The sequence below is a fragment of the Danio aesculapii genome, chromosome 16 (assembly GCF_903798145.1).
Source record: "Danio aesculapii chromosome 16, fDanAes4.1, whole genome shotgun sequence".
In the NCBI taxonomy this organism is placed as follows: Eukaryota; Metazoa; Chordata; class Actinopteri; order Cypriniformes; family Danionidae; genus Danio; species Danio aesculapii.
This window is the reverse complement of record NC_079450.1, coordinates 22,849,137-22,921,225: the sequence shown is the minus strand read 5'-3', so window position 1 is coordinate 22,921,225 and position 72,089 is coordinate 22,849,137. Positions and strand designations below refer to the sequence as shown.

At 38.0% G+C, this 72,089-nt stretch overlaps 1 protein-coding gene and 1 long non-coding RNA gene across 2 annotated transcripts; one reads left to right on the top strand and one right to left on the bottom strand.

Annotated features, from left to right (window-relative positions):
• Positions 1 to 23,061: 23,061 nt before the first annotated feature.
• On the bottom strand, positions 23,062 to 47,162 carry LOC130243474 (uncharacterized). The gene is made up of 6 exons (XR_008839148.1): positions 47,059 to 47,162; positions 46,908 to 46,964; positions 41,719 to 41,809; positions 39,074 to 39,148; positions 25,823 to 25,900; positions 23,062 to 23,611 (listed from the first exon to the last, which is right to left on the bottom strand). It is a non-coding gene; the product is annotated as an uncharacterized LOC130243474 (long non-coding RNA).
• A 1,181-nt stretch (positions 47,163 to 48,343) lies between these two features.
• Positions 48,344 to 51,101, top strand: pou3f1 (POU class 3 homeobox 1). The gene has a single exon (XM_056476051.1). The coding sequence runs from the start codon at positions 48,388 to 48,390 to the stop codon at positions 49,492 to 49,494; it is 1,107 nt and encodes a 368-aa protein (XP_056332026.1). The 5' UTR covers positions 48,344 to 48,387; the 3' UTR covers positions 49,495 to 51,101.
• Positions 51,102 to 72,089: the final 20,988 nt, after the last annotated feature.

Below are 72,089 nucleotides of genomic sequence, written 5' to 3'. Positions count from 1 at the left end.
CAGCAATGTGACGTAGGAGTGCTGTTTCCCTGCCCACCAAATTGATTGACAGCCACGTATTATGTCTCCGTAGTAACACGTATAATTATATCGACCAAACAGGACATGCCAAAGCAACTGGGATTAAAAGATCTGTTCAGCGCTCTGTGATCATCAACCATCATCAAATGTGATCAAGAGTGAGTTTTACAAGTTTAATACGTTTTTAAAACAGTGCATGTTTGTAATGAATTACAGCGATACTTTACTTGATCACCACAGCCGCATGTCAGTACAATTATAAAAGAAGCTTCAATCCCGGTTTGTGGACGTTAAATCAAGTTTATTTTGTACATTAACATAACGAATATCCATACAGCAGTGGATATTAACGTGTATCCTGTCACATTTGTTTGTGTGTGTGTGTGTGTTTGCGTGCGTGTGAACTTTGTAACAACATGTGTGACTCATCGTTGCAGAAAGGCTTGAATTAACTCCACAACAAATACAGCAAATAATCATTGGGAAAGTTCTTACTGTAGTATTTCTCTCAAACGCTACGTGAGATCTGCTTCCTTCATGTCTGTCACTGGGCTGTTTATCTGATGCAGCCGGAGAATGAGGCACACTCTGACAGACACGTGATTCTTAATATAAAATTCAATTATAAGCTTGGCAAGCAATTTTGGAGAATTTGATGTTTCCCCAATCAAACAGAATGCCCGAGCATACTGCAGAAAGGCGTTTCAAAGATGGCCGCCAAGTGAAATGACTTGCTTTAAAGAGACTTTGATTAAACTTGCTCAGAGAAATGCTGTTGCTGTCAAACATTGTTTACATCACTAAGTCAGTTTAATGATGAAGGGATTGATTGAATAGGCCTATTGATAGAAGGTTTGCGAAGAAATTTCATGCTCCCTTGTAAAAGTATTTTGTAGTATTTTCAAAATACAAAATACTGTGTTTTATTTTGAAACATTTGTGGCTGCTGTATTTTGTAGTTTATTTTGATACACTTAAAATTGATGTATTTGGTATTTTATTTTTAAAATACATTTTGGATGTATTTTTGCTTATCCCTGCACGTGGGAACAGTGGCTGAGAACAACTTGCATTAACAGCCACAAAAACATTGTGTACACAGAGCATAAAATTCCAATATTCTGAAAGCTATAATAAATAATTTGATGGGTGTTTTGAGCTGAAACTTTACAAACACATTCTGGAGATACAAAAGACCTACAGTTGAAGTGAGAATTATTAGCCCCCCTGAATTATTAGCCCCCCTGTTTGTTTTTTCCTCAAATTTCTGCTTAATGAAGAGCAGATTTTTTCAACACATTTCTAATCATAATAGTTTTAATAACTCATCTCTAATAACTGATTTATTTTATCTTTGCTATGATGACAATAAATAATATTTTTCTTATTTTTTTCAAGACACCTCTATACAGCTTAAAGTGACATTTAAAGGCTTAACTAGGTTAATTAGGTTAACTAGGCAGGTTAGGGTAATTAGGCAAGTTATTTTATAACACTGGTTTGTTTTGTACACTTAAGGAAAAAAGTTAGCTTAAAGGGGCTAATAATTTTGACCTTAAAATGATTTTTAAAAAATTTAAACGGCTTTTATTCTAGCTGAAATTAAAAAAAATAAGACTTTCTCCAGAAGAAAAAATATTATCAGACATGTTGTGAAAATTCCCTTTCTCTGTTAAACATAACTTGGGAATTATTTGAAAAAGAAAACAAAATCAAAGGGGGGCTAATAATTCTGACTTCAACTGTATCTTAAATCTTGAAAAAGGGGTCAAATAGGTGCCCTTTAAATAACCTATGTATTAGGGCTCTAGGCTGACTGATTGTACAATGTTTTTATTTGCTGAACATTTAAACTAACTTTTATTGAAAAGAAAGAAAACTCTTTTGGGCAAAATGCAGCATGGTGATTTACTAAATACATATATAACTTATTAATCATATATTTAATATTAAACAAAACCTGTTTGTATTATTATTATTCGTTTAAATTATTCATATTCTTTGATGGATTTTCTAGGTTTACGGCATGGGGAAATGTTTTTTCTTTTACTTTAAAGGCAAGATGAAATAATGAAAATTATTAAAAACATATTTTAATAAAAACCAACCCCTGGGTCACAAAACAACCATTTACACTGCTGGCATGGTCCTCTCATCTGTATCTTTAATCTTCACCAGCACACGTAACCTCTGTTAGAGAGTAATTCCTCAGTTCATGATAGTCCAAAAGGCGATGATAATAGTTAAACATGGCAGTTTGTTCATCTTTTAGTTTGCTGAAAGAATCGAACTGCTCACGCCTTACACGGCTTCATAAACAACAACAGGACAAGAGGTTTATCTTCTTGGCTTTGTTACTGTTCATCAAGACGACGACAAGGTTTGTTTGAGCTCGGGTCAACCACGACTTGTTTTTTTATTTATAGATTATTACAGTGTAATGTCTCAACTGTGTATTGAAAAATGGCGCTTCCTTTGTTTTCATTCTGCTGGCTTGTACACGCACTAGTGATGCTTGTCTGTAAACCAATAGCGTTCAGCTTCACGTCTAGCTTCACCTTTTGGTACCCTTTTGTTGTGCTACATACCCTTTGGAAAGGGTCCCTAAAAAGTGGTACGGTGCGGTTCGCTTTTTGGTACCTTTTGACAGTGGAAACTGCCATAAAAGCTAACCGAACTGCACCGTACCGTATCGTACCACTCAGTGGAAATGGCCCAAAAATCAACACACATTTCACTGTAATTAAACAAGCTTGTTTGGCTTGAATATTAATGAAAGTACATTGCATCTACTTTAACAGTGACGCAAATTCAAAAAACTTCATCTAAGTTAGATTTCTAGTAACCAGCATAACTGTATTAGGAAAGTTAATGTTTAAATGTTGATTGTTTTTGCACGATGTCAAAAGGAAACATAAAGTATTCTTTAATGTTGTGCTATGTTAGAAAATACTGGAACATCTGTTATGTTAAAATTTGTAGGGTTACAACTGTGAGGATTTGTGCCTGTGGTTTGTTTGAGGATCTTCTGAAAAAAAGTTTAATTCTGTATATGCTGCATGATCTATAACTATAATAATGCAATTGTATAAATGTCTCTTTGATGGTTGCATTAACACTGTTGCTAACTAACACTTAATCATAAGGATTGGAGTTAATGTGACATTTATGTAAACAAACTACACAAATTCGTTTATTGGGTATTTCACTGAAATTACAGACGACATTGTGGCGAGTAGGTGCCAAGAGCTGTGGGAACTGAGGGTTAATGAGAGACACCTGTGTGCTGCCTCATTCATCACAGACATGCTGTTGTAGCACAAATTAAAACTGTTGAGTTCAGCTGACTTAAAAAGAAAATGTGAGTTGGTTTGCTCAAATGTTTTGAGGCAAAGAGTTGCCGCAGTTTTTTTGAGTTATCAGAACTTATCAGGTTTTACAATATGTCAGTCAAAAAAGCTAAGCAATGGAAAAAGTTAATTTCAGACACGTTAGCTGCTGCTGCTGCGGATTTTATATTGTTTTCTTGACAGAATTGTGAAAAGTTTGAAATTATATATTTTTGATGTGTATTAAGTTACTTTCTGATCTGTTCATGTGTGATTCTCTCATTTAGTGTTTTATTTAAACACAACAAATTGGCTTCATGTGTTTTTGATGATCGCAGGTTTTACATTTTTTAAATATTTCAATTTTCATAGTTTTATGCTACATTGTTTGACATTTGGCTCTGTAAAACAGAAAGGTTTAAATGAATAATTTACTTGACTAAAATATAATTGAAGTTCATAGTACTTTATAAATATAATGTTCTGTGATCTCCAAATCTGATTGTATTTACTGAAATCTATAATTAAGTTGTGGCAGATTTTTACTTCCCAGCAAGCGTTGCATGATATATGTTTAATGATCTGTTACATTGGGTTTACACCAACGTTTATGTTCGTTTAATGAAGCCTGCATTGAGGCTGTGAAAAAATTCAACTTGCTCATAAATGTAATAGTTAGCTAGAAAGCTTTGAGTCAACTTGATGCTTTTGCAAGTAACTTAAACATAGTCGAATTACTAACGAAGAAAACGGTACAATTTTTAAAAATATCTTGTTATTGTTTTTAGGATTATAAACTTGTCATGTACTGTGGGGGTGCCTTTATTTATTTATTTATTTATTTATTTGTTTATAAGTTTGAGAACCTTTGTAATAGGACCTGAATTGTAGTCTAGCATCAGAGTATTTTTGACAGTACTGCCCCAGCAGCAATGTATATACCTCCTGGTATTGTGGTAGGTGGAACCCCAGAGAAAAGCACAACAGTAGGAGGTTCGAGTCGTGCGGTTAAGTCTGGATCCTTAAAGTACAAATTGATTACATATATGTATATGCCTGTTGGGCTCTCCGCACACAGCATTGATGTGTGCTGTTTGTGTGGGTGAGGTGTAACCAGATCAGTCTCTGTCGTAGAGCCCCTCTTCTTTGCGAGCGCTTAGTGTGTTTCATGCTTAATTCTGTGTCAGTTAGTCGACTGCTACCTTCCCTCCAGCTAAAAGTGCACAGTGAAACACAAGCCCAAAGAAATCCTCTGGCTTTGACAGCCGAGCTGTTCAATCATTTATCTGTAGGCCCGGGGCCATGAATCAGTGTCAACAAACATTCCATTGAAATCATATCAAGCCTGCTCTGTTCTGCCGTTTCTTTCTTTCACACTCTTGCGCTTCTTTCTTTCCCTCTCCTGCTGTCTCCCTGTCTCTTTTTTCTTCTCTTTTCATCCCCATACGGCCTCTGTGTGATGGAACTGTATGTTTTCTTTTGTTCAACATGGTCCGACTCATTACCAGCTCTGTTGAGATCTTTTGCTGGCTTGATTTTTTTTTATGGTAGCATTTTGACCTGTTGACAAGCATGGACTGCACTTTAACACCAGTGGAACGTGATCGTGACGTGAATCCACATTTCTAGATCGGTTTGATTCTGTTATTGTGGAACTCTAAAGCCTTTGTAGAAATACTGTACAGTTATGCTGAGACAACAACCTATAGCTTGAACAATAAAGTCTTCTGGTTGAAGTGGAATGGAATATAATAATAATTAATGACTGCAATAATATATGTTAATATATATGAAGTAAATCTGAATAATGATACATTAGCAGATTTAGACAATCTTTTAAAAGTTTGAGGTTTGTACGTTTTTTTTTTCTTTTGTCTCATGTGCTCACCAATGCTGCATTATTTAATTTAATGATTGCAGTGTGAAGAATTCGTTTCTATTTCAAGGCATTTCAAATGGCTCAGCATTTCATGATGCTTCACAAATCTTTCTAATATGCTGATTTGGTGCTGACAAAGCACTCCCTTCCATCATTGCTGAAAACAGTTGTTCTGATTAATAATTGTTATGTAAACCATGATGTATTTCCATCCTTTAAATGGAAAATAACAATAATAATAATAATAATAATAATAATAATAATAATAATTTCAAGATTTATAACAGTGTGACACTTTTAGCTGTCAGTTTTGATCAATGTTATATATATGATGTGTGGGGAGTGTATAGAGAAAGTGCGGTGGCGAAGTGGGTAGCACAATCACCTCACAGCAAGAAGATCACTGGTTCGAGCCCCGGCTGGGTCAGTTGGCATTTCTGTGTGGAGTTTGCATGTTTTCCCAGTGTTTGCATGCGTTTCCTCCCGGTGCTCTGGTTTCGCCCACGGTCCAAAGGCATGCGCTATAAGTCAATTGAATAAACTAAATTGGCCGTAGATCATGTGAGTGTTCCCAGTGTTGGGTTGCAGCTGGAAGGGCTTTCGCTGCGTAAAACATATGCTGGATAAGTTGGTGGTTCATTCTGCTGTGGCGGCCCCAGATGAATAGAAGGGACTAAGCCGAAAGGAAAATAAATGCATGAATAATAAATAATATTCCATTAATTTGTATTAACTATAAAGTTATTAAATTAAACTTTAATGAACTGTTTTATAATTTGAAGTCTATGTAATTAGCTTAAATGTATTTGTTGTTAGAGAATAAGAAAGATTTCCTCATCAACTAGCTAAAGAAAAATACATAGTAATATTACTAATTAAATAATAAGTCATTCCCTTTCCTTCAGCTTCGTCCCTTTATTTATCAGGGGTCACCACCGCGGAATGAACCGCCAACTTATCCAGCATATGTTTTACACAGCGGATGCCCTTCCAGCTACAACCCATAACTGGGAAAACTTCCATACACACCCATTTACACATACACTATGGCCAATTTAGCTTATTCAATTCACTATAGCGCATGTCTTCAGACTATGAGGGAAACCGGAGCACCTTGAGGAAACCCATGCAAACACATGGAGAACATGCTAACTCCACACAGAAATGCCAGCTGACCCTCTGGGACTCGAACCAGCGACCTTCTTGCTATGAGGTGACAGTGCTAACCACTGAGCCACCGTGTCGCCATTAAATAATAATTATAATTATTATTATTTCAGCTAGTTACTTCACAAAAAATTCTCTTATTTGTAGCATTTCATATAATGTCAGTTATTTTTTTAAATAGCTAAAATTATACTGTTCCCCTGTTTTACTTAGTATAATAGGAATTTGATTTAATGTCTAGGATGATTTTGTCAGTCTGTAAAAATGAGCATTCCACTGTTCCTCTCTTCTTTGTTGATTTCCAGTGGTTTTGTCTGGAGGGCCGTATTATGCTGATTTGCAGGGTTTTGAGCAGGTGAAGTGGACAGAGGGCAATGTGCTTTTTCTGGCACTTCCTGCGCTGGAGGCAACGGCTGCTGGAGACTCTGCTCTTCCTGTAAACCTCCCTCACTGCACGAGTCCTCCGAGACTGCCAGACCACAGGAGTGTGGAAGTGAAGGGAAAAATAAACGAATACAGCGAGCTTAATTATTAAAAACACCCTAAACTGATCCCTCCCATTTTTCTTTTTGAAAAAGGGGAGCAAATCCTCCCCGGACCCTCGGTTCAGGGGCTCGGCTCTCTTTTGCTCTGTTTATGTTTACATCCCCTCAGGTGGTGGAGGCAATTCGGTGCCTCGTGGATCCAACATATCAATTTGTCTGTGCGCGGTTGGGCCTGCCTCTGCTGGGATTGCAAACGCAGCTCAAAGCCAATAACTTTGATCATGCAAAGTCAGATTGTTGATGGGCAGCGTCTCCCACAAAGCTCAATTCTTCGTCTCGGGGTGAAGGCATCAAAACAAACTTGGCTTCACAAAACGAGAGATGAAACGGATACTAAGTGCATTGGGCTTTTAGTTCTTTTACTTCCTCTGAAGAAGGAGCCGTAAAGTGCTTGCCAGATTGAGGGATGTTTGAATCCGAAGGCCTGCTTCTTAGTCTTCTTTTTCCTCAATCTTGTTCTCAGTTTCCTATCCCGCCCACTCAGTCTTTTAGTGTGCGCCATGCCCGGTGCAAATGAAATCTATTGTCCGGCAGCTTTCAGGTAAAGGCGAAGCTTCAAAGGGATGTCTGAATGATCGTCCTCCTCTTGCATTGAGGTGTCTTTCTCTCTCTCTTTCTCTCAGAGAGTCACTCATACCGCTTTTCTCGCTTGCCGTCGAGCCGCACTTTCCACTTATCTTGATGCTGTGAGAATTGAACAACATGTCCTGAAGGCTGCGTGAGGACGGGCCTTCTAAGAAAATCTGATAACTGACAGTTCAGTATAAAGTGCTGCAGGGCACATTAATGTTAGCTGCATATTCTGCATTTCTGATTTTTTAACACTCATTTGTTGGTTTGGTTAGGGATATGATCGATTATGTTGCTATTTGATTAGTTTTTTTTTTTTTGCAAAACCTATTGCCTGTATATTTTCTCAAAGTTCCCCAATAATCAGTACGAAGAACTGTTTATTTATTGTTGAAGAACTTAATAAGGAACTTTATTTTTTGTTTTTAGCACAGTAAAAATCATAAATATCACAGTGAACATTTCAATATAATATAATATAATATAATATAATATAATATAATATAATATAATATAATATAATAGTGGGCGACGGAACGGTAGCACAGTGGGTAGCGCAGTCGCCTCACAGCAAGAAGGTTGCTGGTTTAAGGCTCTGCTCGGTCCGTTGGCATTTCTGTGTGGAGTTTGCATGTTCTCCCAGTGTTCGTGTGGGTTTCCTCCAGGTGCTCCGGTTTCTGCCACAGTCCAAAGACTTGCGGTAAAGGTGAATTAAATTGGGCAAGCTAAATTGTTCATAGTGTATGAGTGTGTATGGATGTTTCCCAGAGATGGGTTGCAGCTGGAAGGGCATCCGCTGCGTAATACATGTGCTGGATAAGTTGCCGGTTCATTCCGCTGTGGTGACCCCAGAATAATAAAGGGACTAAGCCGACAAGAGCCGAGACAAGCAATCTCGGACCGATTGTTTTGGCGCGGATCTGAGCGCGATTGCAGGTTTCACATTTGCTTAACTGGGGAAACGAGCCAGGTTCTAAAACAACAGTATAAAAGCACCCTAAGTTTGCTAAATCCGGTCGGACGGTGCAGCAAAAATGAGTGGGATAAAACAATTGACGCAACGCTGCAAAAATGAGGGATTGCTCCATTTTTGACAATTCTGTACAGAGAGGTCAGGTTTTGATCTTGTATTGGCCTCATGCATTCACATGATGCAAATTTGCAGGTCTCCAAACTTGAACTTTGGAACTCAGTAACAAGCGGCATGCAACACTTTGTATTTCAAGTCTGAGGCAAAAGAGGTGCAGTGTGACCGTATCTTAAGAATGATTTCTTTGAATATCGGAAAGTCTCCGGCGCTTTAACTTTTATCCAAGCAAGCCAGAATCATCATAACCTTGTTTTCTGAAATGTACCTGGCCATTCATCCTATTTTGTACATCATTAATTGTATGTTTGTGTCTTTTTGTTGAACTGCAATTTAGTTTTTTCACCTGGCGTGTTGAGAAGTACTTGTTTTTTGTGACTTTTGTGCCTCAGCTGCAGTATTTCTTTCAAAGAAACTTGTTTTCTGTGAAGAAAAACCTTAAAAAATGTGGGCAGAGGCCATTAAACAAAGTTCTTTGGGAAGGTTTGAGGTAGGTCATGAATTAACAGAGACCTCTGTGCCTGTGCCAGTTGGCAAAGAATCCCTAACAAGTTCTTGACCCAAGCTGGAACAATGCCCACGCAATCCAGCAGAAAATCTAAACTCACCTCTAGATCATGCATTTAAAGTTTATTTTTTAATATTTCAATATATGAATAAATCAAAGCACCACTCCGTCCTTATGGCAGGAACTCCATTTATTCATTGTGCATTGATGCAGGCTGGAAAGTTCCAATTGCCTTGATGTATTGCGGCCACATGCAGTTTGATGTGCTGAACTACTGCAAAGTGCTCCAAATTTAGCCCTTAATATTGTGTAAACGTCGCCTTGTTGTTAAAATGTCTCTGAGTGATTTGGTTGACGTCAATGAGCAAAAAGTGAAAAAAAAGTAACAAAACTGCTGTTCCTTGTTTTGTTTAGCTAATTCATGGGTGTAAAGTGTTTGAAAAGCACTCCTAAAGCTAACTGAACATGAATCATATTTCCTTTTAAATGAATCTCATATAAAAGGCTGCATTAATTGTTTGTGAACATGGTAGCAGAGGGCTGCTTACACACAGATGGCTCCCAAGACAGCCTTTCAATTACTGAAACGGTTTAAATGTCCGCGTCTGATTGGAATGTGTTGGGAATAGGCACAAAAGGCCCCGCGTGGAACGGCTCCAAGTCATTGCCACTCACGCCGTCAGTCTGGACGCCCTCCAAGGTTATTTCATCGATGGCTGCTGCGTCTTCCAATTCCCTCGACCCCTGACAGCACACAATGCACTTTCTTCCTCTCTTTCTTGCTCCCTCAAATACACACAATCGTTGATAAAGTAAAGCGTCCTCCTAATCCTGCATTACTTTGATTTATGTGTTGTTTGTTTTCTTAAAGCAATTAGATCACTTATCAAATTACTGGTGTGGAGTTAATGCAATTAATTTTGTCTGAGCCACTTTGAGATTTTCAGCTGTGATGTATGTGTGTTCAGTTAATGTTCATGGAATGCGTACAGTTCTCATGAGGGGCTTTACAATATCAGCTTTGCCAGCATTATTTTTAGGGTTATTTTATATGCCTTTATATGCATTTGGTTGTTCATTTTTTGTGTTTTAAGTTGCTGAAGATGCATCTTTGTAAACTAAAATATATAACTTTGTGAAAACAGGCATGACATGAGCATTTGTATTACTTGTTGAGTTTATAGCATGTGCAGACCTTTCTAAAATGAACGCTACGGTTACTAAAGTAACCCTTCGTTCCCCGAGGGGGGGAACGGAAATGCTATGTGGAAACTTCCACTATGGGGATTTCGTCAGAATCCAATCATCTGAAAGAGTATAAAAACGGGCCAATGAAATGCCAATGAGTTGGCAGCGTCAGCGTGCACAGCTGGCGTCAATGACAATCAGTCATGCTATAAAGACGCAGCCAGTGCCATGCTCGACATCCTTTTCTAGCTGAAGAGACTTTCACGCTCAACAGCTAAGGGACAATCGTTGTGGCGAAGGAACATAGCATTTCCGTTCCCCCCCTCGGGGAACGAAGGGTTACTTTAGTAACCGTAGCGTTCCCCTTCGGATGGGGAACTCCAATGCTATGTGGAAACTTCCACTATGGGGAAATCTATGGAAAACGCCACAACGAAAGAACCTTACTGCGCCCCTGGCGAAGGGTGTGCCACGCAGTAGAGCAAGCGCACCTACAACGCCCCGAGACACAGTCTTCCAACGTGTCCCCTGGCCCTCACTTACCTGTTCAGAAACGGTTATATTTTTCGGGGAGTCGCAATAACCCTGTAAAAAGGTTTTGATACGACAGTACGTTGGGAAAGCGTTCAGTCCCGATAGGGAGGACGCTGCGGAGCTCACCTGCTACCCAGAGGGGAGACCTGGTGACAATCTATGGACCAGCCCAGAGATGGGGGGGGTCCTAGCATAAGGATGGTTAGCGGGGAGGGAAGACACGAGCCTGCCCTAGAAGGGGGGACTATACCGTGGCTGTGTGAACGTATGGGATCGCCAGCGGGGATCACACATAGCAGGCACCTATACCCAGAACGCGGGCTGACCAGCGGGCATGCCGACAACGTAACGGGCCAACACCTGACTCCTCCGCTGAGTCAGGTGCTGGGGGCCTCGGAGGAACTCTGCAGGGTTCGCCAAAGAAATGGGGAACTAAACTGACAAAGCTGAAAAAGCGCACGTATCTCCGGGTTAGGGAGAGTGGCGCAGCAAGCGTGTTTCGACACCTCAACCGAATCGTTTCCTCAATCACCAAGGGTTGCCTAATACCCTTGAGGAAACCGGCTCCACTCGCAGATTGTAACCTTGCAAATGTATTGGGTGTCACCCAACCCGTAGCTCTACAAATGTCTGTCAGAGAGGCGCCGCGTGCTAACGCCCAGGAGGATGCGATGCTCCAAAACGGAGTGCGCTCTCACCCCCGGGGGACACGGCTCACCCTGGCCCAAAGGCGAGGGAGATGGCATCCACTACCCAGTGGGCCAACCTCTGTTTAGATACGGCACTTCCCATCTGCCGACCACTGTAATGGACAAAGAGCTGGTCAGAGGATCTAAGGCTCTGAGTGTGGTCCCCATATATTCGCAAAGCGCGAACAGGACACAACAATGAAAGGGCTGGGTCTGCCTCCTCCGCGGGCAGCGCTTGCAGGCTCACTACCTGATTGTTAAACGGCGTGGTAGGAACCTTGGGCACATAGCCGGGCCGGGGTCTCAGGACAACGTGAGAGTAGGCCGGCCCGAATTCTAGGCACGAGTCACTGACCGAAAATGCCTCCAGGTACCTAACCCTCTTAACCGATGCCAACACGACCAGCAGAGCTGTCTTCAAGGACAGAAATCTCAAGGATACTGAGTCGAGTGGTTCGAAGGGATCCCCACGTAGGCTCGTAGCACTACCGCGAGATCTCAAGAGGGTATGAGAGGGGGGCGGGGGAAAACATCCGCCTCGCACCTCTGAGGAACTGGATGATGAGGTTATGCCTCCCCACGGTGCCGCCATCCACGCATCATGATGAGCGGAGATGGTGGCCACGTAAACCCTCAGTGTGGAGCGCGACAGCCTTCGCTCCACCTGTCCTGAAGGAAAGAAAGCACAACACTGATCTGGCAAGATCGGGGGTCTTCTCGGCGAGAAGCGCACCACTCAGTGAATAGACTCCACTCCAGGGCGTAGGCATGCCTCGTAGAGGGTGCACTAGCCTGAGTGATGGTATTAACCACCGCCACCGGTAGGTTACCTAAGTCTTCCTCGTCGCGTCTTATGGACCCCACGTGGAGGTTCCACAGAACTAAGCGAGGGTGCCAGATGGTGCCCTGTCCCTGAGAGAGTAGGTCCTCTCTCAAAGGGACTCGCCAGGGGGGGCGTCGCGAGGAGGGAGAGTTCTGATATCCAGGTCCGGTTGGGCCAGGGGCGCAACTAGCAAGACCTGCCCCTCGTCCTCCCTGACCTTGCACAGAAACTGCGCGAGTAGGCTCACTGGGGGGAGTGCATACTTACGCATGACTCAGGGTGGAGTCGCCATTCTCCCGGGGAAGGAGCTGCCGTGAGAGCCTGTTGGCCGCACGGTTGAGCCCATCCGGGGTGTGAATAGCAAGCAGCGACTTCAGCCGCGTATGACTCCAGAGGAGCAGACGGCGAGCGAGCTGAGACATGCAGCGGGAGCGTATACCCCCCATCCGGATGGAATACGCTACCGCGGCCATGCTGTCCGTCCTGACCAGCACGTGTTGCCCCCTCAGCACCGGTAAAAAGCGGCGCAGAGCGAGAAACACTGCCAACAGCTCTAGGCAGTTGATATGCCAATGCAGCTGGGTTCCCCTCCACAGGTCCGCAGCAGCATGCCCGCTACACACGGCCCCCCCACCCCATACTGGAGGCATCTGCCGAAACGACAGCCTGCCTGGACGCCTGACCTAGGGGCACACTGGCCCGTAGGAAGGAGGGGTCCTTTCCAGGGGGTGCGGGTGCGGTGACACAGCGCAGTGACAGTCACTCGGTGTGGGCCCGCGTGCCATGCGCGTCTGGGGACCCGATCGTGAAGCCAATGCTGTAGTGGTCTCATATGGAGCAATCTGAGCGGCGTGGCCGCGGCTACGGATGCCATATGCCCCAGGAGCCTCTGAAATAATTTCAGGGGGACCACTTTTTTTTCCTGTCGAACTCTCTTAGACAGTTCAGCATTACCTCGGCGCGCTCTCGTGAGAGGCGCGCCTCCATAGTGATCGAGTCCAGCTCCAACCCGAGAAAGGAGATGCTCTGCACGGGGGCGAGCTTGCTCTTTTCTCGGTTGACCTGAAACCCCAACGGGCGGAGGTGCCGGAGCACCTTGTCTCTGTGCATAATCAATTGCTCCCGAGAGTGGGCTAAAAATCAGCCAGTCATCGAAATAATTGAGCGTGCGGATGCCGGCGAGCCGAAGGGGCGCGAGGGCACCCCCCCGCGAGCTTGGTGAAAACTCGCGGAGACAGAGAGAGCCCGAAGGGGAGGACCGTGTATTGCCACGCTCGACCTTCAAACGCAAACCGCAAAAACTGCCGGTGGCGTGGAAGTGTGGAGATATGAAAATACGCGTCCTTCAGATCTATTGCTGCAAACCAATCCTGAGGACGAACGCATCGCGTGATGCGCATCTGCGTAAGCATTCCGAAGCGCAGCCTGTGAAGGCAGCGGTTCAAAATGTGCAGATATAGGATTAGCCATAGCCCACCGTTTTTTTTTTTTTTTTTTTTGGGGGGCACGATGAAGTGCGGGCTGTAAAACCCGCGCTCCATCTCGGCTGGAGGGCCGGCTCGATTGCATCCTTCGCCAGGAGGACAGCAATCTCCTCTCGCAAGACAGGGGCGGACGCAGGACTGACCCTGGTCGCCCGTGAACCTGGGAGGCCGTTTAGCGAACTGAATCGCATAGCCGAGTCTGGTCGTATGGATGAGCCATTGCGATGGGCTGGCCCGCGCTAACCAGGCAGGCAGAGCCCCCGCAAATGGTCCCACCCGCACGATCGCTGACGTGCCAGCGGCGGGGCAGCGTGGAGTGAGTGGGCTCATCCGGGGAGCGCTGGGGTCCCACAGGAGAGCAGGAGAGGAGATGTTCTCGTCTCGCACTCAAACTCCAGGAGAGGGGCTGGGAGTGGAGAGAAAGGAGACCGTTCTCTCGTGCTCCATGAGCCATTGGCGAAATGCACCGATCCTGCGAGCTGGAAGGCATAGCGTCCCAGACTGGCAGTGTTCGGGCTGTCACATCCAGAGGAGGGGAAAAGTGCTCTTTCACTGAGGATTTTGATGGCGTTTTTTTTTTTTTTTTACGCCTTTAAATAACGTGCCCCGCCCTCCAGCGGGGAAAGAGCAAATTCCCTCCTCCCCAGATGGCCCGCCTCAGGGACGCTTCGCGGTCCGTTTTACCGAACTTAGCGGCGCCCTGGGCGGGGGACGCTGGTTGCCGGCGCGATGCTCGGCGCAGCCGCGTGGCCGGAGGCGCAGGCGGGGGCGGCGAAGCAAAGCTGCGGGCGGGCGTCCTCGGCGAAAAAGCAGTGGATGTGGATGGCTCGGCGGGGGGGAGCGGTCATACAATCCCGCCGATAGAGACCTCGCCCATCGCCTCCGACTGCTCTAGCACCGGCGTGAATTCCTGGGCGAATTCACCGCCAGTGTCGCCGAACAGGCCAGCCTGGGATATGGGTGAGTTAAGAAAGCGAACTTTGTCAACGTCACGCACATCACCAGGTTTAGCCTGAGGTGGCATTCCTGGATCACGGATGTGATCATCGTCCTTCCCAGGGCACACACAGCCGACTTTTTTTTTTTTTTTTTTTTTTGTAAGAGCATAGTCGGTTGCGGTGCGGAGCGCATGCTCAGTCCTGGGTCAGAACCATCCTCGCGCAGCCGGGCCAGCGCCTGGTAGCGCTGGTAGGTGGCCATAGCGTGCATGGTGAGGGGGAAGGCGCACGCAGCACACTGCGTGAGCCTACTGTGCCCATCCAGGAAGAAGGGGATGGGGAGGCTTAGAAGGTCTCGCCTTCATCCTCCACATCACACCCCTCTAATCGGTCCGGCCGCGGAGCTGGGGGATAAACCATCTCCAGAGCCACGGCCGAAGCAGCCTGGGGAAGCACAGCCGCAAAGTCTGCTTCTGGATTCGACGCCGCGCTCAAAGTCCCGGAGGGAGCGAGCGGGTTCGAATCCTCGTCAGACCTTGACAGCCCAACCTCCAAGGATGGTGAGGATGGAAGCGCACGCAGATCGGGCAGAAAAAAGTGCCCTCAGGACAGCGTGAGCTTACTGTGCACTTCCGGGAAGAAGGGGACGGGAGGCTTTGAAGGTCTTGCCTCCTTACATCCTCCACATACACCCATCTAGTCGGTCCGGCCGCGGGGCTGGGGGATAAACCATCACCAGACCCACGGCCGAAGCAGCCCGAGAAAGCACGGCCATCACGTCTGCTTTTTAGATGCTAACGCCGCGCTCTCCTCCCCGGAGGGAGGGAGCGAGCGGGCTCGCATCCTCATCAGACAATGACAGCCCATCCTCCGATGCAGCGATGGACATCTGACCCCCGGTGTCATCAGGTGAGAGAGCGACCATCCAAGGACGGAGCGCTTCTCTTCACCCGAAGCTTGGATGGAGCGCGTGGAGGAGCGAGAGGTCCACGGCCCGGGGGCGGCGGATTTACTCTCACTGAAACCCTCAGATCTGCCCGAGTGCCAACCGCAGTGCGGGGGACAACTGGGGTGGGTGGCTCTTTTGCAAGAGCGAGCCGCGATCTTAACTGCGCAACAGACATGACATCAGTGATGGCATGCACTGCCCGCGAGCACCGCATTAACATGCTGGACCCCCAGACATGAAACGCTGTGCTCGTGCCCATCATCCGGGGATAGGAAACCACCGCATCCAGAAACGCACGGTCGGAGTGACGTCTTGAAAAAGACGCGCTGCACGACCGTGTTGCTCTTTTAGGAAAGCTTTGTTCCTATATACAAACCGCTCTTGGAGGACCGGACCCAAAGGACGCCAGGCAAGGGAGAAATACCCAGCTCGACCATCTGCCACTGCGTATACGCGCTCTGGACCGGGAGAAGCTGCTTCTCGATCTCTCTCTGTAGACACAGGTTGGAGATACCCTCAAAGACTCTCTCAGAAGCTTCGTGAAAGGCTCTGAAAGCGAAAGGATGTCGAGCATGGCACTGGCTGCGTCTTTATAGCATGACTGATTGTCATTGACGCCAGCTGTGCACGCTGACGCTGCCAACTCATTGGCATTTCATTGGCCCGTTTTTATACTCTTTCAGATGATTGGATTCTGACGAAATCCCCATAGTGGAAGTTTCCACATAGCATTGGAGTTCCCCATCCGAAGGGGAACTATAGTTTATTGCAACAGAAAAAATGTACACTACTAGTCAAATGTTTGGGGTCAGTTTTTTTATGTTTGTTTTTAAATATATAAAAAATGTGAACTTTTCAATAATTATTACAATTTTGAGCAATTTCAGCATTATGGATGTGACATTTGCAGTAAAAACTCAAAACATAAATTCACAGAGAAAGTACATGTTAACTTTATATTGAAACATCTGTTTATATTTTCCAAAACAACTAACCACAGAGTTAAGAAGAAAAATATTGATCTGTAAACATTTTTTATATTTTAAATGAGCAAAATAAATATGCGTTATGGATGTGAAAAAAAGTGTGAGTTTACAGTATACAGCATGCTTTGTAGAAATTCAGTGAATTAAACTGCACAACCCAAAAGAAATAATGCTAATCAAAACAGTAAGAGTCGGCTCTCTATAAACAAAACTGATTGATTTGATTTTATTTGACATTTTTGCATTTATGAGGAAAAAGCTTTATTATGGATGTGACAATCGAACATTGACAGAGACATTTTTGAGTATTTTAAAGTACTGTAAAATACTTGCTTACACACAAAAACATGTAGAAACGGTTTCTCTATTTTGGTAAAAAACGTTTTTTCATGGCAAGGTTGACATTTGCATGAAATTGCTCTTTTAAATTAATGCTTTCTTGTTGTATGTAGTTTCAAATGAAATTATTACTCCAGTCATTATTGCTTTTATAGCTATTACCAATAATAATATTAATAATAATAATAATAATAATAAATATTAAAGTGATTTCTGTAGGATCATGTTACTCTGAAGACTGGAGTAATGAAGCTGAAAATCCATCTTTAAAATCACTGGAATAAATTCTTAAATTAAGTGATAAACTACTTTTGAACAGTTTTTTATAGAGCAATAACATTTCACAATATTATAATTTGTACTGCTTATTTTAAAACATTAAAAATCACACTGACCCCAAACTTTTGACCGGTAGTGTACATGGTTCTAGGAAAGCAAAACCATTATAGCCACAAATCAGCTAATGTTTTGCTTCTCTATCTATAATGAAACTATGATGTTTGTAGCAAACCTGTCACATGAATGGCAATCAATGTGCCAAAAAAATAACTGGTTAATACACTTAACTACTACAGTAGTTTAAACTCACTACAATTTTCAATTCAAAAGGGAGCTGCTATGTGTGCATATGCGCTGACAGCGCCAACTCCTGGCCTGGCATGTAAAATACAGCAATTTCAATAATATTTTTAGGAGTAATTATTTTGATGTGTTATACCTATTTACATAACTTCATGTAAATGTACACTCAGACTTCAGGCATTTAATTGAATTTGTAAGTTAATTTTCATAAATCAGCTTCACAGAAAAAAATAGAAATACATTTTATTTATATATATTTTTGTTTCTTGCAGCACTTATTAATTAAAAGGTTAATTCATGTTTGGAAACTCCAGCTAACTCATGTCCAGCTACACTAAACCTTAAAATAAATGTGAGATAAAATTCCACTTCTGAAAACACCTTGCCATTTTACCTTTTATAGTTGCCAAATCTAAAATATTGCATTTTTAAAGAAAAAAAAAATACTTTTTTTTTTCTTCCACCTCAAGATGGTTATTTTCATATAATAAGTTATTTGTGACCCTGGAAAAGAAAAAAAAACTAGTCATAAGAGTCAATTTATTTAAAGTGAGATTCATACATGTGTTAATGAAATCTAATTAAATATGTTTTTTATTAATAAATGTTTTTTTTTTATGATAGGACAATAATTGATCAAAATAAATCTGGAATCTGAGATTCAAGGTGGAAAAAGTTTAAGAAAATCACTTTTAAGCATGTCCAAAACGTTATCAAAAATGAGGTTTTGATATAGTTATGGTAAATAATTACAAAATATCTTAATTTAAGATGATATTTCAGCCTGATCTCACGAGAAAACCTAAGTATTTTACGTTTTGTCAGTTCAGTGGCTAATTCGTATGAATTCGTACGAGTTCAGTCGTATGAAATTGTACGATTTTAAAAAGGAGGCGTGGCACCTAACCCCACCCCTAAACCCAATCGTCATTGGGGGATGAGCAAATCGTACTATATTGTACTGAATTAAATCATACGAATTCATACAAATTAGCCACTAAATCAAAAAAGTTACGAATTGCCGTGAGATCGTGTTGGATATTTACATAAGATTCTCATGATTTTTGGCATAAAATATAAAATTTATCATTGTATAACTTCAGTGACATACTTTGGAGACACATGAGACAAGTATTAAATCTGAAGTTTATGATGAGACAACAATCGTTATGGTATTAATTGTTACAGTCATATTACCACAGTATTGATGTGCAATGCTATGTGGTGCAGACATGAAACTATATCATTTTAGAAAGCCTTCAGCATGGTAAAAGTGATTAGAAACCATAACATAATTATTGTTCACCGAACCGTGCAAAAGACGTTTGTTAATTAATAATCTAAATAATCCCTGTAATCATAATTTCTGTGAAAAGGATTAAAAATCGTTAGTGTTTTACCGCCACTAGTGTTTTGCGAGCACTTTTTCCAAGCCTATATTCAAATTTTGAATAGTTCTGAGGATTTGCTGTCTTCCAAAATGGGCCACTTTGTTGGAAAACATTACTGCCTTGGTGGCAATATTGGCCTCTATCGGAGCACCGGGACCCTTCCACCCCCTCCAAGCTCAGATTATAAATTAGTACAAGAGGGGGATGAAAGAAGGATTAAGGATGCTGCATAATCTAAAACAAAGGATGCTTTTTCCAAATGAAATGATGGGACAGATTAGGACTCTGTCGGTTAGTACTTATGGGACTTTTCCCTTAGAAAGACGCACACTTGTTCTCTTTACCCACCTCCTCGGGTACACCATCACTGCTGTAACGAGGCAGCATGGGAAATAGACATAATACTAGCTAATAAGGTCGAGGAAGGCAGATTTTATTAGGTTAGGGAAGACACACAGGCAGTGTGCATCTCTTTTGCGTGTCTGTCAGAACAACGACTTGGACTTAACAATCGGGCTTGACGATGATAAGTCCAATAATATTATGGGAATGATGATGTAAGACAATGTTAGCGGAGTGAGGGCGAGGGTGCTGAGATATGCGCTGTAATTGAGCAGCGGGAGCAATCGGAGGCCATGGGACGCACTTTTAATTTCATCACTCCGTCAGCTTTTATTAAAACCCATTCGTCATAAAGAGAAGAGCGAGACGTTGGGCAGCGTGTCAGAAGCTGTGCTGCTATTGGCTGGGGATCGGGGCTTTTGAAGAGTGATACTGGAGAGATTGATGATGCCGCTTGGTTTTTGGCGTCAACGATGGGATAACCCCAACATATATGGCAGCATCAGCGCAGCCATTAAACTCATTTGTTATTATCTGGAGAGGACACTGAAGTTGGCGAACATCTATGCATGTGGGATTGGTCGCATGAGAACGTAAAAGCCGAGTCGGATAATTATCCGTCACATCGATCTGAAGTCCAACTGCAGTGAATTGGCCCAGTGTATTGAACTGCCGTTAATAGCTGTTTTTCCTCACAGGCTAATGAGATTACTACAGCCTGCCGTCGTGCTTGTTTTGTTGGTTGAAGAAGTAGAAGGCCTTGTTTGTTGCTGGCATTGTTTGTTGTTGCGTTGTGTTTTGTTTTCACCGGGGACTCTAAAAGAGGGCACACATGTGCTAGTTAGTTCTCAGATAGGGTTGATAGCTTAGACTTGGCACACAGTTTTTGAAGTGTCATCAAAGTGTAAACCCCCGTCTCCCCTCCTTCTTTCTTTTCCTCTGAACTCTCTCTGTCCTCTACACTGTCAACCTCGGCAGCTCCATCACGCCTCCTTCAATCAAAGCAAATTAAATGATTCATTATTTCATCCCGCCCACCCAAAGATGTAGAAACATGAAAAATAAAAGAAAGGCGCCAGTGAGAATGGGTTTTACATCTTTTCCCATTCACGTTTTCACACAGTACATGTGTGCGACTAAAGTACGAACCAAAAAAAAGAGAGAGAGAGAGAGAGAGAGAGAGAGAAGAAGAAGTGGAGAATAAAATCAAGTGTGACAACATATGAATTTCAAATTTGCGGGGAGACATCAAAGTGCGCCATCCTGCGCGCCTTCGACAAGGACGCACACTGATTTTTAATCCGGTCACCCCGATTGTATCGCCAAGCTAACGACGAGCTGAGCGGGGCCCTGCCAGAGAGAGTGGCACCGGGCAGAGGCAGATAGAGAGAGAGAGAGAGATCAGAGACCAGAGAAGAGGAGATGGAGGAGGAGGAAGGAGAGAAGAAAGGGGAAGCTTTTCCAAACACAGGCGGCCCAGCTCTTTGTTGTCGTCTCGATCAGAGGGGCTCTTTCATCAGAGCGGGAACCGTTTCCACTCCTCTCAGTTTTGGTAAGGGGGAGTGTGTGTATGTGTGTGTGGACGTGCAAGTGTTGGTGATGGTTGGTGCACCTCACCTCGAACATCACCATTCAAGTACTTCAGCCTCTATTCAAACTTTACTTATAGTTTAAATGGCACGTTGGGTCTGTCTGTGAGGGTTTTTTTCTGGGAAATGAACAGACTAAGCAAGTTACCTCCAATACAGAGTCAGTTTAGTTTTATTTCCAATATTTTTCTTACTCTTAATTCCAATAATTATAATTTTTTTTATCTAAAATTGTAAATTAGAAAAATTCTGCTTACCTACAAGGTTATTTTAGTAAATAAAAATTATAACTGAGACTAAGCCTGCGTCTGAAATCACGTACTTCCATACTATATAGTACACTAAAATCAGTATGCGAGCCGAGTAGTATGTCTGAATACATAAATTCGAAAATCAGTATGCGAGACGTACATGAATGACCTACTACTTCCGGCGAGATTGAAGTGCGCATCCCGTTCACCCTGCGCTATCCCATTCCCATTCATGAATGGGAGTGAAGCGACAAAATGGCGGATGTAGTATGTCCGAATTTCATTCATACTGCTCACATTCAAATGCAGTACCTACTGAGTAGTACTTGGTTTCGGACGCAGCCCAAAAGTCTATTTGTCTAAAAAAAACATTTTTATTAAGTAAAATAAGATAAATTGTTCACAATAAATATAAAAATAAAGGAAACGAACAACAGTCACAGAAAAACTAAGGCTGTGTCCAAAATCGCCTACTAAGTATGTATTGCATTTGAATTTAAATGTACTACTTAACTGTCAGAAAAGTACGTTCTATACAGTATGAATGTGAGTAGTATGAACTGAACGCGGATGTACTACATCTGCCATTTTGCCATCATCACCTACCCGCGTCAGTTGCGTCGCTTCTCCTATTCATGAATTCTTTCATGGTGCATCATGGGATAGCGTAGCATCCATCGGATGCACACTTGGTTTTTCTTGCAAACTGTTTTTTGAATTTTATAAATTCGAACATACTACTCGACTGGCTTACACACTGTTTTTAGCACACTAAATAGCATGGAAGTATGTGATTTCAGACGAGCCTAACTGAAATACGATAATAAATAGCAAAACATAATAGTCATTTCCACGATTAGGGAGCTCGAATTCTGTGGAAAATCAGACCTGGGGCTTTTAGAAAAATTACAATAGATGCTTTTTTTTTAAGAGCCACACACATTAGTCAAGCACATGAACATTGAATATTAACAAACACACCTTGAACATAAATGATGCATTCTTTCTTTTCCTCACCCGCCAAAAATGTGCAATATGTTTAACATGAAGAAGTTCCAAATTCATTTTGACTTTTATTTAATTGAATTTGACCTTTATTTATTTAATTTTAGTTGCATCTGTATGGTTTTCAATTCAGTGTCTTTTCAAACAATGATTAAATTTTAATTTCTAAGAGGTTTCCATAAGAAAATGTGAGCAAACTATGCTCTGGTCTATGCTTATAACTATGCTTATCTATAATTACTGAAACTAAACATAGAAAAACTACAGAAATGTTTTTACTAACTAAAAACAAAACTAAAACTAGCAAAACCATTCATTTAACATTCATTTAACTCAAATTTATAAAAAACTAACATAAAAAATGCAAAACTATAATAATCTTGCTGACCCCAAACTTATGAAATGTATAGTGTAAATCAAACTTTTTAAACTAAATTAAATTTTGGATGCACTTTCACAGAGGTGTCCAAACTCGGTCCTGGAGGGCCGGTGTCCTGCATATTTTAGTTCCAACCCCAATTAAACACACCTGAACCAGCTAATCAAGCTCTTTCTAGGTGTAATAGAAACATCCAGGCAGGTGTGTTAAAGGAAGATGAAGCTAAACTGTGCAGGACAGCGGCACTCCAGGACTGAGTCTGACAACCCTGCAGTATCATTTTAACTTTCTTTCTAGTAATTATATTTTTTCTGGCTAAATTCCAGAATCTTGCATGTAAGAAACAATGATAATAGTGCATTTTAAATAAAATTACACAACAATTATTTTACAACACATGAAAAATGTTTATTTGGCTGTTCATGTACAAGCATATCAAACCTTTAAACATAAATGCAAAAAAAAATAAAGAAATGACATCTACTGTATATCAGCTGACTTTAATTGAATAAATCAACTGGCCAGTATTTATTGACTTGCATTGTTACTCACATTTGTTGCTTAGTGAGAGTTAATTTTACACCCTGCTTGTAAGCATAGCCAAAAAAAAGTTACACTTCTAGATTGTGGAAGAAATGATGCAACAGCTCTCTGAACATACAGTGACAGGGCAGACATACAGTAAAGCACCAGCACTGCCAGTTATGTGCCTTAACAACCAGAAGAAGAAAAAAAAATCCAAACTTAAGTGAGCGCATAAGAGAGCGTGTCAAATCTACTACAAGGAAAAGCTGCCTCTAAGCAGTGTCAGGAGGTCAAATTCTAAATGGCTTTGATGCGTTTTACACACAAACACATTTACTCGCTCTCTCTGTCATTTGAGAGGCTTTACCGCTTTACTAGCAACACAAATACAGGGTTAAGGATCTGGGACGACAGTACAAAAGGTGCAGGTTCATTTCCAAACACCCCTGAGTACAGTAGGCCAGGCTGCTCGAGGGAAACTGTCCCTACTGGAACTGACCATAATCTCCTGCTTAATGGGAAGTAGCAGAGGTAAATAAAAAAAAACACACACATTTTACAAATTCCAGCTCTTTTTCTTCTTTATTCAAGGCATTTTCAGAATGACGCGATACAAAAGGGATAATTGTCAAGTGCATTTTAATATGATTTTTAAAATAAACATAGCCTTCGTCATCAATTATAATAAACAAGGATTATTATATATATGTTATATGTTTATTATGTTAAATATGTTAGCCAAAGCTAAAAGGATAAATGTTAAATAATTTTCTTGAGATAAACTGTAAATAGAAAAACAATATCTCAGCAAATCATCAAGGGAATATTTCTCATTTATTTGAACTTAAAGCTGGTATCATGAAAAACTAATTACAGATATTAATAAAAACAACAATCGTTATTCAAAAATTCGAACACTATAATAAAAAATAAAAAGAATAAACATTCGTATGAGTATTTTTTTAATAATATCTGCAATAATGTCATTATTAACATCACTTCATTGTAATTAATTCATATTTTTCATAATAATAACAACAGCAATACAATTATTATTGCTACTGCAAGTATTAATTAGTTGTTACATGTATAATTGAATTTTCTTAAAATTATTCTTTAAAAAAAATTAAATAGAGAGAGATTGAGGAAGAGGGAGAAAGAATAAGTGAAGTATTGAGTGATGATACTTAAAATTTAACATGGAATAACATTAATAGCATTAATACTAAATTAGAATATTATTAAAAATTACAATATTAACCTGACACTAAAATAAGGTAATACATCATAAACATTATTAGTATTTAGTTGAATAATAAAACATTATTATTGTTAAAATTAATAAATATATGAATAAATACCAATAATAAATACTATTAATTAGGGATGCTCCGACCAGGAATTTTTGTAGGTGCTTCCGAGTACCGATTCCTTGTCATAGCGATTGGCCAATACAGAGTACCGATTCTGATATTTCAAGCTTTATAATGCATTAAGCACATTTTCCCTCCAAGTATGAACCTTAAGAGTAGATCTCTAAGAGAATAAATTTGGAATGCTGCATATAATAACTTAAACACGTCTCTTATAATCATTTAGGCGTGAACATGTCAAGGCCAGAAGCAGCTTTACAGAAAATAATTCATTCATTTACTTCAGCTTAGTCCCTTATTTATCAGGGGTCGCCACAGCGGAATGAACCGCCACATAAAATAATAAAACACATATAAAAATTTGTAAGAAAAATTACAAAGAATTCTATTTGGAAACATTGCAAATGATGAAAGAAGAATTCAACATGTCTCAATCAAGGAAAAGTTTGGAGCGCATATTTGATGCATAAGAAGTTAAAATGCACACCTATAAATCTAATACTTTTTTACTGAAAGGAAATAGGCCTGTAAACTACTGTTTATTGTAATAAATCATTTACTAGAATTTATATTATTAAATATTTATGTTAAAAATATGATTTTTAAGCTTTATTTATCTAATAATTCCAGCCAGCTTTTAGTGAACTTGCAATATTGTCAAAAACACAGAATTTTCAGTTGTCATATCTATGTAAAAAGGCCTAAATACATGCAAGACCATTCAAATATTTTGCCCTATCCAACTATTGATAGTAGATCTCTGAATGAGAGAGAGGGAGGGATGTGCATTCGTGATATCGTTACTGCTCTATTCATTTAACCTAACAAATGTAATGCTTAGAACATCACTGTGCCTCTCATGGTCTGTTCTCTTGCTCATTCACTTTCATCGCCATGATTTCTGGGTATTTTAACTCATTTTTGAGGATCATGGACCTGAATATGCGGGAGACTCGCAGAGCTTTTGGGAGAGGTCATAAGATTGGATATGACACTAGGGGCGATTGCTCCGCTCGCGTCACAGCAGCTTAAAGCACTAAAAATACAATGGCTGCACTTGCAACGAAGAGACCAACACTCGTGCGTGGTTCATGAGATCGGCCAGATTGGCAAGTACTGATCGAGTCATAAAATGTGATTATCGATCGGAGCATTCCTACTATTAATTAAATAAAAAACAAAAATACTATTAATATATTTTAATAGTACAATCATAATAATGTAATAATTAAGCGTTAAACAATCAGTCTGGTTAATGTGATTGTGTGTGAGGGAGAGAGAAAGGGGAAAAGAGAATAAAGTGTTGGGATGTGTCACAGTTTTGGTGACATCTCGCCCCGTGGCCTTACCTGAGTGCATATGGTAGGGAAAATGCCCACAGGCTGCACACCTGCTCCAGTACACAACATCCTGCACACACCACCACCCTGCGAGATACACACAAGTGTGAATGTGAGACTGTGTGAAGCGTCACCTCACTTCAAATGAACCAACCCATTCACACATCTCCATTCCTCAGAGTGCACTCGAGCCAGGAAACAATATTATAATTCATACCTGTGATATTCATACAGGAAATCTGCACAAGGACTCAAACAAACTGCCCTGTTATTTCTGCTTTCTGGAACAGTCCTTAAATGTCTTGAGAATTAAGAAGTAGGAGACTGTAAATGATCTTTAAGTTTTAAGTAGTCATAAATTTTAATTAAAGGTTTTTAGGGCTAATTAACATTAGTTTAGTCTTAATGGAACATCATTTTTTTGGTTGGAAATAGGCTCATTTTACAAACCTTCAAGATTTAAACAGCTAAGTTTTATTATTTTCAATCCATTCAGGCAATCCCTTGGTTTGGCGGGATCATTTTTAGCTTATCTTAGCATAGACCATTGATCAGATTAGACCATTAGCATCTCAGAATCAAAGAACTTTGCTGCCGTACAATAGCTGCAGCAGGTGCAATACACAGCACTTGAAAAAGTCCTGAGTTACCACACTCAAAAATATTTTGGTGATGACATTGTTTTTCTTGCTTGTTCAATTTTTCATGTTTTTGGGGAGGACAAATTGTTTTATGTTCAATCCACTTAAATGTGTTAAATTAACTTACTTTGTGTTGGGACCAGATGAATGAATTGTGTGGAATCCTGTATTTTTTACACTGTAGGTAACACCACTGTGTAATATTAATGTGCCTGCTGTAGCCATGGTACTGCAGCAAAGTTCCTTGATTATTACGCCAAACTGAGATTATAGTTCTATGCTAAGCTAAACTAAAAGTGCTCTTGCCAAACCCAGAGATCGGCTGTGTTATTTAAAAAAATAGTAAAACTCTTTCATGTTCCAACTCAATTGTACCGTTAAGGCAAATTCACACCACACAGACGAACGCCAACAATCAAGTGTTTTGGAGTTTGTTGGATCAGTGTGTTACTCCTGTTGACATCTGTTGCCATTGGTTGGAGTTTGACTTTATTTTCAGAAGACTACACATGTTCAATCTGCATTGTTGGGTTGTGGAACAGCGTGATTTGAGTTTCCAAAGAACAGCAAAAAACCCCTGACATAAGCTGAGGGACAAGATAGACTTTACATAAATGCCTTCTTAGTCCTGAGAAAGATCATTTATTAATTATGTAATTATTGTGCATGCCCATTGTTAACGGTAGTCTGAACATGACAGTAATTAACAATTAAAAAAGTAAATGAAAAGTAGTTTAAAATAACATTCTAAATTCAGCAGCCTACTTGTTTGTTGGCGATTGTGCATTGTGAATTAACCTTTAACAATATAGTTAACCTAAAACTGAGAATTCTGTCATCATTTACTCAACCTTTTTTGAGTTTCTTTCTTCTGTTGAACAATAAGGAAGATATATCCAAAATCAAACCAAAAGTGCTTCAGGGGAAGTTAACAAGTCGGTGCTCCTTGTGTAAGGCATTCATGAAGATAAACAACAAAAGCATAAGTCCAAGGCACTCGAAATGTAAGTGAAAAAATTAAAAAGCCTTTATTAACATGTCTAACAGGACCTACGTATTTTGGCAACACTTGCCTGCATCAGGGTAATTGATTTGTCCAGGTAACAGATTAGATTTGTCCAGGGTAACAGATTTGTCTGGATTTGTTGCCCTGATGAAGGCAAGTGTTGCTGAACAGTAGGTGCTGTTTTATAGAATAACCATGTTAATATAGGCTTTTTAATTTTTCACTTACTTTTTGAGTACATTGGACTTAAAATTGTATGTTTATTAAGGAAGATATGCTTTAAGGAAGTTTAGAACCAGTTGAGTGAGTAAACGCTGAGGAAGTTTTGGGTGAACTATCCCTTTAAGGTTATATATAAGCCATAGTGTGCTCCAAAAGAAAGTCAGTTTTAGTTTAGAAGATAAAAGCATCCAAAACATTTCCCAGTTCAGCCAATAAGGATAAAGCATCACTGTGCTCTTCAGCTTCATATTGTATTTTCTGATCAATCAAATGCTTTCGTATTTCAAGCATGCCACCTCCTATTAGATGTGGCTGAAATCACTGACTCACATGTAACAATATTCATACTAAGAGTTTACCAAGAAAGAAAAAATATTAGAAGTAAATGGTGTTCAACCCTGTTTATTTTAACTGCTCCACATTTATTCATCTTAACAATACGGGGAGGATCCAAAGCCGCTGTGCACACGTACACTCACCTCTCTACCTCTGCCTAGAGGGGAAAAATACAAACATACATTAATTCTATATGGTGACAGGGGTCTTAAAAAATATATTAAAGGCTGATAAATCAATTTAGAGAAATTTAAGGCCCTTAAAAAGTATCAAAAGACTTAAATGCTATTTTATTTAATTTGTGTCTCGTTTTTGATTATGCAAGGTATAGCTGTATGCTAAAGTGCCTGAATTTAACTTGTGAATATTAGGATGCTGTGTAGTTTATTAAATAAATAAAAATCCTGCTAGATTTGATATTATGCTGCTTTGTATACTGCAGTAACCAAGGAAACACTGTTATTGCTGCTGTTCTGTTGGCGCCCCCTGCTGGATTAGTACTTTTTGCGTTGAGAGCTGCCTTTTTTGAATGATTTACTAATGGCCGCGAGCGTTGTGCGTGCTGCTTATGCGTTTTAATCTCCTGCTGCAGCTGCCATTTTTGCCGTTGTGTGCCATGAATTCGCAGTTAGAATGGTTTCGAACGGAAAAGTGTGTTCGGTGTGATCGACCCCTTATTCAGTAAGGGGCTGATCACACCAAATGCGATTTTCTGTTCCAAAAATGTAAGGCGCACCACACTATCTTATTTGTTGACAATGTTACTAGTTGAATCCTAAAGTGGCAATGAGAGTCTTAAAATGTATGAAAAGAGTGCTTAAAAAGGTCTTAAATGGTATTGAATTTCACTCTTATATCTTATCTATATACCCTGTGAATAGAACACTATATAGGGGATAAATGGCATGTAAATATGTTTTCTATTGAGGTGAATGAAGTCTTTCATATTATTGTCACACAAACTGCTGCTACACGAACACACACATAGACACAGAGCAGATTCTATGTGAGAGTCAGCGCAGACAACAAACATATCAGACCCATTTGCATTCTTCATTAAATGCTATATTTAAAGTGGAGAAATAATAAGACAAACTAAGCATTGCTATTCTAAAGTTTGGCTTTCATGAGTTATATGTGACTGGCAGAGCTGTAATTAAAACAATACGCTATTTTAAAAAAAGGACAGAGGCTCTCAATATGTCTCACACAGTCTTCATGTTTCAGCTGAAATTATCTCACACCTCAAACAAAGCTGTGCATTGCAAAGCACTTTGGGGCCCTTAAAGTGGTGAGATTTTGCCAGGTACTCTTTGATAGTAGTGTTTACTGAAAGGTGATTGTTTGCCCTCTTATTTCCAACCCTCATTGAGAAAGAAAATGTCCTGATGAGTTAACAAAGTAGGGACTGTTGTATCCACAGCGGGAAGATTTCTGGAGTTGTGAGGGAGAGGGCAACAATTGAATAGAATTCTGTCATATAATAGAATTCTTGGCTCACAGCTGCTTTGAGAAAGAAGACGTTACTCAAAAACTATTAGAGGCTTTGAAGGTTTGCTTTCTTTTTCATGTCCTCCACTTCTCTTTATAAAGAAGGTATTGCACATGTGATATACACTCACCAACCACTTTATTAAGTACACCTTACTAGTACCAGATTGGACCCATTTTTGTCTTCAGAACTGCCTTAATCTTTCATGGCAGAGATTTAACAAGTTACTGGAAATATTCCTCAGAGATTTTAGTCCATATTGACATGATGGCATCACACAGTTGCTGCAGATTTGTCGGCTGCACATTCATGATGCAAATCTCCTGTTCCACCACATCCCAAAGGTGCTCTATTGGATTGAGCTGTGGTGACTGTGGAGGTCATTTGAGTACAGTGAACTCATTGTCATGTTCAAGAAACCAGTCTGAGATGAGTCACGGTTAGACCTGCTGGAAGTAGCCATCAGAAGATGGGTACACTGTGGTCATAAAGGGATGGACATGGTCAGCAACAATACTCAGGTAGACTATGGCATGCTCAATTGGTACTAATAGGCCCAAAGTGTGCCAAGAAAATATCCCCCACACCAGTACACCACCACCACTAGCCTGAACCGTTGATACAAGGCAGGATGGATCGTTGTTTTCATGTTGTTGACGGCAAATTCTGACCATCTGAATGGCACAGCAGAAATCGACACTGGCAACATTTTTAAAATCTTCTATTGTTCAATTTTGGTGAGCCTGTGCAAATTGTAGCCTCAGTTTCTTGTTCTTAGCTGATTTTTTCAATAAATTTCTAAACATAATAGTTTTAATAACTCATTCCTAATAACTGATTTATTTTATCTTTGCCATGATGACAGTAAATAATATTTGACTAGATATTTTTGAAGACACTTCCATACAGCTTAAAGTGATACTTAAAGGCTTACCTAGGTTAATTTGGTCAACTAGGCAGATTAGGGTAATAAGTTAAGTTATTCTATATAGATGGTTTGTTCTGTAGACTATCGAAAAAATATATATAGCTTAAAGGGGCTAATAATTTTGACCTTAATGTTTTAAAAAAAATTAAAAAGGCTTTTATCCTAGCCAAAAAAAAAAAGACTTTCTCCAGAAGAAAAAATATTATCAGACATACTGTGAAAAATTCCTTGCTCTGTTAAACATCATTTGGGAAATATTTTTTTAAAAAAATCAAAGGGGGGTTAATAATTCAGACTTCAACTATTTATTCTTTAAAAAAAAAAGCACAACCAATCAGCATTTAAGAACAATCTCGGAATGATCACATGACAATAAAAACTCAAGTAATGACTGTTGAAAACTGAGATTATATCACCAAAAGAATATATTCTAGAGTAAAAGAAGACATTTTCTAAATTACGGATATAATGTTTACATTGTTCATTTATGAACATGTAGAAATTGTTACTCCATATTTTTTAAAATAGTAAATCAGAACATTTCATCAATTCCATTCACTTTATCGTAATGCATTTTTCCTCAAAATATTAATCAAAAATTATTGCATTTATTTATTTTTCTTACTTCAAATAACAACAAATTTTAGTCCCTTTCATCTAAAACTACACTGCCTTAAAGACTGCTGAAGAGTCTCTCACATTTCTGTCAAACCAAGTCACTTTCTTAACATAAGTTCGACTCAAGTCCTCCAGATAAAAAGTTAGTATGACAGAAAAGTCCATCAGTATGTGTGTAAGGACAGTAAAGCGATAGAGATGTGCCTGCTTTGAGAGGGAGAGAGGGAGAAATGCTCCATGCACTGCCTCCGGCTACCATTATGTCTTCCATTTGTCTGTAGAAGTATGGGTCAGTGTGTGTGAGAGTGTCTGTTTGCTGTGGTTAGTAGTGTGTGTGTGTGTGTGTTGGAGGACAGCGCTTGTTCTCATTATCATGTGGTGTGTGTGATTAGCAGGCTAGCAGGCTGCATCGTTTACCATGCTGTCAACACTACAGCCTTCCACTGAGCCCTGCTATTACTCACTATACAACACACACTCAGACGCGCTCGCTGCATGTGTGGGTGTGCATGACCAAGACAAAATGCAGCCGAACTGCACAAGAGCATTCATGTAGATAATTTGCATAGTATCGAACTCAAATCAAATCAGCGCATAGATAATTGAGAGTGATGGCAAAAGAAAAAGTTTGATTTTTTTCACATGTTCATGCCTTTCTGAGATGAATCAACAGCATCAGGAGATTAACTGACATCGACAGTTGACGCAGAAATGTGTATATAGTGTGAATGCAGTGGGATTTTGCTTCGCAGCGAATGTGAGCCACACACAAGGAGTCGAAAAGGCAAATAAAGACTTTCATGAAAGCATGGGCGGACTTATTCTTCAGGTTTAAAAATCGGTTTAACCTCCTGTCAACCCTCTTTTTGTACATAGATGTAGGAAATGCTCTGTATGAGCTGATGTGTTTGGAATTCATGAATGCATTGGAATGCCGGGTTGCTCTTTTTTTAGATTATTGCTGAGTAGATTATCGCTGAAGTTTATGATGAAACATTTGCTAAATGAAAGGATTAAAAGTTACAGAAGTTTAAGATTAGTGTAATGAAAATATATTGACATTGCAAGATGTTGAGATTAATTGACAGCTGCAAGATTAATCAAAAAAAGATTGTGATCTTGATTCGACCCCCCACACAATCTTAATCCAGCATCTCTATGATTCAGCCAATTATATTTTGAAGTTCGGGAGAAGCATAAAGGAGGTGGCACAAGTCTTCACATTGTTTTATATACGCTGCTCAGCAACATGGACTCTTCCAGATAGTGTTGAAAGAATCACATACTGTATTTATAAGGTATAATTCACCCAAAAATTAAACTTCTGTCTTAATGATGTATGGGTTAGGGTTTCCCAGTGATGGGTTGCTGGAAGGACATCCACTTTGTAAAACATATGCTGGATAAGTTGGCGGTTCATTCCGCTGTGGCAACCCCAGATTAATATAGGGGCTAAGCCGAAAAAAATTTAATGATTATTGCATTTTAGAGTTATGATTACAACAAGCATTTGATATGTTTTTTCATTCATAGTGAACAGTGTTGTGCATGAAAATAAATGCAGTGTCAGTATAACTACTTAGACTGTATAACATTGAATATAATACAGAAGGGAATCTGATAATGACAAATGTCTGATTTTACCAGTGAAAAAAAGGTCTTTTGTCAATAATGGAAAAAATTTATGTTGTCAATGACAGATTGCAAGAATATCTCTGAAACGCAATAATTCATTATTATTCTGATGTCATCTCTTTACTGTGAATTAACAACCAGGACAAATTTAAAATCTATTCAAGTCCATCATTCAAAGTCTACACAAAATTTAGCATTTTAACCAACAGTAGAATAACGATAATAATAGCCGACTCATATTAACCTTTATTTTACATCTACAGAATTGTGACAAAATCGTGATCTTGATTTTCTTTTTTTTATATTGATTCTCATTTTAGCAAGAATTGTGCAGCCCTATATGTGTATTAAATATTTTTGAATCTAAACTTTATCTAAACATTATCCTTTATTTTTTATATGAAACAAAAAAATTTTAACTATGTTTCAAATTTGAAGTTAATATCACTTTGAGATCAATTATTTTAATATTATTCTATTTTATTTTTATTAATTTCTTTTTTTTATGCATTTCTAAAGTAAAGTGAGATTTTGTAAGACAGACAGTTAGATCTCCAAAGCAAGATGAAAATCAGGTCATAAAGATCATTTTAACATCATATCTCCCCCCCCCCCCCCAAACTTTAAAAAAATGTCAAAATGCTAAATCGGGACTAAAAAATTACTAAATTCTAAGTTTGCTGTAAAGAAAATGTACTGCACTAAATATATTTAATATAAATAAAATAAGTAAATATATTGCAATCAAATTTTTTGTATTTTTGCAGTTATGTTCCAAATTTAAAGTTGATATCACAAAAGATGTAACTTTAAGCGCTATACCAAAATTAGCCACTGGATGATATCCAGATTCATCGATTTTTAATCATTCATTCATTTTTCTTCAGCTTAGTCTCCATTTCAGAGGTCGCCACAGCGGAATAAACAGCCAACTATTCCAGCTTATGTTTTTTTACGGCGCAGATGCCCTTCCAGCCGCAACCGAGTACTGGGAAACATCCATACACTCTCATACACTATGGCCAATTTAGTTTATTCAATTCGCCTATAGCGCATGTCATTTAACTGTGGAGGAAAGTAGAGCACCTGGGGGAAACCCTCGGGAACACAGGGAGAACATGCAAACTCCACACAGAAACGCCAACTGGTACACCCGGGACTCGAACCAGCGACCTTCTTGCTCTGAGGTGACAGTGCTAACCCCTGTGCCACCCAGATGTTGAATCAGTATATATCAAATACTGCTTCACACAAAACAGACAACAAATACGGAACTTTGACTGTCACATCTTTCAAACAAAACATGCTTTGTCAAGGTAGCAATGTGGGAGGAACAAAACATTTTAAAGCACCGTTTCCATGCTTTAAGTTTTCAATTTTTGAAATGACATCTAAACTTGGCAGAGGACTAAAATATGTGACACAAAAGAGTAATAAAAAGAGCAGCACACTGACAGGTACCTACTGAAGGTAATTGGCAAAAAAAGGATCATGAATGATTATTTAAGTGTAAAAGAAGTTTTGTAACTCAGAAGTGCTGCAAAGATTGTCTCCTCTAAAAAAAGCTTTCCTACCCCACAGATGGAAAAGAAAGGAGCACGAGAGAAAGAGAGAAAGCACATCTAAAAGAAATGCAAGGATTAGGGCTTTGCAAGAGTTTACTACGCTCATTTTGCGCGGGGACCTGCAGGATTATAGATAACAAATGTTAGCAGAGCGCTCCGACCTGCTTTGCTGAGAGAACAGCGCGTCTGTTCTCGCTAAAACAGCAGAGTCGGCTTTTGCAATGCTGCTTATAAAGGAGTGAAAGAAAAGGAGAGCAGAAGAAAAGATAAAGAGGAGAGTAGTGAAGCGGGTGGGAGGAGTAAAACAAGAGAATGTGCAAAGAAAAAGGAGGGCTGCTTGTAAGTTGTGCGCTTGCCAAAACACAGTCGGGGTGGCGTATCTTGCACAGCGATTGTTAATTAATGAAGCGATTAATTGTGTCGACGGGGCGATTGAGGAGATTTTCAGCAAGGTGCAAACCTTAAGCCGATTTACGCTGTCTACACAAGAATAGGCTCTGAGTGTGTGCGTGCGCTACACTTTCCACTCAAGCAAACAAGCCAAATCTCATCTAAGCCTTCCTATAAACTCTTATTGCTAATCATCAGCCATGCATTCCCAGCATGCTCTGGCCGTCCAGTCCATTCCAGGACCCGCAGGGCCGAAATTGCAGTTGGGGCCTGGGGGATTCAGCGCTTTGCTATCTCGACTGACCCGTGCACCAGCTGCTCTCAGACCGGTCAATCTTCAATTAAAAGCAGTCTAATTTAATTCAGTCGAGTGCTTGACCACAGACGACATGGAGAGAGGAACACTTGGCGTCTGGTCGTGACCCCCTTTGGACTGGAACTGACCTGGGTACGTTTACATGGACGTCAGCAATCAAATTATTTACCTAATTCTGAATTAGACAGTATTGTCAATAAGGTGTTTACACAACTGGTTTTTTAATATTAGTTTCATGTTCTAGTACATACTGTACACTTGATGCATTAATGCATCGTCATCTGATATTCCCTTTAGAATTTCACATCTTCATTATGGTACCCTAAACAGTGTTAATTTTACAAAAACTTCAAGTGCAGTTAATTATTTCCTAAACATGCATACAGACGATGACGGATACAAAATATTGCTTGCTCAATGTCTTAGGCTGTATCCTAAATCACCCCAATGTCCTGAAATAGTGCACAACTTGAGGTAGCAGCTATTTGTAGTTAGGGCTGGGCGATTTGGCCTAAAATTAAAATCTTGATTAATTGAACATTTTAACTTGATTATGATTAATGAACGATTATTTTATTTATTTAACTTTTATTCAACTTTCTTCCCCTAATTGTTGAACAACTAAAATTAAAACACACATTGTCTTAAACCAACTGTCACTTTTTTACTTATAAAAATAACTTACAAAAAAACTAAATTAAATATTTTCAATGTTTTTCATATTAAAATTACAAAATAAGCAGCTTCTCTTCTAAATAAAATAACTCTTGTACATCCTGTAAATAATATTTTAATTAGTGCATTTCCTGAATCTTCTGTAAACACGTTTTAATTTAAATAATAATTTTGATGCAATGCAAAATACAGTTGAAGTTTTTTTTTTTCTTTTTTAAATATTTCCCAAATTATGTTTTACAGAGCAAAAAAAATTCACAATATGTCTGATAATAGTTTTTCTTCTTAAGAAAGTCTTATTTGTTTTATCTCGGCTAGAATAAAAGCAGTTTTTAATTTTTTAAGAACCATTTTAAGGTCAAAATTATTAGCCCCTTTAAGTTATATATTTTTTCAATAGTCTACAGAACAAACCATCGTTATACAATAACTTGCCTATTACCCTAACCTGCCTAGTTAACCTTATTAACCTAGTTATGTCTTTAAATGTCACTTTAAGCTGTGTAGAAGTGTCTTGAAAAATATCTAGTCAAATATTATTTACTGTCATCATGGCAAAGATAAAATAAATCAGTTATTAGAAATGAGTTATTAAAACTATTATGTTTAGAAATGTGCTGAAAAAAATCTTCTCTTCGTTATACAGAAATAGAAAATTAAACAGCGGGTCTAATAATTCAGGGGGGCTAATAAATCTCTGGCGTAGCTTCCAATCATCGTCAATGTAGTGCAAAGTAACACAATAGTAACAAACAGAGTAGGGTCATGTGACTCCACACGCAGTAAGGTACAGTGACTAATTGAAAAAAATCGACCTGAAAAAATGAGGTTGATTATTTTTTTGAAATGTCGATTCCTGTTATTTTTCGATTAATTGCCCAGCCCTATTTGTAGTGGTGTCTGAAACTATAGTATATATTCTAAATTGCACACAATCAATTTCATAATGCACTGCAATAACGAGTGTACAACCAATGTACACTCAACAGCTAAAGTATACCCACAATATACTCTGAGAGTTCGCATGCCAAATGAATTTCCAGGTCTGACCCCAAGATACCATTCACAGCGGCATCCTATAAGTGTACGATTCTAAATAGTTAGTATTTAAAGTCCCTTTGAATTCATAATAAAGTTTAGATGTTAGTATCTGGCGGAGTGGTGGCACTGTGGATAGTGCTGTCACCACAACTAGGTCTCTGGTTCGAGTCCCGGCTGGGTCAGTTGGCATTTCTGTGTGGAGTTTTTCTCCAGTTTTCCCCACAAGTCCAAAGACATGCACTATAGGTGAATAGGGTACGCTAAATTTTTCGTAGTGTATGAGTGTGAATGATTGTATATGGGTGTTTCCCAGAGATGGGTTGCAGCTGGAAGGGCATCCACTGCTTAAAACATATGCTAGATAAGTTGGCGGTTCATTCCGCAGGGGGCAACCCCTGATTAATAAAGGGACTAAGCCGAAAAGAAAATGAATGAATGTTAGTATGTATATCTATAAGCTAGTGTGCTCCAAAATAGATACACAACTTTCATTAAGAAGATATTAACATCGAAAGCTTGCAGTTTCTTATTTCTGCTTAAATGGATCAACAAGTTTTTTGACGTCACCTCATACTTCAGTTTCTCATCCAATCATCTGACCAATCAAATGCTCTCTAGTATCTGACATGTCCCGCCCCCTTTTATATATTCACTTGAGCTCAATCACTCTCCCCAGCAGAGCTGTGATAATTGCAAAACACTATTGGCTGTTTTTAAAAAGGGGAGGAGCTACTCTATGGCCCGTTCTGTGCCCATTTCAAAATTGCACATTTCAAAGCATTTCACAAGACCTTTAATAGTTACATAGACTTGTATAAAAGATAGAAATCAAAATACTTTGTTTCCATACTAATAGACCGCTCGCTAAGTGTTAAATAACTATCGCAGTCACTATTTAATCATTATTTAAATTTCAAAATTTATCAACCAGCAAAGCACTAACAAAACGACAACGAGTTAGCTCACTTATTTTTATCCACTCCTTTAAGTGAACTATATTAGTGGACTAATGCAGGGGATAGTGATTAAGGGTTTAGGATGCGATTTCAGATGCAGCAGTATTCTTTGACAAACTTGACGACTGCCGCATGTCACAAAATGCAGTGTAAAGTCCTAAACAACAGTAAGAGTGTGATCAAGGTGTGTACAGGTCTACACTGCACTCCCTTAATGTAACTAAAATAGCAATGGACCCTTTTCATAAGCCTGTTATGACATGTTTAACGGTCATCATCATCTTAAATCCTTGAAAGTTTTTAATATTTAGATTTTATTTTTAAAATGTATGAACATTTATATACAGTTGAAGTCAGAATTATTAGCCCCCCTGAATTTCTGTTTAATGGAGAGCAGATTTTTTCAACATTTCTAAACATAATAGTTTTAATAACTCATTTCTAATCACTGATTTATTTTATCTTTTTCATGATGACAGTAAATAATATTTTACTAGATATTTTTAAGACATTTCTATACAGCTTAAAGTGACATTTAAAGGCTTAACTAGGTTAAATAGGTTAACTAAGCAGGTTAGGGTAAATAGGCAACTTATTGTATAACGATGGTTTGTTCTGTAGACTATCGATAAAATATATAGCTTAAAGGGGCTAATAATTTTGACCTTGAAATGGATTTTAAAAAATAAAAAACTGCTTTTATTCTAGCCAAAATAAAGCAAATAAGACTTTCTCCAGAAGAAATAATATTATCAGACATACTGTGAAAATTTCCTTGCTCTGTTAAACATTATTTGGGAAAAAGAAAAAAAATTCAAAGGGAGGCTAATAATTCTGACTTCAACTGTATATATTATATTATCTTTGGTTCAAATTACAAAAAGCTAATTATCGCTTGTGTGAGGCATTTCTAATGCAGTGTCTATGGGGCTGAGAGTAAATTTGACATTATTCTGTCTGCTGTCATCAGTCTCACACAATTTTTTCTGAAAATCTTTACATCATTGTGGAGTGTTTCTTTTATTATTTGAGCAAATAAGATTGTAAAAAAATATTTGTTGTATTCTCCCATTCATTGCGCTCTAAGTTTTTCCAACTATGACAACTTCTGCTACTGAGAAACCCGGAAATGTAAAAAGGGTCTATACTCAACATCCCGTTAGATTTGTGTTTACTTCATTAAGCATGACTTGAACTGCAGTAAGGTATTGAAAAATCCCTGTTTACATGGTAAATTCGTAATCAGAGTGTTAAATGAATCATGCTATAAACATTGCATCAGAAATATTGTTGTCGATGGAAATGTACTGACTGTCTCATAGCTAGTCATACTATAGATGTAGCCTCAAAAACGCACACACATTGAAGTATATTGTGTTGATCTCAAAGCATCTGTTGGGGAATGAGCTTTCTTGATATCATACGGCTGAAATGCATACCCTTGATCCCGTTATTGGCTCTTTCAGTGGACTCCTCAGATGTGTCGAAAGCGAGTTGCTCGGTCCCCTTTGAGCCTAATAAAACACAAAAGCGGGAAAAACAGACAGAATGAGTAAACACAGTGGAATGACCGAAGGGAACGATTTGGGTTCATTAGGCATGCATTAACATGAATTACTATCTAATTAAAAGGAAGCAAGTCATTAATAAGTTTGGTGAGGGCCTCTAGATGCTCTCTGGAGTGCGCGGTGACATGTGGAGCTCTTTGGCTTTGCCTTACTTTGGCTGCCATCGGGGAGGAGAGACGGATCCTAAAATGCTTCAGCGCAACAGATAGCTTACGTGAGGAAAGCCACAAAGGGTGGTCGAATCAATCATGAAATATTTAAGTGACTGAATAATGATTAAATACTTTGCACAAGGTCCTCAGGAGTCCTGCTGTTGTTTTCCCAAGTTTGATTAAAGAAAAGTAAAGTGTCAGCTGTGGATTTACTGATAATGACACTTCTGTAACTTGCTACTAAACAGATGTTGATGGTGGGCCACTAATTAGAATTTGTAATAAGAAACTTTTGCACTTCAAATTATGGACAAAATTATTAAGTCTCCTGTGAAATTGACATTCTTTTTCAAATATTTGCCGAGTGCTGTTTAACAGAGACATTTTTATTCCAACACATTTTAAACATAATAGGTTTAATAACGAATTTCTAATTTATTTATTTAGTCTTTGTCATGATGACAGTAAATAATGTTTTACTAGATATTTTGCAAGATACTAGTGTTCAGCTTAAATTGCAATAAAAAAATCTCCAGACAAACTAAAATAAATAATGCAAATTTCTAATCAGCCAATCACATGGCAGCAGCTCAATGCATTTAGGCATATAGACATGGTCAAGATGATCTGCTGCAGTTCAAACTGAGCATCAGAATGGGGAAGAAAGATGATTTAAGTGACTTTGAATGTGGCATGATTGTTGGTGCCAGAGGGGCTGGTCTGAGGTTTTCAAAAACTGCTGATCTACTGGGATTTTCAGGCACAACCATCTCTAGGGTTTACAGAGAATGGTCAGAAAAAGAGAAAAATATCCAGTGAGCAGCAGTTCTGTGGGCGCAAATGCCTTGTTGATGCCAGAGGCCGGAGGAAAATGGCCAGACTGGTTCGAGCTGATAGAAAGACAACAGTAACTCAAATAACCACTCGTTACAAACGAGGTGTGCAGAAGAGCATCTCTGAATGCACAACATGTCTAATCTTGTGGTGGATGGGCTACAGCAGCAGAAGACCACACCAGGTGCCACTGCTGTCACCTGAGTATTGTTGCTGGCCACGACCATTCCTTTATGACCACAGTGTACCCATCATCTGATGGCTACTTCCAGCAGGATCACATGCGCCATGTCATAAAGCGTGAATCATCTCAGACTGGTTTCTTGAACATGACAATGAATTCACTGTACTCAAATAGCCTCCACAGTCACCAGAACTCAATCCAATAGAGCACCTTTGGGATGTGATGGAATGGGAGATTCGCATCACGGATGTGCAGCCGACAAATCTGCAGCAACTGTATAATGCTATCATGTCAATATGGATCAAAATCTCTAAGGAATGGCAGGCAAACCTGTCCAACCCGGTACTAGTAAGGTGTACCTAATAAAGTGGCCGGTGAGTGTATAATAAATAAAAAATAGTTCTTGTTCTGTTGAACATCGCTTGAGAACTATTTGAAAAATAATTACATTTTCACAGGACTAATATTTGTGTCTTCAACTGTAGTGACTAAAATATATATTGCGTTTTTTCAAGTCTTGCAAAACATGTTTGCACATAACAACAATTAAGGTAAATAAAAAATTGATTTTGTGCATTGACGTAATAAAATAGTGATGAATCTTTATATTTTAATGTATATTAGAATGTATTCTGTTCAATCTTTTGGAAGTAAATCTCATTCAGTGTATCAACAGCATATACAAAAAACCTTGTCAGGCATGTTTATAACAACAATCATTAGATGGCATTAAAAGACTCAGAGAATTACTAATTTCTGTCTCACTTTAAAGCTTCATGTTTTGCCACAATTCTTTAAACCAGACTGATCTCTCAAGGAAATGTAACTTTTTCATGTATTGTCAGAAAAGTGGCCAATTTTTAGGAATTCAAATTATTAAATTTGTTTATAAAAAGAAGCGTGAACCCAAACCCTACCCCTGAACTCAACCGACATGGGGGATTAGCAGATTTTACTACAATGAATTAGAAACCAAATCATTGTTTAAACCATTGTCAGCAAGATTTTTTTAAATAGTTTGAAATATAAATTTTATATATTTCAAATGTGTAGCCCTTTAAAAAAATATTTATATGAAACATTAAAGTGGACATTTGCATCTAATACATATTTTATGTAGAAGTTCTGTAAATTTTATTTGATGAAAACACACTGTATATGGGTGAAATGGTACAGTTTTATGCCTTTAAAAGATTTAGTCTGTCCTCAAAACAAGATAAATAAAATTTTGCCTAATTAATTTTAAAATAATTATTACCACAATAACTGTTGTTTAATTTTGTTGTATTAGTTATAGTTAGATAAAATATGGACACAGTTCTGTTTAATAATGTGATGTGCATAACCTCTTATCTCTAGATCTGCTTTCACAGATGGCAAATGATGCTTGCTTGATATTTTCTCGATCATCATCATCAGCTTTCAGCTCCATTAGTCCTGTCAGGAGAGATGATGAAACTCGATCAGCATCAAGCTGTGTATTATTATAAACATAAATCTATAAAACATCATGCTTACAATTTATAGAAGTTGTCACAAATTAGTCATCATCAAACCTTTCTGAATGTTCTCTAGATGGCTAGATAATATACAGTCTAATAGCTGGGAAAGAAAATCATGCTATCATTTATTTTCATCTTCATCTGAATGTGATTGTGAACAACTGATCAGCAGTATACAATGTTTGATGATGGTTTATTTATGAATTAAAGCTATAATAAAGACTGGAGAGAGGATACATGTAGTCTAAAAATGCTGGGTTAACCCAAATTTGGGTAAAATATAGGGCAAACAAAGCTGCTGGGTTGATATTTTTATTTAATTTCTAGGCTGTTAGATAATGTACATTTTAATACAAAACAATAATAAAAGACTATATACACTCACTGGCCACTTTATTAGGTACACCTGTCTAACTGCCCTTTATTGCAAATTTCTAATCAGCCAATCACATGGCAGCAACTCAATGCATTTAGGCATATAACCATACAATGAATTTATCACAATGTGATTGTGAACAAACGATTAGCAATACTGTATATGATGTTTGGTAGCGTTTATGTATGAATTAAAACAGTTTTAAAAGTTGGTTAAATGTTAGGCTTTTCCATATTTCACCCATTTGGGATAACACAACCCAGCAATTTCAGAAAATTTCTGAAGTTTAATATTTAGTTTTTTAGTCCTGAAATGTGCAGAACAATTTTTAAAAATCAAGTAAAAGTACAGAAACAGATCAGAAAATCGACCGTTTCCAGAGTTTGATATTTAGGATTCCAGTCAAGCAAACATTCAACAGTAGTGTATGACTCAAAGGTCAAGTCCTGAAATCCACAGAACAATTTTAAATCAAGTAAAAGTGAAGCAAAAAATATTTGCGATTGCAATCCTCCACCAGGCCTGAACATTAATGTCAGCGGTTGATAAGTGAGCGGATGGGTGTAGTGGCAGCTTGTCCAACATTACAAACCCAGCGCATCAGAGGGATTGAGGGGAAAGTGACGTTGATTTGATTGACCATTGTGCCAGCAGTCAGTGGAAGAGAGGCCCAATGTATTCAGGAGCATGTTTCTAACCCCTTCAGCCCACAAGCTGTTTACCACTCTATCAGCTGCTTTCCAAGGGTCTGGCTGCCATCCATATTCAGACGGTACAAATTCCACTGCTTATCTCACAAGCCCCCCTCCAAAAGCTCCCTGTTCCCCTCCACACATACATACATACATAAACACGTCTTTATGGAAGAAAGTGTGGCAAGTGCACACCCGGAAGAGGGATGAATAAAGATCGCCTTCAATTCAAAGCAAAGGATCGAGGCCTTGGCTGACAGAACGGACACAAGTTGCGGTGTCCAACTTTGTGTGAATGAAAAGGAGATTTCTGAGAAGAAACTAAAGAAAGCTGGATTATTAAAAATAAAATAAACAAAGAAGAAAAACTATAGTGTTAAAACATGAGATGAGCATGAAAGTAGGGGGTATATTTTAATGTACTTTAATACGTTTTGTGAGAATAAAATGTCAAAATATGGGTGAACTCAAGTTCCATCATTACTCATTGGTGTGACAAAGATATTCATGTAAGATGAAATGATTTAAAATAATGAAATCATACAAACGTGTCTTAAATTTCAAGTTATTAAAAACTTTCAATCTAGATCTAGGTTTGAATATAGTGGCAAAATGCAACAAAAAAAAATACTATTAGCTTTCAAATCAAATGATTCTTATACTACAGTTTATGTAGTATCAGTTATTGTTATATTTTAGTGGGTGATACTGTAAATCATGGTAAAATGTATTATAGGCTTTTTTTCCCCTAAAATGTATAATTTCTCAAATGAAAAAGGATACATTTTCAGGACAATTTTTAGGCTTGAAAAAAACACCTTTTCATATTTGTTTCAATTATAAATTATAATAAATATAGTTTGCTGGAATTGAACCAAAAGGTAAAAGTGACATTTCCAGTAATTTCAGAATGAAACCTGCCCTGGATAACAAGAATAATCTGATGGTCACCCTCAACATCATCAATATGTATGAAATAATTCACATTTATTTTAGTTAAAATATTATCTGGCATCCAATTCATTTCGTTCAAAAAACACTGGGGTTTTCAATCAGAGGACCCCTGGGGGTCTGTAAAGGTACTGCATAGGTCTGATGAGATTTTTTGCTAACAATTTAAATTAACAGTATGTTCTGGTGGGCACCACGTGATATAATAAAGTTCATCTTTTAATGAAAAATATTGCTTTCTGTAGCGGGGGTCCCTAGGTTACCAAGTTGCTGCATGGAGGTCCCTGGGTCTATAACTCTTGAAACCCCTAGTCTAGGGACACTGTAAAGATTTGATTTAAAAACATCGTTTAGTCTATAAAATACTAGACCGACTTAATGCACTTCTGAACCTTTATATATTCAGAAATGCCGGTAATGGAAAAATTGAATATGGGTAGCCTGTAATTTATAAATAGGGCTGCCATCCATTAAAAAAGTACCGACTGCGCATAGAATTAACTATGTAGAGAGAGAGAAAAAAGTCAGGTTAGTCTCTTAGCTGTTTCTCATACACTTTATATTTTAAAAAGGCTTGTTCTCTGGCTGTGAGGGAAGAGTACCCTTCTCTCTTTGCACTGGCCAGTGATTGAAGTTAGGAACTCACTCCATGGCTAATTGCGCGCCGGTGCTTTCACATGAATATTCATGCTTGCGTCTTCAGGGCCCCGCGTAATTAGCCCAAAGATAAGTCGAGAGTAGGAGAGAGATAGCCCACACCTTTTACGGAAAGGAAAACATTCCCGTTTCATTCCCTCGGGATGCTTGCGGAATCGCCTGAGTTCATTAACCAAAAAGGAGAGAAAGAGGTACCTGAAAAAGCGCAGGATGTGTCTGTAAATTCGTGGCTAGCCGGGAAGCGCGGCTCCCCATTACGCATGTCTGTCAAAGCGAGCCAGTGAAAAACAAACGGGTAAATGGAATGAGAGGTGAATCTTTAGTAGAACGAATCTTTAATTAAAACACTCATTTCAGTTTGAGTCGATATGTCAGCATTGTACTGCTGGAACTTTCTGGAGTTGGGTAAAAATTAGTTTATGAGCAATTTTGTATCTTTTTAGGCGTTTAAAAGTTAATTGTCTTGCTTTCGTCCTCTCTTTAAATTTTCACTACACAGTCACCAATAAAACAGTAGATTAATCATAATTATCATTCATTGTTTACATATTATTATGTTACATTTTTATTATTAATAATACGTCTAGATTACACTTGTTACAATGCATTAGGCTACATACAATTAAATTCTCATTTGATATATAACCAACTAATAATTCTTTTAGAACACATTTATTTTTATAAAGATGTAACATTTTAGCTTTGTTTATTAGATCGAATCTGAGTTGTGATAAAACATTTAGTTGATGCAATAAAATTCATTAACATGCAGAGTTTTTATTATTTCTACATGGGCTAATGCTGATACAGCAATGTGAAATACAAGAAAGGTCAAAACAATAAAACTTTTTAATCTCTAATGTGATAATGAACTGTTTCGGCATTTGGCACCCATAGATAACGCCATGTATATTTGCTGTTTTCTGAACTCTTTTCTCCTGTGCACTTTTACGGCCTGTGGTTAATGGAGGGTTTGACCGAGCAGACTCTAATTATATTCAAGTGGAGGGGGTCCCTCGTGCAGATTAAAGCACGTGACTACAGACGCGTGAGCCGTGAGAAAAGAAGACCAGACCCCTAGAATACAGTCATATATTTTTGTGAAACTACACAGAGTAGCTTCGTTAAACAAATTACTTATAGGGCTGAAATGAATTGCAGAGATAATGAAAGCAAATTTGCCAGCAAAGACTTTTAATTAATTTAATTAATTAATTTAATATTTAAATTCAAACGCAGCCTACAGAAAGTCGCGAATGAAACTTTTCCTTAAACTTTGAGCTATAAAATGCTGGAACCAGATTTAGTACATCCTGGATACTCAAAGGCCACAATTGTTCCCTACTGTCTTTCATAGCCATCTTACAAAACAAGGGCTATTATTTGTCTTTTCCTGTATGGCAAATCATTCATCTGCAGGATCAGTGTGATCCTTACAAACCGTTCTCCATAGCAACCTCGTGCGTCCCAGGAAAAATTCACCTCGCTTCACACAAGGCCATATTCTTTGCGAAGGAAAAAGGAAGCATCTGGGCGCTTTTAGAACCACTTTCTTTCGCTGGCCAACTAAACGAAGAGTTTGACTGCTGCTACTGTTACGCAGCTCTCTGGGCATAAATGACCGCTCTTTTTATAGACTTCCAAATGAGAGCAACTGTACACTGAAGCATCCTCATTAACCGCGGATCTCTGGGGCAGAACCGGCCACTGAATTGCATTCGGATGTACAACACGCTTTAGATTAAAATAAAAACAAATGCTTGATTATAACTTCGGAAGATTGCCATGTTAATTTTCGCCTTTAGGGTAGGCATAAAAATATCTTGAATTTATAATTAATCGTGGACGCAAACCCAATGCGTCTAACTTTATAAAAAAATACATTTAGAAATAAAATATTTAAGATTATAAATATGAAAATTATAATATTAACGCTTAAAAACACTGTGGAGTTTATATGTAAAGTTCTGCAATTCTTATCATATTCAAATATTAGTTTAAAAGCTTTGATCTAAAATGAAAACACACAACGGAATGCGTTATAGGAAAATAAATACATTACACTATTTATGTTACATTACAGGTGTCAGCCACTTAAAAACGTGTCAATTTAACCGACACTTTTTTCTATAAATTGCACATTATCATCAGCTGCTTTTCAAAATATCTTGGAATATTTCTCCTGCGAGTGTTATTGCATATGTGATAAATAAATAAATGGCGGCTTTACATAACCACGCCTTTGACAGAGTGGTGACGAGCACTTGTGACCCCAAGAACATCATTTAGGTTACACTTCCATGAACGCGCGAAGCTCGTGCAGATGGACAGAGAGGAAAAGCAGTGTGCAAACTTACCACAGAGAAGCCGTTTGGTTTGACGCCTGAATTCTCCGGCACTTTCCTCGCAAAAGCCTGTGGAAACACCCCATAAGAGCAAGACAAACAGACAAACACGAACGTGAACTAAAAAATACAGTGAGGTAAATAATTTAAATAGAAGTGATACCAAAAAAATCTTCTAAAAAAGCTGTGGTTTTAGATGGAGTCGAACGTGTGCCTGATTGCGGAGTTTTAGACGACTGGAACAGGAGAGATGTAAGATTTGTTTAAAGCCCCACATTTCCATTTAAGAACGTGATTGTGTTTGCAAAGATCCCTTTCAATCTTCGCATCTCCCCCTCTCTACCCCTCAGCGTCTCCGAGGCTGCTTTGCAATTCATAGAATTGGTAATTTGCTATTGGGACAAAACGTGAAGGGAAAAATAATCAGATCAGCCGGGAAAGGAATACGGAGGAGGCCAGAAGGGAGAAACACTGGATTTCTCTCGAAGTTACTGTTTAGAAAAATGCTTCGAGTGAAGATATTGTCAACACACGGCAGCTCTGTGTGGACTCAGAGGGTTAAAATATGGGTAAAAATATATGTTGGCTTAAATTTGAGTCTTTAAGACAACAAATGAAATGAAGCCTACTGATTTGCAATGATTATGTGAGTGGATTTTAGTTTTAAAATATGTACAAGTATTTATATTTACTCTTAGTTAACTTTATAATTAAATGTTTATAATCCGTAAGCCCATACAGTATTACTTTTATAAATTAACTTAGATGTGCAAATTGTTCATTTGTGAGGTCCGCGGAAAATAGTTTATGCATATGCATAATGATAGAGATTGTCTGATATGTTACAGGGTGGGCGGTCTGTATTTCTGTATGATGTTTTATTAATTCGATGCATGCTTTCGTGATGTGCGTTAGTGTGCTACTTCAAAAACACGATACTCATAAATAATTGTGCATATAGAAGATATTGTTAGACCTATATAAACATCTTTTAATGTACATACTGATGTTCGCCTTTCTCGTGGGTGGCTTTTGAGATACTTCAGAATACTAATCTACTCGCAAAGAAGAGTACAGTTCCTAAAAGAGGCAATTGCAAAGACGGGTCATTCTTCCACCCCACCAAAAAGAGTACCACACTCCCCCACGTGGTTATTTGCAAAACAACTCTCAAAGCCCAGTAATTTCCTACGGTTTTGCTGCTCACGCTCTCTTGACTAGTGGGGAGAGGAGAAGAAAGGGGGAAAAGAAAAAGCGTCTAGTGAAAGCGGCCAATTGCGAGTAACTGGGATCACGGCGCCCGGCAGCCAACCAAGCGGCCCGCGAGAGGTAATAAGGAAACCTGGTGGGCTGTAGTCGGCGAGGAACCAATGCACGCGCAGGGGAGGCGTGTCTTAGCTCTTCCCTTAGACCTCCCAGAGCAGGTTGTTGCGTTTTGGGCTCTAAAGCTCAAAGATCTCCGAAGTGCTTGTCAGTTTTCTAAGTCGGAGCCATGGCGACAACAGCTCAGTATATTCCGCGGAATAACTCATTGCCTTCGAACCCGCTAATGCATCCGGATTCAGACAGGATGCACCAGGGGACGACCTACAGAGAGGTGCAGAAAATGATGCACCACGAGTACTTACAAGGGCTAGCGACCAACACGGGACATCCGATGAGCCTAACGCACCACCAGTGGCTGCCAACCTCCAACACCGACTGGACCAGCGGCACCCACATCGGACAAGCGGAGCACAACAAAGCCAGCGTGCAGAGCAGGGAAGACCTGGGGAACGGCTATCACAGATCGCATCTGGTCCACCAACCGACGCAAAACAGTCACCACGGCTCATGGGCACCGACCACAACGCACCACTTATCCCCGCTCTCTCCCGCCTCCAATGGTCACCAGTCTCTGGTCTACTCGCAGACGGGCTACACCATGCTCAGCCCCCAACCGTCGCTGCACCACGGCTTGCGGGACCCGCTCCACGACGACGCGGGCAGCCACGACAACCAGATGGAGTCGCCCCAGCAGCCGTTCAGCCACCACCAGGACCACTCGGACGAAGACGCCCCCAGCTCCGACGACCTGGAGCAGTTCGCCAAACAGTTCAAGCAGAGGCGCATCAAACTTGGGTTTACGCAGGCGGACGTGGGCTTAGCTCTTGGCACGCTCTACGGAAACGTCTTTTCCCAGACCACCATCTGTAGATTTGAGGCTCTCCAACTGAGTTTCAAGAACATGTGCAAACTTAAGCCTCTGCTAAACAAATGGCTCGAGGAGACAGATTCAAACACTGGCAGCCCCACGAATTTAGACAAGATTGCAGCACAGGGCCGGAAACGAAAGAAGAGGACCTCCATCGAAGTCGGAGTGAAAGGGGCACTGGAGAACCATTTCTTAAAGTGTCCCAAGCCCTCAGCCCACGAAATCACCACTTTAGCGGGCACTCTGCAGTTGGAAAAAGAGGTTGTGCGCGTGTGGTTTTGCAACAGAAGACAGAAAGAGAAAAGAATGACACCGGTGGGGGTCCCTCATCCAACCATGGAGGACGTTTACTCACAAGCGGAGACACCCCCTCTCCATCACACGCTACAGAGTCCTGTCCAGTGACTGCTATCATAAACAGTGTCCTTGTTTGAAAAGAAACTAAACTGCAATGGATTTTGTTTATCCCATTTGTTTATCCCAAGTCACCAGAGACAGAAAGTTTGGGAAGAGTTCGCTGACAGTGACCGGATAGGTTACGGGACACCAATAATTTCTCAATAACGCGAAAAATTATTCATTTCCCGCGTCAGCATTCGCGTGTACCTATTTATTAAATCAGTACCAGTGTTTACGAAAGTCGTATCGTTTGTGCCACTTTGGAAAAATTCGATTCTTTCACCGTCGATCAAAGGGAGCTACGAGCCACAAAAAAGGGCAAAGTCTCCTTGGACAAAGGAGAGTGGACAGTGATTTTAATTAAAGCAATTAACCAGATTAATTATCAGAATTATCATTTATCTGATATTATTTGTATTATTTACTTTATTTGGAATGTTTAACATTAAGATCTTTCTGTCTAGCGAGTATTTTTCTTTATTTTTATTTAAGACAGATGAAATACGTGATGTACAAAACAGGCACTTGGTCAAATCCTCCAATACAAGCAAGTGCACCAGAAACTGTTTACAATGTTCATTCATTAGCACCTGATATCGTCTAAAGATGCAGAGACGTTAAAATGGCAACATGAAAACACTGTCTGACACAATATTTAGCAATTTTGAGTTACACTGGTTTTATTATTTTCCTCTTTGCATGAGGCACTTATAATAATTTAAATTCAATTTCTTTCTTTTATTTTTATTTTTTACAATGTATTTGTTCAAGGTATACGACAATAATGCTTTAATTGTTTACATTTTTTTCCAGTTTCGTGTTTTTTTGAACCGGCACTATTTCAGCATGTCTGCTCCAGCTAAACATAGCCTAATGAGAGTGATAAGTCAAAATGAAAAAGAAAGAAATATCTCAGGTAATTTTCAGTGCCCAAAAAATCGTGCTGTACTCTTAGTTCTTCTTGAATATTGGCCAACTCTTGACACTCTCTATGTCAGCTGTGCCCGTTTAGTTTATGTTAATTGCATTTTGCATCCTACTCTTGAGCCTGGACACGGAGAAAAGTAGTTGTTGTAGTAAATAAGGGATTTTTTCGGGACTTCTTTTCAAGATTTTGGGGGAAAAAATAAGAGGCTGGTAACGTTTCGTGTCGTTTCTCATGGTCTGGCATTTTTTCATTGGACAGCAGGTGTTCATTTCTGCAATGTTATTTGAAACAGTGTGAATATTACAACCTTTTTCCAAAAAATAATAAAAATAAAAATAAATTACAAGAGAAAAGATTTTAAATAAATAGTTGTCAGGATTATTTCCAATATGTAAATATGTCGAATATGTAAACATATGTATTTGTTCTGGGTTCGTTTTGTTTTGTTTTGTTTTCCGGGCAGTTTTGTACACTTACTAATTCCAAGAAGATATTTTAATATTTCATTTATGACCATTTATATATCTATATATTTATTTCCTACGTGTGTTTGGAGCTTTTTTTTGTTCAGCTTTGTTGATTATGTTGCAGTGGATTACAAATGTTTTGTTTACTACATTGGTTGTATGTTGATTGCGAAATGTAGACTGCAAAGTCACGTTTATATTTATGTTATAGTAATATTTTATTACTTACATAAAACATATATACAAGAACACGACTTCTGTCTTTTTTTAAAGCACATTTTCACGCCTATCATGATGTGTGTGAACGAAATAATGTTTTATGAAATGATAACCTAGATTCTGTGTTTTTTGCCATTACAACCTCAAAACACTTTTTGTTCATGAACGATTACATAAATAAAAATAACCGACACAAGGAACATCTTTTGACAATAAATGTATGTAAAAGAAATTAAATAACCTATTTTAAACACTTTACCAACGATTGAAAATTCGCTTTCCTCTTATTAGCCTCATTAAAAGTTCGATTAACAAGACAGCATCACATTGCATTATTAAGTCTACAATAATACATGTATATACTGAAATACGTCAAACGTTTAAAGCCTAGGATCAGCAGCATTATTGTAATACATTCCAGTTTCGTATTACAAAAGCTTTAGTGCTTTCGTCTGTTTTAAAGTGTACAATTATTGTGTCATTAAAAAAAAAAACTAGACTGTGCAAATTATTTTCGTTAGAACACCAAAATAGCCAACAATACTATGGAAATATATCTCAAAATAATTTCTAAAGCAGATTTAGCTGTTTACTACGTAACAAATGTGAAGCACACACTGACATAGCTAAACTTGTTTGAATTCACAGGAGGGTAGAATTGTGAGTTTGCTGTGACATCTTGCTTTAATCCGTGAAAACAAAACAAAATTGAAGTTTTTATGATGTTAATGCGTCATATAAGCATGTTCCGATCGTCGTTTATTATGCAGATTTCTCTCATAGACAACAACACACAGTTCATGATTGTATCTGCTGGTTCTCATTAATCGTTAGTGTTTTGTGTGATATGTATTTCTCGTCTTAAGCATGTTTTAATAACGTCTTAAGACAGATCAAGGAATCGCTGGTTGAATGCTTAAAATTAAAGCATTCAATCTTTCATGGACGGATGTTATATATTAGTAGATAATAATGTAATAAAAAGTAATGTAAAGAATTTTTTTCTGCTAAATTAGATTATCATTATTTTACTATATTTAATGTGTAAAATTATTTCTATTTCTAAAATGTTGTGGGGTATGACAACATTTTCCCCCTTTGTAAATTCTCAAAGTCTTCTCCGTTCGCATTGGATTTATAGAGCTTCATTGTGTAGACAGAAGAGAGCGCAGTTTTATACAGATTTTTTTTTATATTAATTGCAGCTAGTTTAACTGTGAAATGCAAATAATTCATAGGAATAACACAATGCTTTAAATAATTTTAGCATGATTGCTAAATTTAAAAAAGTTCAGCATCCGCCTGTTAAAAACTACAACCTGGAAACTGGTTTAGCGTATAAGATAACAATTCTGTCATAAAAGCTCTATTATAAGTCACTAAGATCAAAATTCTTATCCTTTTTATTATTGTTATTATTTTTATTTCTCTTTAAAAATTATCTTCTCCAACTAACATGTCTGTTTATGTGATGTTGTTTGTTATATGAGCTGTGACTGTCCAATAATTCGGGCATCGCATAGGACGAGTAAACAGTGATTCCAAAGCGCCCCCTAACGACATGAACTGTTAATGCACAGTGCACTGGGTTCGTGGTTCAGTTTTACATCATCTTTTTCTAAAATTATTCAAATAACCCATTGGTTCTAAAACAACGTGCCCTTTCCCATAAATAAATCAGATTTTTATTTCATATCTATTTTTATTTCATATTTAGTTTGGCACACCGTTTCCTCTATAAATCAGTTTGCAGAAAATAGGAGAGACAATTCTCAAAGCTTTATAGCCTACATGCCAAATTGTACAGATTGTGTATCACATTATAAATTCACTGTAAAAGGGAAACGATTAATAATATTATCCAGTGCTCGTTGGAATAATGAAAATGATTTTTTTCAAATTGTTATATTTATATACCAGAAAAGAAAAAAAGAGACACAAAGATCAGAAAATAGATATGCAGTCTTTAAGTGCACATACCTGCCAGATCTTAGCCCACCTGGGTGTAGGGCAAAGGTGGCACAGGTGTGTCTGTAGGTGAAGAAGAGCTCGTGGGACTTTTTTTCCCTGTGGAACTGAAAAATGATATTGCCTGAGAATTAAAGAAGGAACAGACCCATTATCATTGCAGAGCAGTGTACAATAATAATAATAATAATTATTATTATTATTATTATCGAATTGTTATTAATATGTACACATGGTATATATATTTATATAAGTTATGATGTATGTACACTACACTAGTTGTGCAATGTTCCAAATGTGAGATCATAACTAATCTGCTACTAAAAATGTCTAACCATTGTAGTTATAAATAGTGAAGCATGAATGAATGTGTGTGGAAAGAGTCTCAGGGCCCAGAGTTTGTCCAGATGTCACTGTGAACGACAGCTCTGTAAGAAAGCAGAGAGCATGTCCACAGCAGGCTGCATTTGCAAAGAGTCAGCCTTTTGTTCCAATAGGATGTGTGTCCAGATTGACAGTGACTTATGCTCAGAATCATTAAATACTGCACCATACATTTCCAGTGACCACCAGTTAAACTCGCCGGACACAAGATGTGCTTTAATACATCACGACTTGAGACTGGAAGTCATGTTTTGCTGGTTTGTTAAGTGTTTTAGCATCCAGCAATGACAGTTGTGCATAAAAACCCTCATAAAACTGATACAATCACAAATATTTATTTTAATCCAAATTTGGGTTGAAATAACGCTGCACTTTTAAGAGTGTACCATTAACCGATGTTATTTGCATTTACTGACGGACTAAAGTCTACTCAAATGTCTTGCATACAGACTTTAGAGTATAAAGACACTAAATGCTTAAAGGTTGAATTAGAAACAGACCCATTAAAGACAATCTATAGGAGGACAGCAGTTAAATGTGCAAGTCTGATGAGTACAGCTTTGTTACGTATGCATAATTAGGCTGAACAATAGGCTGATGCACTCTGGGATTGATAATATCTCCAGATTTACCTTCATTCTCTCTTCAGTTCAGTTTCAGGCTTTTGCCCACATTTGGTGAACCACAGACCCAGGTTGAGCATGGGCATTTGAGCCACGGTGCCACCTCCTTCATCAGCAGAGTATCATCAAACACAGGAGATGTGGATTAGCAATGATTAGCAGGGATTATAGCTGGTTAATGGTGGGAAAATACATTAGGAGCCACAGGCTCAGGGAGGGATTTCGCTCACGCTAGCGGATTTGCATTGATCCAGAGCAAATGAATGAGGATTAGCCACATCTATCTACAGATAAATAACATTAAGCGCATTATTTGGGCACGAGCTGTTATTAATGACATTACATAGACCACAACAATGCCAGTAATTATAACAAATGGGCCGAATAATGCATTTAATGGTATTTTTAAATCTGTGTCTTGTTCTGAGAGGGTGTGAAGATTTTCAGGAGCTGAGATTCAGAAGAAATACACCATTGGAATGTGCTGTGAGCTTTAAAACTTGTTCTTAAAGGGCTAGTACACAATTTAGTGGTTGTTTATTCATCTTCAAATTGTTTTAAAGTTGTATGGCTTAATAAGGAAAACATCATAGCATGGCGCCTTACTGACTTTCAGTGAATGTACAAAAACACTAAGACAACATCTAATTCTGACCTGCAAAATCTGCATGATTAATTTCTTTTAAAGAAAAAGAAGGGACCACGAAAAATGTTGGTAATGGAATAGTTTGGTTATTAATTTCAGTTATATTTAATGGAAGCTAGTGGGAACAAACCAAAACTGTTTGTTTGCTAAATTATATTTCATAAAAGAAAGTATGCCATACATTTGTGAAAAAAAAACGAGATGGAGTAAATGGCGAAATGGTCATTTTCCTGTTGAATTTCCTGTTGAAGACTCCTATATGTAAACATCCATTTTAAACTGAAATGTGTGCCAGTGCTTTAAAATTTACACAGAAGTGATGTGTTTTTATCTTCAAGTAGCACAGTTTTAACTTCACATTCTACATTCCCAATTTACCCAAAAATCTATAGTCAAAACTGCCACAATCTATCTGAAATGATCTTGTAAAATGTGTAAATAAATGAAAAACAAAAGTACATACACTATCAGTATAAATGATGTTCTTAAAATACTTTAGTCTGGGGTCAAATTTTCACTTTTCACTAGTTGCTTATAAGCTGCATTTTGGCTGATTATTAGAACAGAACTATTAAATATACAATTAGGAGACTAATGGGAGGAAAATCATAGTTAATAGTTACTAAACTTACTAAAGAAGTGTAACTATATGTTTATTTTTATACTTTCTGTCATTTAATGAAACTGATTTGAAGTGCATCATTTATTGATTTGCTTTATTGATTACAGCATTTCGTTTTGAGTTTTTATCAGTCTTATTTAATTTGACTTCTATTTTAGTTTTATTTGTATATTTCTTGAAAAAAAGCAAGCTTAATATACTTTTCTATTATTTTCACATGTACACTGAGAAAAAATTCAAGCAGTATTTCATCCAATTAAAAATATATCTTTCATTTCAGTTTAATATTATTCGTTTAATTTTTCATGTAATATATTTTAAGTTCATTGATTCATTTATTTTCTTTTCGGCTTAGTCCTTCATTAATCAGGGGTCCCCACAGCACAATGAACCACCAACTTATCCAGCATACTGTACGTTTTGTGCAATGGATGCCTTTCCAGCTGCAACCCATCACTGGGAAACTCCCATACACACACATTCACACACATACACTATGGACAATTTAGCTTACCCAATTCACCTATGGCGCATGTCTTTGGACTTGTGGGGGAAACCATAGCATCCAGAGAAAACTCACACAAACACAGGTAGAACATGCACACTCCACACAGAAATGCCAACTGATCCGGCAGGGGCTCGAACTAGCAACCTTCTTGCTGTGCTACCCACTGCACCACCATGACACCTATTTTAAGTTCAAACATAGTTAAATATAATTAGTTTTGATTAAGAGCTCAACTAAGAAATGTTTGTTTTGACCAATGTAATGTTTTAAGGTTATTAACACAGGCCACTGTATCCGTATTCAATTCAATTTAATTAAATTCTATTAAATTCAATTCAGTAAACTTTATCGTCTATCCCACAGGGGTTAGACAATTGTCTTTAGACATAAAGGCTCACACACAAACAACAAAACATAAATACACTTACACAATTATTTAAAAAATCCTATTTTAAAAAATTCTTATTTAAAATACCAATGGCAGTGGGAATAAATGTCTTCTTGTACTTACCCTTTTTTGCTAAAGGCACTTTATACCGTCTACCAGACGGAAGAAACTTAAAGGAACCATGTAAAGGATGGGAAGAGGCTTTCACAATAGTTGAGGTTTTTCTGTTTGTCGCTGCTATAAATATAATAGTGAGAGGTGTTTGTCTCTCACCAATTATTTTACTCACTATGTTTACCATTCTTAAAAGTTTATTTTTGGTTTTAACAGAGAGGGAGTTAAACCAGGCTAAACAGAAGCTCAATATGCTTTGTGCTTTCATGGACTTAAGAAATATTGTTTAAGGCAAATGATTTATTTTTCATTGGCTCAAGTGATCAAATTTAGATGTGAAACCAATACCTTGTTTTTTTTAATAGGATGAATGAACATTTCACTGGAATTGTTGTTTTAATTTAAGTTATATTTTCTTGTTCAGAACAAAAAGAAAAGTTTTTGCAGTTTACAGTTTTTCTCAGTCACTTTGGTGCATTTCTCACAACACTATTTACATTTGCACAACAGTTCATGAATTTCTCAAAACAATTATTCAGTTGTGCACATCATAGTAGCAGTTTCTTAGTCCTTCCAACAAATTGGACATGCATCAATTGCTTTCTTATAACTCTCTGCTGTTTTATAAAATTATCATTGCTTATGTCATGTCAGTCAAAAATAACTAAACTTGTGAATGCTGAATAGTCATTCCATATAAAACGAATAGTCCTTATTTTATTACTTGAGTCATTACATACAAAAATGCTGAACTAGTTGTCAAAATCTGTCAAGCAAATTTTATTAAAAAAAAAATGTAAATCTTTTTTTTTTCCAGAAAATGTCTTTTAAATCGAACAATTTTAAGAATGATTTACAGACCTGTGTATGTTGTAGGTTCAGTTCCAAAATGTACTGCAATATTGTTTAAAGTTGTGCACAGCTCTACCCAAAGGGAGTTTATGTTTGTTGTAAATAAGGGTGAATTTATTCCTTTGCTCAATGCTGTGAATAAATTAGATTTGCAAAGAGCAAATGCAGTAAAAATGTGAAAGACACATCTTCAGTGTCTTGTACTCAGATACCTCACTAAATGCAGTGAAGTCTAACTTTACTGTAGTTTTCAAATGGCTGTGCAAATAGTAGTGCTGTCTCTTCTTCCAGTGAGACCTGGTCAAGATGGCAGGCAGCACATAAAGTTTCACATAAAATCACAAAAACAATACCACAAAAATCACCATTCATAGAAAGATCAGATCATAAAAAACAATTACAAGTGTCCTTTAAGATGTTGTACAGAAGATGTTCAAAAGTACTCAAAGTCGGAAATGTGTGAAGATTAAGCTGGTTTTGCAGGTCATTCCAAGCCCTAGGAGGATAAAATGAAAAAGCACGTTTGCCAAGTTCTAACAATACCCTTGGGACTGTTAAACGAATACAGGAACCAGATCTAGTGTAATGGTTTTTTATGTGAAAATGTTAACAAATTAGAAAGATAGGATGGTAATCTACCTAGGAGAGCCTTTAAAATAAATAAGTACAAATGTAATTTTCTCCTTTGATATAAAGATAACCATTCTAAGAAATCGTACAAAATACAATGATGTGTCTGTGAGTCTGCACCTGTGATGAAGCGTATTGCTGCATGATAAACAGAATCTAGTTTTCTGAGTAGAGTAGCGGCAGCATGCGTATATAGATGATCACCATAATCAATTATAGACAGAAATGTACTCTCTACTAATTTCTCACGGGCCTTATAGGGAAAACAATTTTTTGACTGGTATAAGAATCCTAATTTTGGCCTAAACTTTGAGAAATTGTTTTGAGAAATGCATTAACTGTTGTACAAATGTAAATAGTGTTGTGAGAAATGCACCAATGTGACTGAGAAAAACAGTAATGTACTGTCTTCAACAAGACAAATATGCTTTGTACCAGGTTATAATGTATAAAATTATTCTCATGGAGATAGAAAATATTTCTTAAGGTTAATTATTTTAACTTTTATTGGGTCAAGTGATCAAATTTAGATGTGAACCATTACTCTATTTTTTTTTTAATTGGATGAATGAAAGCTTCTTTCCAGTGTATTTTCAACAAAATGATTTTAGATTTGTTGCTTTAGTTTAAGTTAAATAAAAAATACCCTTTTTTATTGGAGGGTGGGAAATAATGTGCTTAACTTCATTTCTATGAAGTTACTGAACAGCCCAAGTTTTTGAAAACAAAACAAAAGTGTAAAAGAGGGCAGCGCTGTTCATCTCTGATCAGCAGATAGTTGCACAACTTCTGAACGAACCATTTTTGCATCTCAGTGTCAACAAATCCTCCTATTTTAGCTGAGTAGGAAGTTTTGGGTTCCGAAAATTACAGTATATTTTGAAAGTACAATGAACTCTTGTATCAGAGGAGACCAAGGAAAATTTGATTCTTCATGATGTGACCCTCTTTAAGCAGAATTTCTCCAGCAATGGCCACACATCATGGTGCGTGATACTGAAGCTCTCACTGGCACACAAGGCTGTGTTTGTCCCCTTCAAAGACAGAAAGCCAGAGACACGAAGGAACTTCGCTCTTGCATCTCCAAAAGTTACCCAGCAAGTGATCTGATAATCCTGCGCATTGTTCTGTCGAACCCTCGCCTCTCCGCTCGCTATCATTTATGTAATAAACACCTGACCCCGACAGCGAAGGGCAGAGTGCTTGAGAATCAGAGGAGGAAGGAGGCGAAAATGTATTTTTTCATCAAAAATTCTCTCTCTTCCGTACCTCAAGGTTTCACCTCGGAGCTGCATGAAAGATGGGCAACAATGTGGCCACACAGCGATCAGCTATTTACCATATGAAAAGATTCAGCTGAGCGCAGGAGGAGTCAGATGCTGAGTTATTTATGATGCTGAGGCCTTGTACCTATATGGACCCTCCTTCAATTTGATTCTCAAATCCAGACCCCATATATATATATATATATATATATATATATATATATATATATATATATATATATATATATATATATATATATATATATAGAAGATACAAGTGGAGTCATGGAGGGTCCGACAACCTTTCCGCTGCTTCTCTCCTTTGCTTTGACTGCATGTAAGGAGTCTTCAAAACTGGGTCTATTTTGGGTTAAAGAAAACTTGTGTATAAGGTTGTGAGGATTTTGAATTTTGTCCCTTCTATAAAAACTTGTCTGCGGTATTGCAGTTGCAAGTCCACAGAGCCCTCGTAGGAGTGGGTTTAAAAACAGAAGGTTGAAGTTTTGGTGAACTATTGAACATAAATGTTTACTATTCAATCTGCAAAGTATGTCTTAGATTTTGAAATGAGATTTTTCTAGGTAGATTGGCTAGTTATTTTTGTGTGAATCATGTAGATTTCACTACACCCTGAAGGGTCCAACCTGGTACTAGTAAGGTGTACCTAATAAAGCTGCCGGTGAGTTGTTATCAAAAAGAATCAACATACTTATTCTGATTTGTACTTATGATATCTATATTTTCAATTTTTATTAAGGATATGCGATCATACAAACTTTTATTATACTTTGAAAGATTAAAAATGTCTTGCTGTCAAAGGCTCAAATTTAGTGGTTTGAAAGATAATGGCAATGTGTTAATTAATTTTTGGGCTTTCAATTAATGAAGTCTTTAAATATGTCATCAATATGTCAATAAATATTCTTGATTCCCCATTTTTACACAGAATGATGTTTAAGTTGGTATCTTCTGTTATTTGTAGTTAAAAACCAATACAATCTCACCGCAGTTTGTGACTTTTTGATTTAGTGGCTACAGTTTAGGATTTCCTTATGCCCCAATGACGGTTGAGTTTAGGGGCGGGACTGGGTGCCACACCTTCTTTTTTAAATTTTCATACAACTGAAATACTTACATTTCCTTGTGAGATCAGGCTGTTAAAAACATATTATTTCTTATTTACTAAAAAAACATTTATTTTATTTAATCATCCAGGTAAAATATGTATAAAAAATCCTAGAAGCAAACCAATTCACCTGAAAATGAGTACATTATAAAATATGTAAAAGAATGGTTTGAGTATTTTAACACAAATGTATTTGGTTTCCTATTTGTCCTTGTTTTACATATAAATAATAGAGAAACAAAAATCTGCCAATGCAATAAAAAAGAATACTTATATTTAAATTTCATTTTTTTACTATATAATTAAACACTGCTTCTTTTTTTAAGTGTAAAAGTTTAAGTAATTTATTTATTTTATTATTATTATTTATTTTATTTTATTTATTTTTTAATTTTATTTATACCACTGGCACTACCAGTCAAAATTTGGAATCATAAAAGGGGCCTATTATACAAAATTTACTTTTACACAGTGTTCAAACACAGATGCTTCAATATGTGCAAACAACCCTTCTATAATGTTAAAAATACACCCACTCCTTCCTTTAATAATATGCATAAATCAGAATCTGAAAATCTGCTGTTTCAGGTTTCCCTTTACTGTGACATCACAAGACTCGCCCATGACCGCTGATTAGCTGCACTATACCTCACTCTGTGTTGAGTGAACCTTAAATGTGTTTCATTGGCACTCTTAATTAATGATGATACAAATGCATCATGGGCATCACATTCACATTCATTCATGGGCATCACAGTGGCACAGTGGGTAGCACGAAGAAGGTCACTGGTTCAAGCCCCGGATGAGTCCGTCGGCATTTCTGTGAGGAGTGTGCATGTTCTCCCTGTGTTTGCGTGGGTTTCCTTTGGGTGCTCCGGTTTCCCCCACAGTACAAAGACATGTGATACAGGTGAACTGAATAAACTAAATTGGACGTAGTGTATGAGTGTGTGTGAAAGAGTGTGTAGGGGTGTTTCCCAGTGTTGGAAGGGCATCTGCTGCGTAAAACATATGCTGGATAAGTTGGCAGTTCATTCGCTGTGGCGACCCTTGATTAATGAATGAATGACCAAATGCTTCATAGCCAATCTATATTAAACAGATAGAAACAGAAATCAGTAATCTTACCTACCCTGTTCATTTCTACAGATTTGTTAATGGGAAATGATCAACATATTTGAGATATTCGGCCATCATTCTCGCCTGTAAGACCTAGCAGAGATTCGCCCCGGTGTCGCGTCCAGTCTTGTTGAAGGTATATAAAAAACACATTTCCTGTCACTAAGAAATTATATTGTAGCATTTAAATACTAATACAGACACATAAATATTCTACATTTGAATTAAGAAGTTGCTGGTTTTCCCAAAAAATGGAGAATCAGAGAATTATTTTCTTTTCGGCTTAGTCCCTTTATTAATCAGGGGGCGCCACAGCGGAATGAACCGCCAACTTATCCAGCACATGTTTTACGCAGCAGATGCCCTTCCAGCCACAACTCATCTCTGGGAAACATCCACACACACTTACTCACTCACACACTTTGGACAATTTAGCCTTCCCAATTCACCTGTACCGCATGTCTTTGGACTGTGGGGGAAAACGGAGCACCCGGAGGAAACTCACGCGAATGCAGGGAGAACATGCAGACACACAGAACCACGCCAACTGACCCAGCCGAGGCTCGAACCAGCTACCTTCTCGCTGTGAGGCGACAGCACTACCTACTGCACCACTGCGTCGCCCTATCAAAGAATTAATATAGTGATTACTATTCGCCACTAGAGGGCGCTTACTTTTCTTAATCTCAACGTTAAAAACATTAAAGCATGCGGTATAATCAGTTACTATCCAGCACTAACAAAAGAGTCAAGAGAAAGAGTCAAGGCTTTTGTCAAGAGAAAGAGTTTTGATTATACATTTACATTTACTGTAGCATTTAGCATGGGTGCTTCCCAGTACTGGTTTGTGGCTGGATTTATAAATACACAATGTTTTTTTTTATGTGTTTTTTTTTTATTATCAGAACTTGTCTGGTGCAAATGTGTTAAACTGATGCAAGTGTCCAACAAAGTGTCTAAAAGAGTGTGTTTGAAAGATGAAAGATTGTATTTTCTACAGGTGGTTTGTCAAGCCCACTCACCTGCCTGAGGCACACTCACAATTGCATAAGGTTTTGAGGTTGTCATGTGGTGTGGTGGTGGGAGAAGAGGGGTCCTGGTTTTGTTCACAGGGGTTCAGGTGATCGTGGAAGAGATGGTTTTTTAGTTGTGGTTTGAATGATACTAGCTAATCAGCAGTCTGTGTGGGAATGGGAAGATCATTCCACCATAGAGGAACATTAAATGAAAAGGTTTTGGAAAGTAACTTATAGCCTCTCTGCGAAGGTACCACAAGACGGCGCTCACTCACCGACTGGAGGATCCTGGAGGGGATGTAGACCTTCAGGAGCAGGTGAAGGTAAAAGGTAAGATGTTGATAATATCAATATTAGATCATTCCTGGGGTCATCTGCAAAAACACAGCCATCTGCAAATCAAAATATCAGAAAATAAAACAAAGGAATAATCATAAAAAAATAAACATAAATGGCTTCAGGCAAATTAGAATTTAAAAAAGAAAATACCCAATTTAACTGATACTGTAATTCATTTATTTTTTAATTTCATTTGTTTTTGGCTTATTCCCTTTACTAATCTGGGGTCGCCACAGCAGAATGAACCGCTAACTTATACAGCATATGTTATACGCAGCAGATGCCCTTCCAGCTACAACCTATCACTGGGAAACATCCATACAAACTCATTCACACACATACACTACGGACAATTAAATTTTCCCAATTCACCTATACCACATGTCTTTGGACTGTGGGGGAAACCGGAGCACCTGGGGGAAACCCACGCCAACACAGGAGAACATGCAAACTTGATACTTAAATTATGAACCAAAAAAATTAATTAAATCTGCCCTAAAAGCCAAAACATTCGTTCCAACCTGTGAGGGACACGTTGGTAATAAGCTTAAAGAAAAAAATTAATAATTTTGCTTTCGGTCCATTATAAAGGATGCTTCGAAGAATAAAAAGATTCCATTGATGCTGAAGGTTTTCAATGGAAACCTTGATGCAAATACAGAACTATTTATGTTTTAGTTTTTGTTTGTTTATTTATTTATTGAGTTTGTTTGTTAGTACAGCGCAATTTCTGTCTGAAGATACACCTAGTTTGCTTATCAGATTCAAATCATATGCAATCAACTTTTTTTTCGGTTTATTTTTTTAAAAGTGATGACCAGTTTTGGTTGGGAATTTTAAAAAAAATAACTTTTAAGAGTGGCGACATGATAGCTCAGTGGTTAGCACTGTCGCCTCACAGCTGGTTTGAGTACCGGCTGGGTCAGTAGGCATTTCTGTGTGTAGTTTGCATGTTCTCTCCGTGTTGGTGTGTGTTTCCTCTGGGCGTTCTGGTTTCCCTCACAGTCCAAAGAAATGTGCTATAGGTTAATTGAATTAACTAAATTGGCCATAGTGTATGTGTGTGAATAAGTGTGTATGGATGTTTTCCAGTACTGGGTTGCAGCTGGAAGGGCATGCACTGCGTAAAACATATGCTGGAATAGTTGGTGGTTCATTCCACTGCGGTGACCCCTGATAAATAAAGGGACTAATAGTCATATAATAAACTTCTACAACCAGCAGTTGAATTTCTCTCTATAGTCTCCTCTACTTTGTCTTAAATATGATGTTTCACTACAGATGTCCAGCTCTCTGCCCTCTGTCATTTTTGTCAATAGCTGAAAGCTTCTATTGAAGGTCGCAAAATAAAAGCTCACCCCGAAGACCTCATCTTTTCCCAATGGTGTAAGTCAGGCTATAGGTTCTCCAACACTTCACATTCAAAACCTGGCCTTTGTGTGGTGTCCATCCTCTTTCAAGACTTAAATCGCAAGGCTGAATATGGCTCTAGAAGAAAGAAACAAAGAAAAAAAAAAACATTAAAATGACAGATTCTAAATGAAGATGATCTTAAATAATAGGAAGGTCACACGGGCTGGGAGATGCTCAGGGTCTTTTAGACAATGGCTCTGGCGCATTGTTAGTTAGCACTTTGAAAAACTATATAAACCAGGTAAACAAACACTTGTTGTGCTCCGCGATTGTTTGTATGTCCACAATTTTGCAAAATGGTCTTGCTTCTACAATAATACATTGCAAATGAAGGTTTTTCCTCTTTAAAAAGAAAAGAAAAAACATAATTCAGCATTTGCAAACAAATCAGTTCTTTACTTAAGGCTGATGACCATCTTCTTTTCTTTTCTCACTGTCTTGTGATTCATGCCCACCCTTTTTGCCCTCCAAAGAAGTGCCACAAGAGAGAAGAGCGATGTGCAAACGAGCCCTCGGCTCACAACCGCCAAAATAACAACAACAACAACAAAAGAAATAAATGAGAAAGATGAAACGAGGGGAGACAAGGAGGGAGCGCGAGACGGAGCGAGATGAAATAGAGACCTGCCGCTGAGCTCAAGGACGCGGCGCACGACTGCGTAATTAGAAATGTACACAGACGATTTAGATGCAGGGATGTGATTAGGGAAAGCAGGCCGGTCTTCATCTTAATCAGCTCACTTCTGAGAGCTGCTTATGGACGGGAGGGAGACAAACTCTGTCGGAGAACGAGACGGAAACCATCCGCTGCAGTCCAACAGACTGGAGAACTGAGAGAGGAAGAGAAGGGGAAAACTGAGGCGGAGGGAGGAAAAGACTGACGGGCGACAAAGAGATTGAGAGCTGTGACAGGTTGATGTAAGAGAAAGTGGCAGAAAAAAGAAACATGAACAATAGAAGTGGCAACAATTTTCACTATACACCTGATAAATGAAAAACAAAATATAAAATAAATAAACACATTTAAAATATAATAAATAATATTTGTAGTAGAAAATTGTGCTTTTTGCCTAAGAAATTATTATTTATATAATAATGACATCATATTTTCATATTATTCATACAGAAATCTTATTATTGTTATTGATAATAACTATCAATAATAATAATCTTTTTTGTGACTTTTTGCAGATATTATTAATAATTATTAGAATATTAATAAATTAATTTGGAAAAAATCATGAAACAATGTCATGCACTGAAGTTCCATATATTTTGTATATTTCAAAAACTATTTATCCAATGTAAACAAATAAATATACTTATAATAACCACTCAATGATTCCACATTTTCAATTTGGTCCAGTAAAGGAATGGTCACTGTAAGAAACCTGTACATACACGAATGGTAAATCTGCTAAATTCCCTCAGCTGAAACAGAACTTTGATCTTTTACCATCTAATGTTTTTAGATATCTACAGCTGAGAAATTCTCACATCTATCTCCTACTTTAAACTATTAGCAGATTAACATGGTGTATATAAATTACTTTCTGCCTCTCCTGATGCCTCTAATTTGATTACCCATTTTATAGATGTTTTTACTGATCAGTTCGACATAAGATTTAGGCATTCAAATTACCAGTGAGGACTGGAAAAAGTCTATCAAGGTCATAAATACATGTTCTATTAACTCAAGATCTCAACTAATCCAATTTAAAATAGTACATTGGCGTCATTATTCTAGGGTTAAGCTTGATAAATTCTACCCCTCCATCTCCTCTAAATGTAACAAATGTGAATCTGCGGAAGGCTCCTTAGAACATCTTTTTTGGTCAGGCCCAAAACGTTTCGAGTCATTTTTAAAAAAATTTCAGATTCTGCTCTAAGGCTTATTCTTGTTATCTCACCCCTGATTCAGAAATCGTTGTTTTTGGTTGGTGTAACTCACTTTGTGGGTTCAAGCTGTCTAATATGGAATGGTGATAGTAAAAAAAAAAGTATTCTTTGTCTATGGAAAAGGCAGCAAAACTATTTTTTAAATCCTGGCTTTCAGAATTTTATAGCAGTTTACATTTAGAGAGACTTAGACAAAATCTTTCTGATAGCATTGCTGGCTTCAAAGCCACCTGGAAACGCTTTTTTAATTATCTGTCAAATGCCAGGGATAACAGTTTAAAGGTATGACCTTGTCATTGTCTGCAAGATCACCATATTGTCTGTGCCCACTGGCCTAGAAATATATGTGTAACGTTGTTAACCTATGTATAAAACTGGAGGAACTGATGTAATAATGGTTTGAAAAACAAATTCTGTCTTTTGTCCTTTTCTTTTCTGTCTTTATAATTGTTGTTGCATTTTGTCTTGCTCTGTGTTGTTTTAAGGTCAAAATAAAAATATCATATTAAAAAAACGAATTCTCAGAAAACTATTCTTATTATTGAGATGTTTAAAAACATTTATTGTTTTCAAGCCATAATAATATTTTTTTCCAAAAAATTTTTTATAAAGATTTTATAAAACTTTAAAAGTATTTTAAAAATATTATTGTACTTTTATTATTTAATAATAATCACAAAATAAGAAAAGACATTTTTATTATAAATATAATACATTTTAAAACATTTTAATCGTATTTTAAAATAATGAATTTATGAATTTATTTATTAATGAATAATGAATTAATTTTAAAATAATTATTTTAAAAATATATTAAATTTAGTGTTTTTAATTCATTCATTCATTTTCTCTTCAGCTTAGTCCCTTTATTAATCTGGGGTCGCCACAGCGGAATGAACCGCCATCTTATCCAGCATATATTTTACACAGTGAATGCCCTTCCACACAGAAATGCCAACTGACCCAGCCAAGGCTTGAACCAGCGACCTTCTAGCTGTGAGGCGACAGCGCTACCCACTGCACCACCACACCACCGTGATGGCCTAAATTTTGTGTTTTTAAAAATGAAAGAAAATGTTAAATTTGTTTGTGAAAAAAAGTAAATGATTTAAAATTATTGGTTTTTAACTAATTTAATAAAAACTAGATTGATTGACGAATACAATCTTGAACATGTACTTACATGGTGAACTGAAGATTTTATATATAAAAAAAGTTCACATCAGGTTACACCATTAAAAGTAATAATTGCTCATCAGATCAGCTGGAAATGGCTAATGGCACAACACTCTTTCCATCTATGTAAGGCCATTTTAATTTGTACACAGTGCTGATGAAGTGACTAAAAGACATGATTCTACAGTGACTAAATAGTGGACAATAGAGGTAATCACAGACAGCAGAGGCGCAGAGAACAAACAGAAAGCAGACAGATGCTAATGTCCACTATCCGTCAGTGAAATGTGCCCACTCATCCACCTCTCTCCGTCTGAACACAAGACACAAAAGAGAAAGGCAAATAATGAGTGCAGGCATTTAAAACAGCCTACATCCCTCTCTCTCCTTCTCCTCCTCACCAGCCATGTTATTGATCACCTTTAACCTCTGCTTTCAGCACTGTCAAAACTACCATTTAGTGCCTCCCCAGGGCCGAGTGGCCATCAATGACACCCCTGCCCCATAAATCATTACCAAGCCTGTGAGGGTCTGCTGCCCAGGGGCCTGACATTCAGGGGCAAAACTCAGCCAATGTTCCCTCAACACGGCCCCGGGGGTCAGAGGTCAACCCATCAACCCTGTGCCAGTCACTCCCTTGGCCCACCGCTGGCACTCGTTTGATTTTTAAATCAAAACAAAGGTCAGGAAGATCGTCCTCTTGCTCTTTGCACCACTCGAGTGACACTTTCACGCCGTTAACACTCCTAATCGGGCTCACGGCCTGCAGGACATGCTCCTACCACAGGGGAGGCAGGCGGTGTCAGAGGTGATGCTCCAAAATCTGCTGGAATAAATCTATAAGTTTGGGTCAAAATAAGGTTTAAGCCATGTTGGATGATTCGCTAAAAGATACTGTCGCATTTAGCGGACTAAGAGAGTTTTATTGTGTTCAGCTCTGCCTGGCCACTGAAGTCTGTGTGGAGAAAAAATTTTGATTTTGATTAAATTATATTGATATTAATAGTTAAAATCCTAAAGAAAACATAATTGAACTAGTGTTTTTTTTAACTACAAATTAAATTTAAATACAAGTATCTTTATCAGCAAGTACTAAAACTGAAAATATGTCTAAACGTGAGTGCTAAAAATAAAAGTATCGAAATTTGTGAGTCCCTCATTTAAATATCGATATCGGCAAGGACTAAAAAATAAAAGTATTTGGTGAATACTAAAAATGAAATTCTCTGTATAACAAGTACTAAAAATTAAAGAATCAGTATCCGCAAGTACTAAAACTGAAAGTATGTCTAAGGGTGAGTGCTATAAATGAAAATATCAGTATTTGTGAGTACCTCATTTAAATATCGATATCGGCAAGGACTAAAAAATGAAAGTATTTGGTGAATAATAAAAATGAAAGTATTGGTATAACAAGTACTAAAACGAAAAGATTAGAATCAGCAAGTACTTCAAAATTTAAGTATTAATATCAGCAATTACAAAAAAGTGAAAGTATAGGTATCTGTGAATACTAAAAATTAAAGTATTGGTATTTGTGAGTACTTCATTTAAATATCGTTAGGAACTACAAAAAACGAAAGTATTTGGTGAATACTAAAAATGAAAGTATCGGTATAACAAGTAGCAAAAACAAAAAGATAAGTATCGGCAAGTACTTCAAAAATTAAGTATTAATATCAGCAATTACAAAAAAGTGAAAGTATAAGTATCGGTGAATACTAAAAATTTAAGTATCGTATTTGTGAGTACTTCATTTAAATATCGTTAGGAACTCCAAAAAACGAAAGTATTTGGTGAATACTAAAAATGAAAGTATCGGTATAACAAGTAGCAAAAACAAAAAGATTAGTATCGGCAAGTACTTCAAAAATTAAGTATTAATATCAGCAGGTACCAAAAAGTGAAAGTATAGGTATCTGTGAATGCTAAAAATGAATGTATCGGTATTGATGCATGCAGAACAGAGTCGTTCAACAGCGGGCAGGTGCTGCTTCAGTGGTGACCATTCAAATATTGTTGGAATAATTTGTAAATTTGGGTCCCAGTAAACTCTGAGCCATGTCAGATTCAAAGAAATAATAAAATCATTCTCAAAAAGATACTGTTGCATTTAGGAGGCTATAAGGCTTTATTATGTTCAGCCCTGCATTGCTACTGTGTAGGGTAAAAATGTTGATTCTGTGTTTATTTAAATTATATTGATATTAAAAGTTAAAACCCTAAGGAAAATATAATTTTACCAGTGTTTTTTTTTTAACTACAAATTACAAGCTGCAATAATGAAAGCATCAAAATCGGAAAGTACTAAAGCTGAAAGTATGTCTAAAGGTTAGAGCTAAATTTTAAAGTATCGGTATTTATGAGTAATTTAAAGCAATATCGGCAAGTACTAAAAAAAAGTAAAGTATTGGTGATTAGTAAAAGTGAAAGTATTGGTATAACAAGTACTAAAACTGAAAGTATATGTAAAGGTGAGTACTAAAAATGTGAAGTACCGTTATTTGTGAGTACCTCATTTAAATATCAATATTGGCAAGTACTAAAAAAGTTAAGTATTGGTGAATACTAAAAATAATTGTATCACAATGACAATTACTAAAAAATGAAAGAATCAGTATCGGCAAGTACTAAAACTGAAAGTATATGTTAAGGTGAGTACTAAAAAAGTTAAGTATTGGTAAATACTGAAAATGAATGTATTGGTATATTATGTACTAAAAATGAAAGAAACAGTATTGGTATCAGCAAGTATTGATATCAGCAAGTACAGAAAAGTGGAAGAATAGGTATCGGTGATATTAAAAATGAAACTTTCGGTATCGATACATGCAGGATCTCGTTCCACAGGGGGCAGTATCAGAGGTGACCATCCAAATACTACTAGAATAATCTGTAAATTTGGGTCCCAATAAAGTCTGAACAATGTCAGATTCAAAGACATAATAAAATCATTCTCTAAAAGATACTGTTGCATTTAGGAAACTCTGAAGTTTTATTTTGTTCAGCGTAGAGTCCTTTCTGAGATGGAAGTTTGTGATGCAGAAGTTTTAATGTTGCTGTTTTTGTCGTCTCATCAGGACATTTGTTTGCATATTTTAATGGACTTTAATATAATTAAAAGATAATATAAATTAATCTGTGTTGAAATGCTGTGTAATAAGTTGTATGACTGTTCTGTATTACCGAAATGTTTATTACTGTAGCAGTTTATTCATTTTGTCTAAAATACTAGCATATCAATATATTGTGTCCAGTTAATTACTTGCAGTTTCACAAAATAATTCCCTTCAGGGTGATACAAGGTCCTGATCAGCCTGCCAGGGTTTATTCTCCAATAATAACCGGCTGGATGTACATTATCCTTTACTTATTATTAGTAAACGTGACATAACTACATTTGTTTACACCAAAGAAAAAAATAATAAACAGTATTAGTGCACGTGCACAGACAAATACCCCTATTTTCAGACAATTTAGCAACAGCTACCCTAAAACATTTTGAAAATTCTATCTCAGTCCATCCCATAATCAGAGTCTGCCAGAAAGATTGAGAAAAATCTCTATTACTCCCAATCCAACTCCAATCAAACGCCCTCATTTGCAAGTTGCAATGTTTTGTTTCCCAAAACATGAATGATGAGCTGATCTAGGTGACAGCTGGATGTGAAGGAGCTTGGCATCCCCTCAGGAGGAAAGCCTCATCCCCCTCGTCTCTCCCCACACTGGAGGTGAAACACAGAGGATTAATTGGTTTATCGCCTTTTTCGCTATGCTTGGTCCCAGCAATTAAATATTGGCCCTGGGCCCTCTGTGACCATTAGCGTACAATGCAGTGTTAACTGGGGCCGCTGCGGTATCATGTTTGTGTGCACGCAGGGCCACGACCACATTAGCAAGGCGTTAAAAAGTTAGCCAGACTTAAATTCATCTCCACGTTCTGAGGGCCAGCAGTAATTGATTGTTGCGCTCCAAACTTGGAGAGTAGTTTCTCAAAGAGACAGGAGAGAGGGTAAATAAGGGATTTCAAAAGCTTATCGGGTTTACTATTTACAGAAAAAGGAGGAACGGACAACGCACAAGAAGTTGAACACATGAAAGAAGAAAAAGCAAATAAAAAAGCAAGCTCGCATTTTAAGTCTGTATACGCCGGGAGGAATAGTTTAGTGGGGTGGGTTTAGCAGCTTTCATATCTTTCTTTCTCCCTCTCTGTCTATGTTGCTTCCACTCCCTCAAGCCGTCAATTAGTGGGCCCGAGCTTCTGAGGGCCAGACTCTTCCTCACATGTGCCTTTGTTGCAGTGACATTGACTCTCTCTCCCAGCAAGACGTTTGAAGGTTAGGATAAGACACTGTCCAGGTTATCCATGGGTGCTCTCTGGGGTGCTGGTCTATGCCTCCCAGGATGAATAGTGTGTTGAGGAAGCAGGCTAAAGGGCCTTTCAACTGCACCAGGCTGCTCGCACACAAGAGTGGCTTGGCTTGGGGCCAGTATTTGTGCACTCACATAGTGCTTCAAGTTGTCTTCAAAGAGCTATTGAATGCTGGAGTGTCCAGCTGTGGAAACTGGACTGAAGAGTCAGTGGGGACGTGCTTGCTGTCTCCACAATATTAATCGGAAAAATGGCTAGTTAAGTTGAGACTGCTTTAACAATTTGGATCATTCTGGCTTAAGGCCGTGATATACCAAGCCATTAAGCAGCTGGTCTTGGCCTCAGACATCATGGCCATGGACCGTTGGCTGAAAATCTGATGCCTAAGGCACACAGAATGGAAAACTCACATGTGTGCTGCTTTCTTTAATGGCCCACCTAGAAACAAAGCCATGACACCAAACCCCCTCGTGGAAGAAAGGGACTGAGTTTACAACTGTGACAATGAGTGTTTATAAGAATTAACT

What these genes read in the sequence shown, in the direction of transcription:
- pou3f1 (XM_056476051.1), top strand. Translation starts at nt 48,388, where the DNA reads ATGGCGACAACAGCTCAGTATATTCCGCGGAATAACTCATTGCCTTCG.